Source organism: Periplaneta americana, chromosome 5 (genome assembly GCF_040183065.1).
Source record: "Periplaneta americana isolate PAMFEO1 chromosome 5, P.americana_PAMFEO1_priV1, whole genome shotgun sequence".
Classification (NCBI taxonomy): Eukaryota; Metazoa; Arthropoda; class Insecta; order Blattodea; family Blattidae; genus Periplaneta; species Periplaneta americana.
The window spans coordinates 176,190,898-176,262,986 of NC_091121.1; positions in this window are offsets into that span (position 1 = coordinate 176,190,898).

The window sequence follows — 72,089 nt, forward strand, 5'->3', positions numbered from 1 at the left end:
GTGATTGGTTGCAATTCAAAATTTCATTATACTTCATTGGCCGAAAATGGTATGACGTCATATAAACGAAATAGTCTATAGTAATGTCACAAGAGATCTGAGATTTGCCGATAAATCCACGAGCGAAACGACTAGATTTATTAGGGAAATCACAGACCTCGAGTAACATTTATTAGGACTGTTTCGAGAATAAAATGAAAATGTAAATAATATATCCCTACAATTCGCTCACAAAATGTTTATAATTGTATATTTATGAATACTTAATCTATTAAGATATTGTCAAATCGAAATAGATGAATATCGATTACTGCAATAAAGAAATTGAATGTTATTCAGTAATGCGAATTGAGAAAAGCGAAATACATGTTTTAAAATGTTTATTACATATACTGCGGTTTTGTCTTGTTTTTTATAACAGAAATACGTTTTCATTAACTGCTGAAATCATAATTTAATTTGTTTTTGTTGTTTAGTCAACTGTCCGAATACAGGTCCGAACCTCACAAGTGATATCAACATAGCACCACTTATGATGCAATTAGGCCAGGAGAAATGGGGTAGGATGGCCAGTTTCTTTCTCCCTACATTGAATACATCGCCGATTAGCTGCATATTCCACTAATCAGGCTTCAGATGTATACAAACAATTATTCTTCCTCTCTCTGACACATATCGTCAAGTGAGATGTAGTGCCTGATAATAGATGTACATTATCAGCCAGAACCTCAATCAGTGGTAAATTTAATTTAAACATTTTACAGTATAATTACAAATAACCAGATTAATACATTTATTAAATGAACATTTGTTATGAAGGAGTGTCATTTTCTTTAGATACAATGGACATGGAATTAGAAGATGAAGATGTAGATGCGGAAGTAGGATTTCTCACTTTATTTAGTTAGTACAATGGATTCATGCTCATCGATTTACGTGGAAACAGTTGGCGACACTGACTAAACAAAAGAATGACCATGCGATAAACTGATAGTGATAAATCGAGCTGGAGAAATTATCGCGATGTATGACTGTAATTGGTTGGAATTCAAAATTTTATTACACTTCATTGGTCGAAAATGGAATGACGTCATATAAACAAAATAGTCATAAAAATTATGTATTATCTATTGACAACACTTTTTCGATTATATATGAAGCTTGTGACAAAGTTTCATTTTCGTAACATAGACTTTTACAATGTGTAGGCGTATTAAGAAATACGGGTGTTATTGTGTCTGGAACAGTGCAAGTCGTCAGTAAATGTTAATTCCGGTTTGTCAGTCAAAGTCAATGGAACCTGAAACCTGTTGCCTGTTTTCTTATAAGTTTTCATTTTACTGTCAAAAGTTTGTGGTTTCGCTTTAAGTTTCTTATATTAATTTAAATTAAATTTGAATTTTAATTAAAAGAACTTCTGTAAGAAGGGCAAACATTAGCATTATGCTGGATCCTAGTGACAGTATCTACTCGACGGAGTGGAATGCGGAATCTTAGGAGACAAACAAAGTTAGTGAGGAGGGGAAGGCAGATAGAGAGATATAAGAAATCGAGATATTAGGATCAATGCTACTTTTCAAATCTGCAACTAATATCTCAGTTGGGCACACCACCTAACAATTAGGCATAGGTATTCAATATTTTTGAAGAGTTAGAAACCCAATTACTAGACAGACACTTATTAAGTCAGTATATAACAAGATTTTTATGAAATGAAGTTCCGAAGACTTCTTCTTCCTCTTTATAGAATAGGCTAATACCCTGTTATTACTCCTAATTGGTGTTTCCACATTTTGTGAGGTCGCCGTGTACCTATATCTAAGTCGTTTGTAATTCGTGATTTGTTTCAGCCATCTTTATGGGCACTGAGTGTACGTGATAGTGCTATAATATTTATTTTGTGCGAGATCGTGAGTATTTGCTTGGTTTCCGCACAAAACCAATCCGCGGAAAGTCTAAAATTCCACATTCAGTATCCCCAACCTAACACATATAATAATTTGCCTCTTCTTACCGTTTAAGTGACATATTGATTTTACTGCTTTAGGTTTTTAACATATTATTTTTAGAGACTTTCAATATAGTAATAATTATAAATTGGAAACTTATCACTGCAATTTCACCTAAATTGTACTCTTAATTATTGTATTTAAATATTTGCAAAAATTAAGTAAACTCTACAACTCCACTAAAGTTCGTGATGCAAGTAACAATAAGGAAGTCTTGAAAAAAAACAACAAGATTCCAGATGCCGATGTTATTACTGCAATATGTTATATAAATAATATTTTTACTTACTTACTTACAAATGGCTTTTAAGGAACCCGAAGGTTCATTGTTGCCTTCACATAAGCCCGCCAGCGGTCCCTATCCTGTGCAAGATTAATCCAGTCTCTATCATCATACCCCACCTCCCTCAAATCCATTTTAATATTATTCTCCCATCTACGTCTCGGCCTCCTCAAAGGTCTTTTTCCCTAACACTCTATATGCATTTCTGGATTCGCCCATACGTGCTACATGCCCTGCCCATCTCAAACGTCTGGATTTAATGTTCCTAATTATGACTGGTGAAGAATACAATGCGTGCAGTTCTGTGTTGTGTAGCTTTCTCCATTCTCCTGTAACTTCATCCCGCTTAGCCCCAAATATTTTCCTAAGCACCTTATTCTCAAACACCCTTAACCTATGTTCCTGTCTCAGAGTGAGAGTCCAAGTTTCCCAACCATACAGAAGAACCGGTAATATAACTGTTTTATAATTTCTAACTTTCAGATTTTTTGACAGACTGGATGATAAGAGCTTCTCAGCTGAATAATAACAGGCATTTCCCATATTTATTCTGCGTTTAATTTCCTCCCCAGTGTCATTTATATTTGTTACTGTTGCTCCAAGGTATTTGAATTTTTCCACCTCTTCGAAGGATAAATCTCCAATTTTTATATTTCCATTTCGTACAATATTCTGGTCACGAGACATAATCATATACTTTGTCTTTTCGGGATTTACTTCCAAATCGATCGCTTTACTTGCTTCGAGTAAAATTTCAGTATTTTCCCTAATCGTTTGTGTATTTTCTCCTAACATATTCACGTCATCCACAAGAAGCTGTTGTAACCCTTTCAATTCCAAACCCTCTGTGTTATCCTGAACTTTCCTAATGGCATATTCTAGAGTGAAGTTAAAAAGTAAAGGTGATAGTGCATCTCCCTACTTTAGCCCGCAGTGAATTGGAATAGCATCAGATAGAAAGTGATCTATACGGGCTCTGCTGTATGTTTCACTGAGACACATTTTAATTAATCGAACTAGTTTCTTGGGAATACCAAATTCAATAAGAATATCATATAATACTTCCCTCTTAACCGAGTCATATGCCTTTTTCAAATCTATGAATAACTGATATACTGTACCCTTATGGTCCCATTTGTTCTCCATTATCTGTCGAATACAAAAAATCTGATCAATAGTCGATCTATGACGCTGAAAGCCGCACTGATGATCCCCAATAACTTCATTTACGTACAGAGTTAATCTTCTCAAAAGAATATTGGACAAAATTTTGTACGACGTCAACAAAAGTGATATTCCTCGAAAGTTACCACAGTTGGTTTTGTCCCCCTTCTTAAAAATAGGTACAATTATGGATTCCTTCCATTGTTCTGGTACAATTTCCTTTTCCCAAATGGCAAGTACAAGTTTATAAATTTCGCTATATAATACCCTTCTACCCTCTTGTATTAATTCTGCTGGAATTTGATCGACACCTGGAGACTTGTACTTTTTCAGATTTTCTATCGCAATTTCGACTTCTGAAAGCGTGGGTTCGGGTATAAATGGCTCAGCAGTTTGTATTTAAATTTCGTCCCAATCATTTCTATTTGGCCTATGTACATTTAGTAGTTGCGCAAAATAGTTTTTCCATCAGTTTAGGATTGATGGAGAGCCTGCAAGCAAGTCACCATTCTCATCCTTGATCACGTTTACCCTTGGCTGATATCCGTTCTTAAATTCCTTTATACCCTTATATAAATCTCGAATGTTTTTATTTTTAATATTTGTTTCTACCTCATTCAGTTTTTCCTTCAAGTAACCTCTCTTTTTATTCCTAAGTGTACGACTTGCTTCCCGTCTTTCATTGAAATAATTATCTTTCTTCTCCTCAACTGGATCCTGTAAGAATTTCAATTTTGCCTGTTTCCTTCTTTCTACTACCATGCAACAATCTTCATCAAACGACGGTTTCTTTTTCTTAGTTTCATAATAACCTATGCTCTGCTCAGCTGCAATTTTGATACTATCTCTGATATTTTCCCACACGCTATTAACATCTAATTCTTTCTCAACTTCGTCGGAACTTTCTAAAGTGGCAAACCCATCCGAAATTTCGACCTGATAATTTCGCTTAGTTTCCTCGTCCTTTAATTTCAAAATATTGAATTTAGTAATATTAACTTGTTGCTCTACTCTCTTGGCTACTCATAATCTTTCTCTTAATTCTCCAATCACCTAATAATGGTCTGAATTACAGTCTGCACCCCTGAAAGTTCGAATATCTACTATACTAGTATGTCTCCGTTTATCTATCAAGATGTGATCTATTTGGTTGTGTGTCAATCCATCTGGAGAAGTCCAAGTATATTTATGTATATCCTTATGGGGGAATGTTGTACTTTTGACAATAAATAATATTTTTAAAATATTAAAATGAAAAATAAATCATTACATAACCCTACCGTTTGTTTTAAGTTCGCATTTATAGACTGGGGGGGGGGGAAAGACAGACGTATATCACGGCCTGCTGGAGTATAGTAAACATACAAAACATTTTAAAGCAACAATGTTGAAGATAGATATTTTTGTTTCGCAAATTTGCCGTCATTGAACAGAAACCAAGATGGAGATTTCATTGCAACTAATTAGAAATTCCTCTTTCAGGTATGTAATAAACGATCTTCGCACAAAATAATGTACGATACACGAGCGGTATGTTTTCTTTCAATTCTCGGGAATTAAAAAAGCTCAACTACGTTTCGCTTTTTGAAACTTTTTCTCGAACATGAAAACTTCAACATACCGCTCTTGTAACGCATATTACTATTTTGCTATATATGGCTATATATCTCTAATTCTTGTCTAATTATGCAATATTTAATTAGCCTATATTTAGCTGTGTGATCCCCATTCATCATCTTACAAGTCTCATCTTCGTAACTTGGGACCTGCTATTGTCTCGTTTATTACTCGTTTTCACAGAACGACTCCTCAACTTCAGAAATGAAAGCGGGTGAGATGTGAGACACCACAAAGACTTGAAAAATGTGTAACTTAAATAATAATAATAACAATAATAATAATAATAATAATAGTAATAATAATAATAATATACCTCTCATTGAGGTTCTGACTGATATGTGGGCTGCATCTATTATCAGGCAGTACGTCAACTTCACGATATGTGTCAGAGGAAGAACAATTGCATGTATAAATCTGAAGGTTGATTAGGAGGCAACGCATTTTCGTTCCCGAACAAGTTAGAGACGTTATTGTTTAGTACATCCTGTTGGTTCATATTTTTTTCTTAAAATGTATTTCATATTTCTGAATGTTATCTTATTCTTTTAAAACACAGTATTAAGTTATAGTGAAATTTAAAATTCCGTTTATGAAAAAAAAAAGTTAATTTTTATAACAGTTTAATTGAATTTTTGCAAAATATTGTTTTCTTTCGAAAACTCATTCATTACCCATTCTCACACTTGTATTTCGTTTACTGCATTCACTCACTTATTTTTAGATCAATCATTTACTCCGTTACTTTGGTAGTTAGTCATTCACTCAGTTATTTTTAGAGCAATCATTCACTCCGTTACTTTGGTTGTTAGTCATTCACTGAGTTATTTTTTCGATCAATCATTCATTCTGTTACTTTGGTAGTTAGTCATTCACTCAGTTAGCTTTTAGATCAATCATTAACTCCATTACTTTGATAGTTAGTCATTCACTCAGTTATATTTTCGATCAATCATTCACTCCGTTACTTTGATAGTCACTCACTCAGTTACTTTTTCGATCAATTATTCACTCCGTTACTTTGATAGTTAGGCATTCACGCAGTTATTTTTAGATCAATCATTTACTCCTTTACTTTGGTAGTTAGTCATTCACTCCCTTATTTTTTCGATCAAATATTCTCTCCATTAGTTTGGTAGTTAGTCATTCACTCAGATATTTTTCGATCAATCATTCACTCCGTTACTTTGGTATTTAGTCATTCACTCAGTTATTTTTTGATCAATCATTCACTCCGTTACTTTGATAGTTAGTCATTCACTCAGTTATATTTTCGATCAATCATTCACTCCGTTACTTTGATAGTTAGTCACTCACTCGGTTACTTTTTCGATCAATTATTCACTTCGTTACTTTGATAGTTAGTCATTCAGTCAGTTACTTTTTGATCAATCATTCACTCCGTTACTTTGGTATTTAGTCACTCACTCAGTTATTTTTCGATCAATCATTCACTCCGTTACTTTGGTAGTTAGTCATTCACTCAGTTATTTTTTGATCAATCATTCACTCCGTTACTTTTGTGTTTAGTCACTCACTCAGTTATTTTTTGATCAATCATTCACTCCGTTACTTTGGTAGTTAGTCATTCACTCAGTTACTTTTTGATCAATCATTCACTCCGTTACTTTGGTATTTAGTCACTCACTCAGTTATTTTTCGATCAATCATTCACTCCGTTACTTTGGTAGTTAGTCCTTCACTCAGTTATTTTTTGATCAATCATTCACTCCGTTACTTTTGTATTTAGTCACTCACTCAGTTATTTTTTGATCAATCATTCACTCCGTTACTTTGGTAGTTAGTCATTCACTCAGTTATATTTTCGATCAATCATTCACTCCGTTACTTTGATAGTTAGTCACTCACTTAGTTACTTTTTCTATCAATTATTCACTCTGTTACTTTAGTAGTTAGTCATTCACTCAGTTTTCAGGTCAATCATTAACTCCGTTACTTTGGTAGTTAGTCATTCACTCCCTTATTTTTTCGATCAATTATTCACTCCGTTACTTTGGTAGTTAGTCATTCACTCAGATATTTTTCGATCAATCATTCACTCCGTTACTTTGGTATTTAGTCATTCACTCAGTTATTTTTTGATCAATCATTCACTCTGTTACTTTGGTCGTTAGTCATTCACTCAGTTCTTTTCAGATAAATCATTTACTCCATTACTTTGATAGTTAGTCACTCACTCGGTTACTTTTTCGATCAATCATTCACACTGTTACATCGGTAGTTAGTCATTCACTCAGTTATTTTCTTTATCAATCATTCAATCCGTTACTTTGGTAGTTATAATTCACTGACACTTTCTTCTCACCTTTAAAGCGTGTTCTGCCACCTCTCGATTAATTACGTCACTCAACCTCTCAGGGACGCTCCTGATCAATGTTTCAATATTCTCCTGAGGAATGAGCTCCCACCCAGGCGTCAGCTGCCGTGTTGAACACTATGTGTGTCCGGCCTGCGGATCACTTGCCCATTACGGAGGCCCGTCACGGCGAATTCCGATGGCCATGTCGCTGCCTTCAATCGCCTCCTATTTCTATTTTATGACCTCAGTCGCTCGGCACATGTTCGACGTCATATTTCACCTATGTGACTGCTCCTTCTGAAAACGCTGCCCCTTGGAACGACAGTCTTTCCTTCGAATCTATGTTGACCTGTGGGATAAGGACACAAACCGACTCACTCACTCACTCACTCATTCAATCACTCAGTAATTCATTCAATCACTCATTCACTCCGTTACTTTGACAGTTAGTCATTAACTCAGTTATTTTTCTATCAATCATTCACTCCGTTATTTTGGTAGTTGTAATTCACTTAGTTAATTTTAGATCAATCATTCACTCCGTTACTTTTGTAGTTAGTTATTCACTCAGTTATTTTAGAGCAATCATTCACTCCGTTACTTTCGTAGTTAGTCATTCACTCAGTTATTTTTTCTATCAATCATTCACTCAATTATTTTGGTAGTTGGTAATTCATTCAGTTATTTTTTTATCAATCATTCACTCCGTTACTTTGGTAGTTAGTCATTCACTCAGTTATTTTTAGATCAATCATTCACTCAGTTACTTTGGTAGTTAGTCATTCGCTTAGTAATTTTTTCTATCAATCACTCACTCCGTAACTTTGATAGTTAGTCATTCACTTAGATATTTTTTCCATCAATAATTCACTCAGTTACTTTGGCAGTTTGTTATTCACTCAGTTATTTTTTCAATTAATCATTCACTCCGTTACTTTGCTAGTAATCATTCATTCCATCGCTTTATCCCTATGAATGCTCTAAAACAGGCATCGTCAAAAATATAATCGTTATCACTAGCAAGGGCAGCGGAGTAAACTGTCTTTGCTTCATCCCATCCCTTCCATAAAACTCCCTAAATAATATTTTGACTGATTAAACGTTGCAACTTTCTTTCCATTGCCTTTTGTTCGTCCATAAATGAAATAAATTCAGCAAGTTGCGAGAAAAGTTAATCTTAAATTATTACAATTTATTAATAATATTATAAAATACCTTTTGTCTGGAATACAGAACACGATAGTTGATTTTTTGATTGAGTACTTTGTATTTTATGTGTGTCTTGTGAATAATACTACAGGAAAATAAATTATAAATTCAAATATTATTCGCAATATCATTAAATAGCTCATTTTTCTGACATTTGTAATATATATATATATATATATATATATATATATATATATATATATTGTCATTTTCGTGATACTGATAAACATCTCTGCCCTTAATTTCTTCTCTTTTATATGCTGTCGTGTCTTTTATTTCTTTCTTTAATTTATTTTTACTGTATTCAATTTCTTATCGCCATTAAATTTCATTCTTACTTGTTTTTTTATTTGTTTACAGTACTTATTTATTTACTTATTTATTTATTTATTTATTTATTTATTCACTTATTTGGTTATGTATCTTTTTTATTTATTTGTTTACTTACTTATTATTTAGTTATTTATTTACATGTAGTTTTATTCATTGCTTATCTTAATGCTAAATCGTATATCTGCCCTAGGTTTGGTTTCAATTGCAGTGCACTTTGCCTGTATCTGAGCTGTTGCATCCAACAATTTTCCATCGCAGCTTCACATCACACTGCTCAGCTTGTTCATAACCTCGCTCCGTGTCTCTTTTATCCACGTGCCGTAAAACTCAGGATGTCCTGTGGTTAAATTGGCTCTTGCAAGAACTATAATGCCACGACCTTAGGAACACATGCCGCTTTTTCTATAGCTTAATTTTCCACGATAACGTTACCTGTAAAAAGAGAAGTCTCCAAATTAAATTACAAGTTTTCTTTGACGTCAGAATGCTTGTAGCTGTATTATTTACTACTGAACTACGTTGAAAACAACTATACGGTATTTATAAATATTAATAACTTGTTTAAAGGTAATTTTATGCACGTGATAAAATTCTAAGTTTAGAAAACATTATATCAAATCTATTTTATTCTCACTGTTAGTTTTTTTAGTGGTCAGATTCCATTTATACGCTTTAATGATCCTTTTAGCGTCAATTGAGGCAAAGCATTTGGTTTTTCCTACGAATTTTATGAATGTATTGGTTTGTTTTTGTTTTCTAATGGTTACATTTCATGCGACCAAATGAATTTGAATGTGTTGCTTGCTGTAAATCAATATTGCACATCGTATACAAACATTCAGGATAAGCGATGTTACGAAACAGAGTGCTTTACATTGACAACAGATATCTAAATTCCGTTTGTCTCGCTGCTTCAAGTATTGAATGCTAATTCTAGCAAATCCTCCATTCAATATACTACAAAGAAATCTGCTGCCGTGGTCTGGAATGCATGCTTGCATGTAGTCTCTTGTAATTAATAGTTTTATGAATGGTAACGCATCTTAACTTTCAGATCACAGGAAACAACGGGAAAGTAGAGTTAATAATAATAATAATAATAATAATAATAATAATAATAATAATAATAATAATAATAATAATAATAATCATGATAAATAGAATCCGTCCCAGACAGACATCAGGATCCACTCTCGGACGTGGGTTAGATTGCAGCTTCAGCTGGGTGCCATTATTAGTGCGATAATAGTACATTATGCAACGAGCCTATAATGATAGTAATTAAGAAGCTCATATGAAAATTATGAAACTCGCTTGCGCTCGTTTCATAAACATCCATACTCGCTTCTTAATTACCATTATAGGCGAGTTTCATACGACTTTTTATGCTCGACCATATTTCTGACTTGAAATTACCGGTATTCAGATGTATACATTTTATTTGTATCTGATAAGATCGGAAGTGACCTTGTTCTAGGTCGTGAATTGTGAGATGTGCGCAGATGCGAAAGTATTGATTTTTTCCGAGGAACAATAATGTCATTGACCTTGTGTAATCCCGTTAAACTTAGTATAACCTTGATTATTGAATTCGACATTGAAAAACGAGATCACAAATTGAATTTATTTGAATATTATTTACAATTAACGCTAATTATTATAGTAACAGAACATAACCTTCTGCGACAGTATTGGATTTCCAGCCTCCGTGACTTTTCGCTAATTGTCTTTCGATTGCATATCCGAGAATAATCGATACTTGCGGTTTTATAACGGTACAATGGTGATTTCTCATTGTCTGAACAACTGAATTATAATGAATAGGTGTACTTTAATGAGGTGCATTAAAGGGATACTACCAGGTGTATAATTACTACATTTCGGCATGATCGAGCATAAAAATATTTAAAGAAATCGTTAGTGAAAGAAGCAGATATTCTATCTTCATACTTTTAGTACTGTAGTAGACTATCTGTACCTACAGAGAATCTTCGTTATTCGCCCTAAGCTATTACAATAAAGCCAGAATTGCTGCAGCTTTACAACGTTATGTCCGACCGGCGTTACGTTGTTATTATGGGCTTTAAAACTGAAGTATGACTGCTTTAAACGTTTCAATTGTCGTAAGCTGAAGACATTACTGTATTGTTATGAGAGGAGACATTAGAGACGATGGAAATGCCTTCACGATTAACACACGATAAAGTCGGAAATGCGCATATACTGTATGTTACAGAACATCAAGAATGCAGAGATAAGTCTGTTGTTTATCTAAAGTGTGATAGATTCAAGCAGAATTTGTTGTGAAAAGAGATATTTTTATTTAAACAGAAATATTAATTAAAGTAGATAGCTATACAGTAACTTCAGCGTCAAAAGATATCCTGCCATTTTATGCAGTGTATCCGAGAAATGATGCCAACTTTGTAAGAATGAAATATAGACACTATTCGTTTGCGGAAACACGTTGACTCAGATTTCTTTGCTCATAATCAGAGCCCAGAGTTTAGACATTTATAACAGTTAAAATAGGCAGGCAAAAAAGACAATAAAAACGAAAAAATGATAACAATAAGTTTTTTAAAAAGGCATTATACATTTTTAAAAGGCATAATATATTTTAGCAATAAATTTAAATTATATCAACATAATTCACGTATTTACTTTTTAGGTGACACATGTTGACTTATAAAATACTTTTGTTTTAGTGAATAACTATCTTTCCACAAACCTTACATAACAAAACTGTTCCATCCCTTGAAAACACATGGGCACCGAATTCACAAATGTAAGCATGAAGTTTACTTTTCAATGGTTTACTAATAAAGTCGGTTCTTAACTTGTAGATAAATAATTTATTTAAATTATTTATATGTTCTCTAAATATATAAATATGTTGTACATATGTAAGTAAGGTGTGCACAGATTTTCTGTTATTTCAAGTTACGTATCCTTATAGGGATGTGCAACTTAGCCTTGACTACCCATTTTAGGAACAACTTGTAGTCTGCGTAAGTAGTAGGTGTGGAGTTGTAGCCTGATAGAACTGTTCATGAACACAGCCGATAGTAGTCACCGGTGCATACACACCTTTGTTTACATGACCGTCTGCTCATGTAATGCGACCAGCATCTAGTATAGTCTACTATAGTAAATGAACCATTAACCTTACATCCACGGGACCGAAACCGCCAGGCCTGGTAATAAGTAATTAAATTATGTAGGAATATTTGAGCACAACACATAACAAACATATTATTCCAAAAAACAACTTTCTGTTCCCTACATGTGGCTTCGTTATTCAATAAAGTCACACTTCAAAATTGTTATCAGCTTATTTACATTATGTTTACTCATGATAATATTATACTTTTATATACGATATTAATGGAGCTTGTTTGATCATTTAATATGCTCCAGTTTTTGTTGTCGTGGTAGTATAATGATTGAATTTCACGGCCACACTTCAATATTATGTTACCGTTTAAAATTGATTTTCACTTTACAAATTTATACAGATCTCGTTCCTCATACTAAGCACATCTTCTCACATTTAAACAACTGTAATAATAATATACGTTACAAGAGCGGTATGTTGACGTTTTCGTGGTCGAGGAAAAGATTGAAAAAGCGAAACGTAGTTGAGCTTTTTTAATTTCCGAGAACATGAAAACAAACATATCTCTCGTGTATCGTACATTATTTTGTGCGAAGATCGTTTATTACATACCTGAAAGACGAATTTCTAATTAGTTGCAATGAAATCTCCATCTTGGTTTCTGTTTAATGACGCCAACTTCGGAACACCAAAATATCTTTCTTTAACATTGTTGCTGTAAAATGTTTTCTGTCTTTACTATACTCCAGCAGGCCGTGATTTACGTCTGTCTTTTTTTTCCCCCAGTCTATAAATGCGAACGCAAAACAAACGGTAAGGTTATGTAATGATTTATTTTTCATTTTAATATTTTAACAATATTATTTATATAACATATTGCAGTAATGACATCGGCATCTGGAATCTCGTTGATTTTTTCACGGCTTCCTTAATGTTACTTGTATCAGGAACGCAATACGTTTCGTGGAGTAGTAGACTTCACTTAATTTTTGCAAATATTTAAAAACAATAATTAACATTGCAATTTAGGTGAAATTGCAGTGGTAAGTTTCAAATTTATAATTAGTACTGTGTTAAAGGTCTCTAAAAATAATATGTTAAAAGCTTAAAGCAGTAAAATGAATGTCGCCCTTAAGCGGTAAGAAGAGGGAAATTGTTATGTGTGTTACGTTGGGAATACTGAATGTGGTATTTCGCACTTACTGCGTATTGGTTCTGTGCGGAAAGCAAGCAAATACGCACGATCTCGCACAAAAGAATTATTAATATACATTTGGCAGTTGTATCATTAATAATCCCAATATATGCACATTCATTGTAAAAATTTACCTTTTCCTACGTTTCAGATTTCAATAAAATTTTAATCTCTTATACAATAGAAGGCACTATTGCTAAAACAAATAGGATTTCTATAAATATTATATATTTTGGGGCATACTTCAATTTTTAAATAATTAAAAGAATGATTTTTTCTCTCATACAGTGAAATTCAGAGTAATTTTTGCAAATTTGAATAAACCTGACAGGACAGAATTTTTATACATCTAGTAAGAGAGTCTGTGAATTTTAAAAATCTAAGTCAAGTAATTTGTCTGTAAAGTGTACTATTAACTTCGAAATTATAGGTTTCGCATGTAGTATATTACAATACAAGATTGAGAAATGCTTTTCACAAAATCGAGGAAAGTTTTAAAAACGAGCAGAGCAAATTTTCCAATTTCCGATACTTTGTAATTCACTTCACAAACGTGTATTTTACTAAATTTTTTGCATAATAATATTTTAAAAATTGCAAATACAGTGTATTTTGCATTGAAAATATAGAGCAATATTATTCCAAAGCCTTCCTAAAAGTATACTGTAATGAAAACTAAGTAAGAATAAGTGCACTGTAATGGGTCTATTTCAATATAGTTTTATGTTATAAAGAATGGTGTCTTCTAACGTTCAAGGCCTAACAATAACAACAATAGCTATAAATACAACAAGAAACACTTTCGTGCAAAAACAGCGTTTAGAGAATGTTTACTATTGGTTGCTATGGCGCTACGATTTGAATAAACACATTTATTGAACTCATATATTCTCGGATTATATAAATTACATTAGGTCTATATTATAAAATTGTGCAAAAATGAAAACACTTCAAAATAAGTAAATAACAATTATTAGCAATTCTTGACCCTCTTAAGAACCAACTCCCCGCAAGTAATATAAATAAATAAAGTAGTTTAGGTCACTTATCAATCCAATCATTTGTCTCATATAATTACACTGTATTTCATAAAGCTGACAGTCATATCTTACACTAAGAGAGCTATATTTTAATGACACTACATAAATGAGCCGTTCAGAGCAGAAGTGGTGTAAGTCAGAAATAGGCAATGAGTTGGGAGCGGATTTTTATGTGCTAAAAAATTTTAAATATGTTTATTTTTTTATGTGCTAAGAAGTACGAAAATATTTGCTAAAGTCGACCTGGTTGGCAAGTTGGTATAGCGCTGGCCTTCTATGCCCAAGGTTGCGGGTTCGATCCCGGGCCAGGTCGATGGCATTTAAGTGTGCTTAAATGCGACAGGCTCATGTCAGTAGATTTACTGGCATGTAAAAGAACTCCTGCGGGACAAAATTCCGGCACATCCGGTGACGCTGATATAATCTCTGCAGTTGCGAGCGTCGTTAAATAAAACATAACATTTAACATTTAACATATTTGCTAAAAGTAAAAAAAATAGTTTTTTTTTTTAATATGACAAAAATACCTTAGTTTGCTTGAAAAAATGTTACTAGGTACTCACCAACCACACTTGAGTCCTAGTAGTTGGCCGAGAATTGCAGTGAACAACAAAGGTCATCTCCAAATTCTCCATCACAAATGCATGCCGATTAGTATCTCTGAACGACATAGGTTAATCTTGAATTTGGTATTGCCAGTATAGAGAATTAAAAACAAACACTGAAACTCCAAGATTTATATGTTTATAATAGATTTCCTGAAAATATGTTATGTTATGTTTTATTTAACGACGATCGGAACTGCAGAGAATATATCAGCGTCGCCGGATGTGCCGGAATTTTGTCCAGCTGGAGTTCTTTTACATGCCAGTAAATCTACTGACATGAGCCTGTCGCATTTAAGCACACTTAAATGCCGTCGACCTGGCCCGGGATCGAATCCGCAACCTTGGGCATAGAAGGCCAGTGTTATACCAACTCGCCAACCAGGTCGACCTGAAAATATGTATTTACATAATTTTTTTGTGCAAATATGTGTTTTTATGTGAAATAAAATTCGGTTTTTAAACTTGAAGATTCATATTCGGAATTTTTAACTTTGTTAATTATGCTTTATCACACGCAAAAAGAATACTTAATTACATAGAAATCCGCTCCTAGTAATGAGGGTTAAAGTAAACATTCTGTAAAATACAGCGCAAAGTAGCAATTAATATTCGATTTATTTAAACTATTAGTAGCAGAGGTCTGCATCGGACGTTTTCGCTCGAGCGCCAAGTAGTTCATAGCATAGTCCGATAGGTAGCGCACATGTATGATGGGTAAAATTGTCACGAGCAATAAATCCTCGAACGGTATAAGCCGAGCGTTAGACATTCGTTCTTGTTACAGTGATGAACTGTGTAGTAACATCATAGATGTTTATCATTTCAAAACTTTTTGAAGTGTTTAACTAACCTCTCCATATTAAAATTACGAAACTTGCTTGAAGAGTAATGTTTTTTTTCCTCCCACACAGGAGTAATTTTGTTTTTGCCATATCTGGTAGATGTTATTGGATGTAAATGTAATTATTATAAACGGAGAACACAATCACGATAATGCAAGAAATGTATCAAGTTTTCTAGTAATAATAATAATAATAATAATAATAATAATAATAATAATAATAATAATAATAATTACTTTATCAATCTTTGCGTCTGTAACAGTTGTGCAGCATGATTATTTATTCGTTTTATTATGTTTTCTGTGACGTTATCTCTGTACTAATATCGTTATTAATTTACTGCTATATAATAATATTTTTAAAACGTTTCTACATTGTCGCAGTGTATAGGCGGAAAACTATGTATGGACCTATCATATTATACATGTGGTAAATCAAATATTGAATAATTATTAATTAGGAATAATAACTGTATATCGAAGTTTTTCATACGATTTTATTTACAACTTCATGTTACTGTTTTGATACGTTCCATTAGATGTTTGTCATAAACGAAGAAAATAAAGCCTTATTTTTACCGTGTGAGCAAAACATATGTGCATTTTATCTGTCGCCTTCCGTACAAGATAAAACATGTCGGTGAGATACCTTGTACTGTGCTTTTATTTATTGCGAGCGTATCACGACCAATTTTATCTCAATCGAGCGTGCGACATTCGACCGAGTTCAAGCGAGCGATTTAACTCCAATGCAGCACTCTGATTAGTAGTCAGTGGATAGCACGAAGGACATATTAAATGCTACTTTGCGCTGTATTTTAAACAATTTTTACTTTAAACATCATTACCCAATTTTGACTTACACCACTTCTGCTCTGAACGGCTCAAATAGACGGCTCAATATGTGTAATGAAGACGTAGACTGAAATTAAAACTTATAGTTGAGAAAGTCATGTAACATAATATACATATAGGCTACTGTCTTTTCTGATTACAACTTATAACAGAGTTCTGTGAAAAGAAATCATTTGACGTAGGTTTTAATGAAAAACGACACCACTGCTATACATTGTTCTCTGTAGGAAAGATAATCCAGATCTGCTTAACAACAGCACAGAAGACTTGTAACATTTTTTTGTTACGGTACTGCGTAACTTTTCTAATATAAGAGGGGATTAAAATCATAACACGAATTCGTTAAGCTATGTCGTATATATATATAATGTTCTAAAGAGAAGCGAAATAACAGTAACAAGGGAGTAACGCATATACAAACCCAGTGACATCCATCCGAAATCCCTGATTAAATCATACCCAACAGGGGGGAGATTCGATATGATTCTTGTTCTGTAAAGCTCATAGCCAGTAGCGTTTACATCGTAACATAGTAGGATCGTATTTCTCTAAAATACTTTGCTTTAAATTGAAAACACCAGTAACACACCCTTAAACAAAGTCTAGGGCGTCGGATTTTAAACTGGTGAAGTGTCTATAAATTTCAGGTAATTAGTGTGAAATTTTTAGCAAACAAAGACTGTGTTCGTGCAGGATTATTCACTTGTACAGATGAGAAGGCAAGACTGGCATGTGAGCTATTCGATAGAGGAAAGAATGAGCTAGAAAAATATAGCAATAATAATAACAATAATAATAATATAATATAATAATAATAATAATAAATACATTACATATTAATTTTACATGTTAATTTTACAACAGCATAGTTACAATATTTATTATACTGATGCACACCCGAAAAGGTGTTCAACAAGCAATTCCATGAACTATTTGCAGTTTGTGGATGAACCTCATAAATGCTACACTATTGCACCTTAATTCCATTCTCACTATTTTATTGTTTGTGAATATCCTCTCTACTTTAAAGGGACGTTAATTAATTAAACATACTTCGTGAAATTACACTTATTTGACAACCATGATGAAAGGGACATAACGTGTTTGTAAATTAGTTAGTAGCACACCAGCAACTCACTACAGTCTAATTATTATTATTATCATCATCATTAGGGCTAGGATTTTGATGGCCTATAAATCATGAAAAAATGTCCTAAAATAATGCATCTATGACCTAAAAATCTTTCAGAAATGCCCTTAAATGCCCTAAAAATTGATCATACATAATTGGCTTAGTAGGAAAAGAGGTTTTGTGCTACTTAATATTTAGACTAGTAATTAAATTAAATTCTAGTACCAACATTTAAGTTTATTTAATTTTACATACTTTTATAAGTAGTACACTTTAATTAATTATTTTACCTGATGTAGTTTCCATGTAGCCCACCACAAGGTCACTCTTATCCGGAATTAGCAGGCATAGAGGAATCTATATGGAAGGAGTGGTTGGACTGATCCATTACAGGGGGTGTACTACGTTAAAATGACAATATTTTGTTTACAAAAACGATTAAAATATGATACAAAATAATGGGTACTAATGGACAAAATATGTAGAGAAAATATCAAAGGAAATAAACATTATTGTACGTTACATGGCCAAAATTAAATGAAAATACCTAAAAAATGACCGAATAAAACAAAAAATACTCTTATGAGTTGAAACAGGCAAAAAATTAAAAAAATGTCTTAACAAATATGTCTTAAAACACTTAGTTTATCACATAACATACAAATACTAAAGCAGCTATGTTTCTGGCTTACTAGAAAAAAGATGCAATTTCATCAGAATCCTAGCCCTAATCATCATCATCATCATCATCATCATCATCATCATCATCATCATCTATAATCCATCATCATTGTAATTATTGTCTATCGGCATTTTGGCTATGCTTTCATGGGTAACGTAGAAGTTATGTGAATGCTTTCTGTGTATGAATAAAACATATTGTTGCCAGTTCAGGCGGTGTTTGTCGATGTGATAAACAATAATAACTTGTATGAGATCCTTTTCTTATTATCGTAGAATAACCTTGTGTCTTTAATACCCCGTATCTATATTTTGGAAGAAATACTACACAGTGATCAGATGTTAGCTGAAGTACAACGGCAGAAAATTTTCAGTCAATGTCCGCACGAGCCAAAAAAATCTTTAAAGTACGCCTCCTAAATCTCCAAGCTTCAAAGTAGGCTATATTAATTTTACAGAAAAAAAAAAAACAAAAACAAAAATATTTCGTCGCATTTCCTCCAAAATCCGATAAGCGCATTTAAGCGGATTTTTCAGGAAAAAAAAAAGAAAGCATTATCACTTTCAATTCTCTTGATTTTCAAAACTACTTTCTGTATAATTTCAATTATTACATGAAAAATAATGAAATTATACCGAAAGTAGCTTTGAAATTCAAGGGGATTAATTATGCTTTTTTCTTTCTCTTTGAAAATAACATGTTCAAATGCACATAGCGGATGTATACTGTTTTCGCTGTAAGAAAAATCCTACTGTAAACACAAGCACGTGGCTGTCATACCCGTGATTGGCTGCCAGTCGAAACACTCACACGACGCAGGAAAATATAGTCCGTATTTGGAAACTATCATCTTGTATTATTTGAAAATAAAAAAATTGAATTCTAGTTGTTAATTACAATGAAACTTATAACTTCACTCATATGTGAAACGATATGTAAAAGAAAAGCTACTTTTATATTTTGTTATGTACTATGAACGCGGATGAATACCAACAGTAATACCGAGGTAGTCTGTTCTTGTAACAAACTGGCATCACTTGAGCTCGTAGCTGTTCACTTAAGCACGTGGGCTTCTGCATCCTCGGTGTGTGTGGTTATTAAACATAAGAGTAGAAACCCTCTCAAAAGCGGAGAAAAACAAATAGTCTTAAATATATATAATAAGTTATGTGAGTTGTAATTACAGTAATTAAAAAGTAAATGTACCTCCAACGAGCTTTGTTTAAACTGAACTGCATCGCAAAAGAATATGATCTTCAGGTATCTACTAAAAAGACTAAAGTGATGGGTTTTAAGTGAACAACGCCATTAAGAACAAAAATAATTATTAATAATGAAACATAGAGCAAGCGAACTGTTTTAATTACCTAGGCTGCATGATATCATATGAACAAATTAACGACATAAATAGGAAGCTCTCTAAATTCCAGCAGTTAATTGGCACGATAAAAAGAACACTAAAGAAGAAAGTTAGGACTGACACAATTTTAAAATTTTACAAAACAATGGCGATTCCAACATTAACCTATGGATCCGAAACATGGTGTATGACAACTCAACAAATGAAGAGAATAGAAGCAGCTGAAATGACACTGCTAAGGCCAATAGCAGGATATAGCTTATTGGACCACAAGCGAAATGAAGACATACGACAGGAACTAAATATGCCAAATATTACAGAAACTATCACAGAATATAGGAATAAATGGCATGAACATATATGTAGGATGGAACCAACTCGCATTCCATACCGACTACACCATTATAAACCCCAAGGGAGAAGACGAATCGGACGCCCTAGAAAATGCTGGAAAGACCAATTTTAATATTGCTATGGAGACGAAACGGGCCAATGGGCCCAAATCGTATTGTTGATGATGATAAAGTAAATGTTTCCTAAGCAAACGAATGCATAGTAGTGAGGTTAGACCTACTTGACGAGTAACGGGAAATGTTCAACATGAAACAGGATGTACAACAGTAGGCGGGAACATGTACTGAGATTCTATGGCGCCAAACAGTGGCCAATGAAGCCTCACTTCAGTCACGTGCTATTGTTTACATTAGGATTTTTCTTACAGCGAAAGGATTATAGCAAGCGTAGCGACAGTTTGTCAAAATTATTTAGCACATGTTTAAGATACCAGTACATAATTTTGACGTGAAATAATTACACATATTATTGAATTTTCATGTGGAAGTATTGTGTTCCATATAATGCATAAATTGAAACAAGCAGGTTACGAACATGCTCAGTGCTAAGTAATTACTATGTTTGAAAAATTCTGCTATTGAGAATTACATATACATATGTCAATTTGTGTCCAATCTTAACATTTATGATAAAATGAAAATATTGTTCATGTACACAGCTGAGTCAGTGCACATCTAATTATAATGTATCATTTATCTAGTCAAGTAGTAACCATGTTTGTTTGCCCGAATATTACTCCATTCAACTTATATTTGTAACTAGCCGTACCCGTGCGCTCCGCTGCACCCGTTAGAAATAAATATAAAGTAATTACATAATTAAAATAGGACATTTGATCCAGGGAACATTCGTGTTTGATAGAAGAATAAATCGTTTAATATGTTACGTAATTTAAATTGTATTTAAAATATTAAAATGCGATCATTTTGATCCAGAGGCCACTCATTTGGTGCAATGACAATTCCTTTAACATGTTTCTTAATTGTTATTACCAATTATTTTTTGGAAAAGCGAAAATTAACAAAAAAATTTTGGCTACAGATTTATTATTATGTTTTTATTATATTATATTATATTATATTATATTATGATAAAAGTGTGTTGATAACGGATGTACTCGAATTAGAAAGTTTTTAATTTGTTGTGGGAGCTCTTGAATCTCAGGAGGAACAGCTTTTACAACAGCGCAACATAATTTGCTTGGCTCATTACCCAATTTTTTTGCATTGCATTTATTGCATATATGTTTTATGTATTTTAACACGATTCAATTGAGCATAGTTAAAATTTGAATTATACAATAATGGATTACTAAGCTAACGTACTATTACTGAATACTAAATCAATACACTCTCGTTGTTCGTTAATTCTCTGAGATTAAAATGAATGTATTCATAAACATTATTTTAAGAAATACAGAAAATGAATATACAGAATAACCTATCAAGTTTTCTGTGCATAAGAAGCTATTTTAATCTTACCTGTCCCCAATTCACTCACAAGTTACTGCAATAACATTATAGCATTATATCCATCCAGAGAAACTACACTTTCCAATGATGAATAATAATTAATTATACAAATCGGCTAATTTATCTTCCGATATTACTTCATATAAACACAGAAACATTGTCTGTAGGCTATGTTTCATAGTTTTCGATTGTTGTGTCCAAGGCCCCTTATAGACGAAGTCATTTGTTTTTTAATTCAATACACCGCCATAGATGGCAGTTATTTTAAGTTTAAAACTCATTTATCTCATTAAATATCAGTCCTATCAAAATTTTTCAAAGAATAAAACGTATCAGAAAGAGTTTTCAAAGAAACTGTTGTTATGTAACATTTTTCACAAAAATCAATAATAAGCGAGATATTTCGATTTATTTAATTCAAACCCCCTTATAACCCCCCTTTTAAATAATGTATTTTGAATGCCATATAGCCTAAAATCTAAGTTACAACGAACTTAATTTATATTCCAATTTTCATCGAAATCGGTTCAGCCATTATCGCGTGAAAAGGTAACAAACAGACAGACAGACAGACAAACAAAAATTTCAAAAAAGCGATTTTCGGTTTCAGGGTGGTTAATTATATATGTTAGGACCAATTATTTTTGGAAAATCGAAAATTACCAGAAAAATTTCGGCTACAGATTTATTATTAGTAAAGATTAGTATTCAGTATGTATAACATGACACTTTTGATGATCTGATGATGGCAAATAATTGCCGAAAATGTTAATCCAATTTAATAAATGTGATATAGTTAATAATATAAGACTACACATTACTTGATAAGCAAGAAGACGGATCCATTTATCCTATATTCACTTTATTTAATTTCTTATCGCTCTACACCACCTTTTCAAAATGAAAATATTAAAACAAAACGTTTATCTGAGGATTCGTAACATGAAAACTCCTTTATTAATTTTATTACGTATATCAATAAGGTAAGAAGCAGGTTGCTAATGTGAAACATGTTGTCTAGCCGAAGTATTTTGGTTAGAAGATATAATTTGTTCGATCGGGAAGTTTTCTATCCTAAGCAGTACATATCGGTTTATGAAACTGTGTCCATGCAGTTGATTAAGGATATCACAAGCTACTGAATATGTCCGTTATCGCTCGAAGGTTCTTTTGGTAAGAAATTACAACTGTTCATAATATTTTACCATTAACTGTACACAGCTTCATGGAGATAAACTTTGCAATTTCCATTCATTCGGCAAAGGATAAACAATAAGCTTAGAGAATTAAAAAAAAACTATAAATCTGAATTGACTATATATTAAAATGTATAAATATATATTACCAGTACGATAACACAAAAAATAGTTTCAATATTGAGTGGAATTGGAAGCTCCGACTCCAGCCAACACGGGTTATAAATAATTTGCCCTCCTCGACGCTTAGCCTTTCCATGTGTATAAAAAGTTCTGTTTTTATACGCCGTATATATCTTTATAGGAACGCAGTCGGTTCGACGTATTGATTGGAGGGCTGACGGAGCCTGAAGTGCAGTAAAGTAACTTATCTGAAATCCTCGGTTTAACACCCGACTCTGTCCACGCCGTAAGCTGAACAGACTTTCAGTTACCTAGCAGCATGGTTTACTGAAAGAACAAGGCTAATGCTGAATGTTATGAAGGTATACTAGCTTTTCTAATTTGTCATTTTACTATGTAAAGCTAACGAATGATGACACAAGACTTTAAGACTTCAACTAAAACGTAAGTTTTCAACGTTTCAGATTCAGGAAAAATTAGGATTAACTGGAAGTCTGTTTTCCTGCCTGCTTACCGACTTGTATACCAGGCTCATTTATTTTGTGGTTCAGTGACAACGGCCTTATAAATACTATGTATTTTGTAAGATTTGTCTTATTCATAAATAAAAGATCTCTAGAGAACCGTATTGAGTTTGTTCCGAAAGGAAAATCAATCTGCACAGAAATGAAAAAGTAATAGTAATAATAATAATAATAATAATAATAATAATAATAATAATAATAATAATAATAGCTCGATCGATCGGCTAAGGCTCTTGCCTGCCGATCTGGAGTTGCGCTCGGGCGCGAGTTCGATTCCCGCTTGGGCTGACTACATGATTCGATTTTTTTTTCGAATTTTTCCCCAACCGTAAGGCAAATGTCAATTGATCTTTGGCGAATCCTCTGTCCCATCTCGCCAAATATCGTCTCGCTATCCCCAATTCCATCGACGCTAAATAACCTCGTAGTTGATACAGTGTCGTTAAATAGCAAAGTAATAATAATAATAATAATAATAATAATAATAATAATAATAATAATAATAATAATTAGGCTTCGTAATCCAGCTACCTAAAGACTGAAGTTAAAACACATTGATATATGGTATATACGCCGAACACAGGTAATACAACGGATAAGGATATAAACAAACAGGTCGTCGCTGCGTGTTCGTGGAGTACAGTCAACTCCCGACATTCTGAAGCTATAGTAGTAACGCATGCTTGAGCCGTGATGTTCATTTTCGTCGTGATCTTCGCAGTGAATAATGAATGACGTGCATTCGTAAGTTACGGAACTTGAACATATGCGGATGTCACTTGAAATGATTTTGTACTGCAAGAAATTCTTTAAATAACACGCTACGTTATTGGTGCATGATGTAGTACAAGATATTCCTATTGTCTGACAATTTTTCGTCTGTCATTATAATATTGCAAGTCGCTTATCACTGAAAATCGACTAATTTTCTATGTACTTTTCCAGAAATTCCCTAAAATGTAGATTAATTAATTTATTAATTGGATGTTGGCACTGAACACCATGGTAGGCTACACAAATCCATGCTAAACGTCGAGTTAATATCATCATAATTTTCAGGTTTTGGTGGTGTTGGTTCTTTTGGATCACGTTCAACATACGTTCTGTTCCTTTTGGTATTTCAGTGTCTTTCAGTGCACTACTGGGTGTTCATTTCAAAGTGTGTCATGACGTCACTGTTGTTGGGTCACCGATTTGAAGCGAGTTTCATTTTATATGTTAGAGAAGTTGCCTATTATTTAAGGCGTTCTTCAATCTGAACTTGAGAACGTGTACGGTATAACTTGAACGTCGTAGCGATGGCGGTCTGTACGGTCTGTGTGCTACCATAACCTCTTTCGAACTGTGTTTTGCGCCGGCAAGTCGTACGCAGGGTATTTGTTATCATCGGTTGCTTACGGTAACATTCCACAACACAAATCAAATGCTCCGTGTCCATGTTGACCGTCGAAGTTAATGTCAACAAATACGTAAGTAATCGTCTTAACCCTCTCCCCATATCCCGACAGTGCGTATTTCCAAACAGTTCACATTCCTGCCACTACCGGCGTTACCGTACGTATCGGCACGTACTCTTCAGAATGAACGCCGTACTTGCTAGCCAACTTCTCTGCCTCGTAGATTATACACCTGAGCTGCGGAAGTGTAGGAAGATTGAATTCTCTAGGCTCATCAGCTAGCCACATGACGGCACACAGCGAGCCAAGACACATTTTGAACTGAACACCCAGTATTTACGTTTATTTTACACAATTTACACGAAATGTTTTCTAACTTATATTGACAGTGAAAATATTAGTTCAAATATCCTCAACTATTCCATGCAATATTACACGCTTGAGCCTCTTATCTAAGGCATTTTACCTCTGCAATGAACCTTCAATCAGCCACAAAGATGTAGTTATTTAAATAACACGACTAGTAAGAGCAGTGATCCATAAGACTACTCACTATGACTGCGTCCCGATTTTCGCTTTCTAGAGGAAGAGGGCAGAGGATGCGTAACTATTTTGTATACGAACGTACCTGTACCTGCGCTGTGACGTCACATATACTTTGAATCAGACAACTTCATTCCAGTTTATAGGTAGCTGGAATATGTAGCCTAATAATAATAATAATAATAATAATAATAATAATAATAATAATAATAATAATAATAATAATAATAAGAAAACTAACAAAAATAAGAATTTATCTTCGATTGTCATTGGTTGACATTCAAGTTTTTTTTTCTGTTTTTTTTCTCCAGACTTCTTGTAGGGTAACACCAATCTCTAATTTCAGGTACTTTTTTGTTGGACAGATTAACCCTTAGCAAAGTCGATGAAAAATTTCCAGGTCCATATTCATAGACATTCTTAGTGCGGGCTTCCAGTGGATATCAGCGAACTAACATTTTTCGTATTCATAAACCAGTGTTAGCGATATGATATGATATGAATCCTGTACAAGTAACCAGTCGTTAGCCGGGGCTAGTTTAGCACGCTCGTAGCACGGGCTAGCGAAATGTATATGAATAACACCCCCAGTTTCTATTGCAATGAATACACAATATGTTTTCGTTACTGTGCCGCCATTACGACTTTCTTTATCACTGACAAAGACCCACATGTGGTTAAAATACAATAGAAAATTCGGTCGAAACTGCCAAAGTATGGTTTTGGTTAAATCATCTTGCAATAAATACGAATAAAACTAAAAAAATATAATTATCTCTTTAAATTCTATAAATAGTTTTAACGACGTTGATACATCTGGACAAGTTAAATTACTGGTTATAACGTTAGATAGTAAACTGAAGTGGAAAAAACATATTGATAACATTTTTTTTTAGAAATTATCTTCTATAATACGAGTGCTAATAATTTCTCGATAATTTAATTGAGCTTAGCGAATGCATGTTGTTGTTGTTTTTTTTTTTCGAGACCGAAAACAATGAGATTAGAAGCTCAAATAAATTATTGCATAGAAAATATCAAGCACGAATTGTATTCAGTGAGATAATTCCGATGCAAGAAAGATTCCATTTTGATTGGAATTTTTATAATATAATCATGATGTTCATGTTCATGGCAGTGACTTACCTCTTTTATCTTCGAAAAACACACAAATTTTATTGCTTTTATTGCAAAGAGAACAACTCGGATATCAGAAATTTAATTAATTTAAAAACAACTGAATATTTCAGGTTATAGCAACATAAAGAACCGTCATTAATCAATAGCAGAATATATATATTTTCTCTAACGTAATTGTATGAACTAGATGGTAGGAATAAAACAAATAAATTTTATTATGCAATAGAAGAAAATTAATATTTGAGGTTATACACATATGCATGAGTATAGGTTTTTAACGTTAAACTTAAGGTTAAAGGTCTAATAATTTTATTAACTCTTTTTCCATCAACTCTTATGTGCAATAATTAATGGTATAAAGATATTTTTTGTTAGTACTTTCGTACTAACCTCCAATAATGAACAGGGATATACATGAGTACAGGCTTACCATCGAAGCAGAGATGATGGTGAGTGCTCTATAACAGGTGAGGGAAAGTTTGAAAAAAACGAGGCGCTTGCAACAAGTTTATTTAATTCTCGAGAGACTGTTATGCACTTAATGCTCGTGTATTGCATGTTATATTTTGCACAATCATAATTCATATTTCCATTGATTAAATTTATACCTACATATACTTACTTATTTACTTACTGGCTTTTAAAGAACCCGGAGGTTCATTGCCGCCATTGGTCCCTATCCTGAGCAAAATTAATCCAGTCCCTACCATCATATCCCACCTCCCTCAAATCCATTTTAATATTATCTTCCTACCTACGTCTCGGCCTCCCCAAAGGTCTTTTTCCCTCCGGCCTCCCAACTAATATTCTATATGCATTTTTGGATTCGCCCATACGTGCTACATGCCCTGCCCATCTCAAACGTCTAGATTTAAATTTATACATATTTTTATTGTTATTATTATTATTATTACTATTATTATTATTATTATTATTATATGGAATGAAGATAAATGCCAACAAGACGAAGACCATGGTCATAGGAAGAATAGTAAATAAGATAAACTTGCAAATTCTAAATGAGGCAATAAAGCAAGTGGACAGCTTCAAATACTTGGGGTGTACTATAAGCAGTAACATGGGCTGCAGCCAGCAAGTCAAAAGGAGTATAGCAATGGCAAAGAAAACTTTTAATAGAAAAAGAAGCATCTTCTGCGACCTCTGGAGAAAGAACTGAGGTAGAGACTAGTGAAGTGGTTTGTGTGGAGTGTGGCATTTTATGGGGCAGAAACATGGACATTACGACGAAATGAAGAGAAACGAATTAGAAGCATTTGAAATGTGGATATGGACAAGAATGGAGCGTGTGAAGTGGACAGACAGAATAAAAAAATGAAGCTGTGTTGGAAAGAGTGGGTGAAGAAAGAATGATTCTTAAACTGATCAGAAAGAGAAGAAGGAATTGGTTGGGTCACTGGCTGAGAATAAACTGCCTACTGAAGGATGCACTAGAAGGAATGGTGAACGGAAGAAGAGTTCGGGCAGAAGAAGATATCAGATGATAGACGACATTAAGATATATGGGTCATATGAGGAGACAAAGAGGAAGGCAGAAAGTAGGAAAGGCTGGAGAATGCCGGGTTTGCAGTGAAAGACCTGCCCTTGGGCAGAACACTATGAATGAAGTATTATTATTATTATTATTATTATTATTATTATTATTATTATTATTATTACTATTATTATTATTATTATTGTTATTAATTTTGAACTGATCGTTTGTCATTTTGTTAATGACAATATATAATTTCTAGCTGACCGTGTTTTTATATTCTTTTGTTTTACTTGTTGAATACAACTGTCTTTTATGTGTATGTATTCTTCAAATAAATAAAAAGCTATTGCAATATATGAAACTGAATGGCAGTCTTTATCACATAACATTTAATGATTGTTCAAACTTCACGTTCAATTTTAATGTTAATAAACAACATTACAGCTTGTTCTTTTAGAGTTCTTTTTATTTTTTAATTTACAAGTGACTTTATCTCAAATTTGTACCACACTGTTATTTCCAGCGTTTTCGTATTAACCATTGAACGTGTTGTATCTTCAGTTTATTGAATGCAAAAAGAGCATGATTGTGCAAATAAGTTAGTTTTTTGCCAAGTTTTGCTATTCGTCACTGAAAAGTGATATTTGAAGGTATGATTTCTTTTCCAAAACCTTCAATTTTTTTGCTTTCAGGCCAAAAGTTATCATCTTATTTTAATTCAGAATTTAAAGTATTCTAATACATTTAGTACATAGAATTGTGTAAAATATCTCTAAGATAAGAATAAACACGTAATTTTAAAGTCGGTTCGTATATATAAAAACCAGCAATTTTTCTTCTTCCTAGTCCACATATGTGTGGAGTAACGGTCAGCGAGTCTAGCTGCGAAACCAGGTGGCCCGGGTTCGAATCCCGGTCGGGGCAAGTTACCTGGTTGAGGTTTTTTCCGGGGTTTTCCCTCAACCCAATACGAGCAAATGCTGGGTAACTTTCCGTGCTGGACCCCGGACTCATTTCACCGGCATTATCACCTTCATATCATTCAGACGCTAAATAACCTAGATGTTGATAAAGCGTCGTAAAATAACCCAATAAAATGAAATAAATCCTTTTCCTATAAAATTAACTGAAAATAAAAATGAATTTCAAAATAATGGATTTATACAGGATTTATACATTAATATTGAGACTTGTTTGAGTAGCGAAATTTAGTATCAAAACGTAGCGAGAACAAGTTGGTGAAACTCGTTCCAAAGGGGAGCGTGAGACGTAACCTGTTTTCGTTCTGTTCTCTGATTGGCCAGTGTAGTCTGTCGTCTGTAGACCCCCTACAATCAGTTGTACAATTTAAGCTTCTAACAGTGTATGACTCAGAAATTATGTAGCAATAATTGTTCTTAAATGTTAGCGACCGCTTGTCAAAGCCTTTTATAAATTTTCGTGCCCTTGAGTAGCATAAACGAAGCCATATTCTTAGTATCGCGTTGTCCTTAGTGTTGTGCGTGTGATGATTGATGAATGTTTAATACTTAAGATTTATAATTGCGGTTATTGATGTGCAACAATTTCAGTGCACTTCAATTGAAATGGATTTACAGCGTTACAACATGAACAGCTGGAGTTACAAAGCAGTGAGGTAAGACAATGAAATTGAGTTATTGAAAGTTTGTAGCGGGTTGTTAGGAGTATAACGAGGCACAAAGATGATACAAACGGTGAAGGATCGGGGAACCAGACGAGCTTAGGACCTATCTGAAAATCTGAAATTTGTTTTTTTAAGAGTTAGGGTAATTCAAATTTGATGTTGTAGCAAATACATTTTATTCAGGGGAGACAGACAGAGAGAGAGAGAGAGAGATTTTATTTATTTAGGTAGGTTATTTTACGACGCTTTATCAATAGCTTAGGTTATTTAGCGTCTGAATGATATGAAGGTGATAATGCCGGTGAAATGAGTCCGGGGTCCAACACCGGAAGTTACCCAGTATTTGCTCATATTGGGTTGAGGGAAAACCCCGGAAAAAACCTCAACCAGGTAACTTTTCCCGACAGGGAATCGAACCTGAGCCACCTGGTTTCGTTGCTAGACGCGCTAACCGTTACTCCACAGGTGTGGACGAGAGAAATAAATCGTCCGGCCTTAATTAAGTATGACCACGAGGATCCGGAAATTAATAGCAAATAAAATATTATGAATTAAATATGAATATTGTTATGAAAAGAAAATGTAATAATTAAGAACCGTTGATTAAAATTATAAAATAAAATTTTAGAAGATGACCTTAAAATTACACTTATAAATAAAAGATTTTATTCAAAATCAGCATATCATTAATTAAGACCTTCTGAGTGGTATAAATGAAATTGTACAGGGACATCATTTTATTTTTACTTTAAATTTTATTGTACCCGAGTTTTTTAATGTACTTCACTCCCACCCCTTCTACTAATGAAGTTTCAACTGTCCTCCACACAGAATCAAGGCCGCATATAGTAAACAGCACTGAATTAGTGAGTATAGTACGTTCCAGAAATATGTTCGCGTTTTCCAGTGACGAAAGAGCTTTCAATATTGAATCATATTTTCGCACAAGTACTGTCGTCCGTTTGCCTACGTCGCATCCCGATTTCCCCCACCTGGTTCTGCTTGCCCCTCTGTAAAAGCTGGGCTGTTTTAGTTATTTTCTGAAAACATTAATTTCTGTTAGGAATTGGACGTTTACGTAATATTATACAACTGTTTAAAATAACTTAAATAAAAGGGCCTCGTTAAGTAATTAACTGTAACATGATTTCTCTATATTGTACGCTAATGTGCTGTAGACAGTATAATATACACTGCATAATGAATACGTCCATATGGATAACTCAGTTCGTGAGTAGAAACACTTATTCTTAATACAGTACTGTACTTTGATTAAATAAAAACCTAATGAAAATTATCGAACTCAAAATCGCGATATTTCCTAGTTTACGTAAATGGATGAAGTACTTTTCTTCCCTCCTATACCTAGTAAAGTGATTTGTGTTTTACGCCAGTTTTATCGAACTCCAGTCGTGGAAGAGGGAGCGAAAGGTGTTTCCGGTTCTCTAAAGGTAGCCAGGTTAATAATAAAAATGTTAGTAAAAATAAAATGTTGTCCCTTTATAATCTGCAGGGAATCTTTAAGAATTAGCGAGATGACCTTTTGAATTTCAAAAGATGGTATTGATAGCTAATTGTTTTAAAAATTGATATGTAAATTTTAGTAAACAACTCAGAGCACAAAAAAATAAACTCACTGACCAAATGAAGAGAGGGATGTTATACTTGGCAATAAGGTAGGAATAATGAGCATGTAATGCTTGCGTTGCTTTGTCAACACATCGAACGAATAGAATGTTTTCGACATCAATCAAGACAACGAGATATTGAATTCTAGTGACCTCCAAAGTAATCTGAAAGATGTTGAAACGTCTCTTAACTAGGGAACATGTAGATGTAGAGATGGCATGTCAGAAACCAATATATTTCCATTATCAGGGATACTGAAAACGAATATTTGCGTGAAAATAAATAAATAAATACATTTTTCTGCTTTTTCATCAGTTTTGGTTCTGTGTAATCTAAAAATGCTTCATTTTGTATTATTCTGACTGTATATTGTAAAGGGAATATATAATTTCTATTATGTAAATGGGAACGAAAACTAATGAAAATACGAATAGATTTATTCCACTTAGTAAATGTAAGTGAAATACTATTAAAGAATATACACTGTTTTATTTAGCCGCTCGGTTTTCATTTTCTCGTCACTTTAGAATGACAACATTATATCACAGTCTACTATATACAGTCATGAAGCTCAATACGTAGTAAATATGCATCAATAGATAGTTGCTTACCACTAGGATCACTAATATCGTCTCATTACAGACAATGAGAAATAGTTCTGGCACAGTCTATTGTTCCTAGCACCCTCACAACTCAAGATTCGTGACTATATATTATACTAGACTGTGATTATATTATGCTACATTTAAGAATAACTGACTATATTTGAATGTACATATTAATAAACAGTATTATAATATTTATAACATTTGATTTTCTAATAAATGTTCATACCTCCATTTCAAGGGAATCTACAAGTTGTAAGGGGTATAAGTGCCATTATTTCAACTGATGATTGTTCATGTCATAAGGAAGAAAAAATGTCCTCACAATTTTTTTCTAATTGCAATATTTAACTAATTATTAAAGTTTACAATATTACGCGTTTGGCAACGTTGCTGTATGGGGAGGAGGGAGTTTAGAAGTACACAGTACAGCTCAAGCCGATACAGACTTACCGGTACAAAAAAGATGCTCTGTTCTAATGCAAGGGCGGACCAGGACAACTGTTGTTTAGATAAAACGAGCAGCAAATACAAACTTTCAATCTCATGAATTGAACATTATGGTAAATTTACATTTCCTGTAACAATATTGCTCCAATTTTTATTGTACGTCCAAAAAATAAACAATAATGGTTTTCTGCACAAAATCCGCTGTTCTTCAGTTGGTTCCCAAACAGTATATCAACAACGTGAGTAGGTTCCCCATGTTCAAATATCAACAACGTGAGTAGGTTCCCCATGTTCAAATATCAACAACGTGAGTAGGTTACCCATGTTCAAATGAGTAGGCTACCTCCTTGGAAAAAGATTGAATGTAACATCAAATATCAATAACGCGAGTAGGTCCCAAGACTGTGTGGGACGGGGATGTTAATCGATCATGTAGCACAGTAGTGGCAGTGTTCAAATATCAACAACGGGGATGAGGTAGGCCAGTTATTGCCTATAACGCCACCTATAATAATCGATCATGACCCGTGGCTTCATCTGCATTAAAATATAAATGCCGATCATAAGTTTCAGTGATTAGCAGAGTAGTGACAGTGACAGTACAGGACAGCCGTGGCTTCATATACGTTGAAATAGAAATACCGATCATAAGTTTCAGTGATTAGCAGAGTAGTGACAGTGAAAGTACAGGACACGTTTGTTACAAATTTTTACCAGTAAAGAAATGAAATTTTGAAGTTATTCGACGCAGCGTGTCCGCCAAGCACAAAACATTTTTAACCTACCTACTACCGTAGACAGTAGTTGATGGTCCTAAGTCTGTATAAAATGGGAAGGGAAATGTTTTCCGCCTTAGTCTAACGCGGGAACCAACTGCAGTACACAGGAGAAATCAACCTGGAACCAACTCGGGTGTAGCTCTGGGACGAACTGGGAACCGACTCACAGATTTGGAAACCAATTCCAGTACGCCCACAAAATCACACGAAATATTTTTTCTAACACAACATTTTAATCTCTCCCGCTTCCGTGAAGCAGTAATATTTTAAAAGAAATTTCTGGTTGTGTGATTTTCGAAATGGGGTAAGAGACTCGTAATTTCTAATAATCGTTGAGAAACTGCTACAAAAGTTCGCCGATTAGGTAACCATCTTTGAGGAAAATGTTCACTTTACATCCATCTTGCCTCACTTGAATTACGACGACTTTTTCCATAAATTAATAACATATGATATTCCTAAACTGTGAATGACATTGTAAGTTGTTTATCGAATACCCTGTACTGAACTGTCATCCGCTCGGCAGTAGAGCTATGGACAGGGAGCTCGAACTCAGCTGACTCGTACTTACGTCTGTGCAGAGTACTGCCTGCTGAACACGTTGCCACGTCTCTCACGCCAGAATATTAACACATTTAAGCATGCATTTTTATTTAATTTAACGAAAACGTAATATAACACACAAATATTTATTTAAATTAATATTAACTCTTTGCTAGATGAACCTACTGATGTAATTGTTTTCGTAATTTTACTAACAATATGCGCAGTATAACGCAAATAAAATAAGAAAAGAAATATTTTTTTCTGCGAAAACTTTCAAGTTTTGACCCAATGTTGTATTGACATCTTTGATCCTGTAGACCGTCCCGACCGACTGTGAAAAGGACGGCAGTTATACCGCTTACACCCTATATATTAACTATCGATACTCCCATAATATCGAAATGATAGTATCGATACTTATATTATCGATTGATATCGCTAAATTTCGTTAAAGAACATGTTACTTTTATTAAATAAAATAATATTCAATGATATAATTGGCAAAGAAACCTTTAATATCAAAATAGATTACTTAAATACACATTTTTCAATAGAAGACGAGTTTAAAAAATCGATGAAAACGAATGACATCTCAATGACAGAACTCAGATATCCTGGTATATACTTATTCTCTACTGAACTCATTTTATTTGCATCATTCTTCTTGAGGAATACTTCCTAACAGTGGCGTACGGAGAATTTTGTCAAAAGGAGGGGGGTCATTATTAGAATGGTTTACGTACAATTTACATAAACGGTATTTAAAATTTTGTGTATTATTATTATTAATTATTATTATTATTATTATTATTATTATTATTATTATTATGTTACGGTATATTTGTCAATATTATATTATGTCCTAATAGAAGATGTTCATGGATAGGTCTATCCAATTTTTTTAAATAAGTAGTTAAATTTCATATTATGTCGACTTCATTTTATTACAAGGTCGGTATTAGGCGGTAGATCTCGCTATAATAAAGATATCATTGTTATAATTCGTACGTACCACAGCACCCAGCACAGGATTTATATTATTGAAGGATGGATAGGAGGACTATAGGCCTAACTTATGTCGATGTAGATTTTGTTACTCAGACAGTGAAAAATTAGGGAAGGGAAAACGATTATGGATAAAAAAAATAGTCAAATATAAATACTTCATTTTTTAAAGTACAAGGGGGGGTTCAAACTCGGTAACCCCCTTGCGTACGCCCTTGTTTCCTAATCATTTACTGTGGTTAACTACAAAACCGATTCGTCTTGCCACTTTCAATACTATTGTTTCGATACTGGTATTTCTCTATCGATACTAGTAAAATGCATTTGTAATGTTCGATACTATGATCATATCTCACCTTCTTTCGAGAAGTTATCATGACTTAGGTTACATGACAGGAGAAATCTGCACTCGCTTTTTATTTTTTTTATTGTGTCCTGAATTTCCGTCCTCTATAGTTGGTAACCCTACCTGCTTCTGTTAAAATTTAAAGAGTTTAGATTTGTTTACTTGGAAATAGCCCACTTTTGAATTGTGTTGGCTTAATATAAATGATAACGCCTGGTGTTAATATATTCGGTACTTGTCACGTAACAAAAGAGTGTCTATCCCGCGGATATACGTGTTCGTAGCAGGGTATGTGAACCAAACAGAGACCGCAGTCTTGTTGCAGCAGGAGCCCTTTCATGTTTAAACCATCACGATTTTAAAGTCAAAAACTTTCCCCTTCTGCATATATAGATACACTTTCGATGCAGGATATAGAAGAGCACATGTGACAAACAGAGACCACAGTGAACGTCACTTTCTGGCTGCAATGCACTTAATAAATTATAGATTTGGAAAATTTTCTTACTTTTCTGCGGTAGTGTTTATTGAACGTTGTTTTACCACCATCGGGGAAGCACGACAGATTTAATATGTTCAATTACGGTATGTTTGTGATGAATATAATGTGTGTTATATACTGCATTTCACATATGTAATGTATATTATATAATTATATGGAGTAAGTACAAATTGTCACACGAGCTGTCCATGGCGTGATTTTTTTTTAATTTGAAATTTTCCAAAAAAAGAAATTATTGGCTATTTCACTTCTATACAATGTATATTTTCATACCCCAAATGCATTTAGATCAATTCGGATTAGAAAAATGTTTTTTTATTAAGACTGTAAGGGGACGTGGCATTTAAAGAGTTGTCAAAATTGTTTTTTATCAAAGAATTATTTTTTTACGGATTTTTGACTACAAAAATCTAGTAACTTTTTGTTCTAAAGTAGGCTCCCGAAAGTTACCGTATGATATCAAAAATAATACAGTAGAAGTCTTCGTATCCGACAACTGTGGGACAAAGCCAGTGCCGGATAACTGATTTTGCCGGATAATTGAAAAATACGTTTATAGGTTATGTAAAGAAACACTGTACTGCACAAACATTTTTTTCCATGTTGAAATTTAGTAATTTTTACATAATATGGACATTTAAAAATAATGTTTTGAAATAAGTACAATGTTTATTTTTAATACTTATAAACTTATACTTGCAATTTGGGTAAAGGAAACTGTACCAGAACAATGGAAGGAGTCCATAATCATACCTATTTTTAAGAAGGGGGAGAAGACTAACTGTAGTAACATTCGAGGAATATCACTTTTGTTGACGTCGTACAAAATTTTGTCGAATATCCTTTTGAGAAGATTAACTCCATATGTAGATGAAATTATTGGGGATCATCAGTGTGGTTTTAGGCGTAATAGATCGACTATTGATCAGTTTTTTTGTATCCGACAGATATTGGATAAAAAATGGGAGTATAAGGGTACAGTACATCAGTTATTCATAGATTTCAAAAAGGCGTATGACTCGGTTAAGAGAGAAGTTTCATATAATATTCTTATTGAATTTGGTATTTCCAGGAAACTAGTTCGATTAATTAAAATGTGTCTTAGTGAAACTTACAGCAGAGTCCGTATAGGCCAGTTTCTATCTGATGCTTTTCCAATTCACTGCGGGCTAAAGCAGGGAGATGCACTATCACCTTTACTTTTTAACTTCGCTCTATAATATGCCATTAGAAAAGTTCAGGATAACACAGAGTGTTTGAAATTGAACGGGTTACATCAGCTTCTTGTCTATGCGGATGACGTGAATATGTTAGGAGAAAATCGACAAACAATTAAGGAAAACGCGGAAATTCTAGTTGAAGCAAGTAAAGCAATAAGGTTGGAAGTAAATACCGGAAAGACTAAGTATATGATTATGTCTCGTGACCAGAATATTGTACGAAATGGAAATATAAAAATTGGAAATTTATCCTTCGAAGAGGTGGAAAAATTCAAATATCTTGGAGCAACAGGAACAAATATAAATGACACTCGGGAGGAAATTAAACGCAGAATAAATATGGGAAATGCCTATTATTACTCCGTTGAGAAGCTTTTGTCATCTAGTCTTCTGTCAAAAAGTCTGAAAGTTAGAATTTATAAAATAGTTATATTACCGGTTGTTCTGTATGGCTGTGAAACTTGGACTCTCACTTTGAGAGAGGAACAGAGATTAAGGGTATTTGAGAATAAGGTTCTTAGGAAAATATTTGGGGCTAAGAGGGATGAAGTTACAGGAGAATGGAGAAAGTTACACAACACAGAACTGCACGCATTGTATACTTCACCTGACATAATTAGGAACATAAAATCCAGACGTTTGAGATGGGCAGGGCATGTAGCACGTATGGGCGAATCCAGAAATGCATATAGAGTGTTAGTTGGGAGGCCGGAGGGAAAAAGACCTTTGGGGAGGCCGAGACGTAGGTGGGAAGATAATATTAAAATGGATTTGAGGGAGGTGGGATATGATGGTAGAGACTTGATTAATCTTGCTCAGGATAGGGATCAATGGCGGGCTTATGTGAGGACGGTAATGAACCTTCGGGTTCCTTAAAAGCCAGTAAGTAAGTAATACGGTAATGTACATTAATCAATTCTTAATTATTGTAATACAGAATAGCTTAAAAAGTACTAAACGTTCCCGTAACCTGATGACAATTTTAAATGGCGGCCATGTGAGTTACGTGACGTGAAGAGCAGTGTAGCCAACGTCGCAAATATGAAGACATTGATGTACCGCTCGTTGATTTGAGCGTAAGAATATTTCGCCTGCATATCGCGGAATCCATTGTGCAACAGCAGCGCTTAGCAGTAATAGCTATAATACTATCACTGGAATTAAATTTTCGCGCGCCGTAAGAACAGAAAATTTTACACTTTTCTATTTAGAGTTGTCCAACACCCCTTCGAAACGGGCGAGTTCAAGTGGTAAATTTAAAGATATAATCTCTGCGCATTGTTTGGAAGATCCAAATGACAGCTTACTGATGGTACCAGATATACTCCAAGGACATAAAGGTTTTTTGTCCATGTTTTCACGCGTGAACAATGTAAAGCGTAAACAGGATATGTGGCATGTGCAATCCATGAAAACCACTCACATCTTCGTCCGATCCTTCTCTTTCGTATGAATGAATATTTTTTTGGTCTAGCCAAAAGTGCCGTTGTTTTGGTATTGTCGGTTATTTGGGTGCCGGATAAGAGGGATGTGTTTAGTTGCGTGTAATTCTATACAATTAAATTTGATGTTAAATAAGACAATTCGTATTTACTTACTTACTTACTTACTTTTAAGGAACCCGCAGGTTCATTTCCGCCTCACATAAGCCCGCCATAGGTCCCTATCCTGAGCAAGATCAATACAGTCTCTATCATCATAACCCACCTCCCTCAAATCCATTTTAATATTATCCTCCCATCTACGTCTCGGTCTCCCCAAAGGTCTTTTTCCCTCCGGCCTCCCAACTAACACTCTATATGCATTTCTGGATTCGCCCATACGTGCTACATGCCCTGCCCATCTCAAACGTCTGGATTTAATGCTCCTAAATATGTCAGGTGAAGAATACAATGCGTGCAGTTCTGTGTTATGTAACTTTCTCCATTCTCCTGTAATTTCATCCCGATTAGCCCCAAATATTTTCCTAAGCACCTTATTCTCAAACACCCTTAACCTATGTTCTTCTCTCAAAGTGGGAGTCCAAGTTTCTCAACCATAAACAACAACCGGTAATACAACTGTTTTATAAATTATAACTTTCAGATTTTTTAACAGCAGACTGGATGATAAAAGCTTCTCAACCGAATAATAACACCCATTAACCATATTTATTCTGTGTTTGATTTCCTCCCGAGTATCATTTATATTTGTTACTGTTGCTCCAAAAGATAAATTTCCAATTTTTATATTTCCATTTCGTACAATATTCTCGTCACGAGACATAATCATATATTTTGTCTTTTCGGGATTTACTTCCAAACCTATCTCTTTACTTGCTTCAAGTAAAATTCCCGTGTTTTCCCTAATTGTTTGTGGATTTTCTCTTAACATATTCACGTCATCCGCATAGATAAGCAGCTGATGTAACCCGTTCAATTCCAAACCCTCTCTATTATCCCGGACTTTCCTAATGGCATATTCTAGAGCAAAGTTAAAAAGTAAAGGTGATTGTACATCTCCTTGCTTTAGCCCACAGTGAATTGGAAATGCATCTGACAGAAACTGACCTATACGGACTCTGCTGTACGTTTCACTGAGAAACATTTTATGAAGGGCAATAGCTACATTAAAAACATACTTTAAAGAAATTCTGTATACCGTACAGTATATCCAGTATATTTTCTTTTGTATCTATCGCAGTGACTGAAATTCAGAAAATATTTTATTCTCAGCGCATTTAAAGTTCTAAATTGAGTTCCAGTCACGTGCTGCTTTAATAAGTCTAATAGAATTCGTGCCTTCTCGTTCGAAGTACACTTGATTGATGCCGAACTAGATCCAATTTAAGGTTCGTAGGCAGTTATGATAGATTGTCCTTCAGCTGAGGAATGGTGCTGTTATGGAGGTTGAAATGACACGGAACTCTTACCGAACACATTCATCACACTAACTATTTGTGCATGTCATGTAATCAGACAGTCATCCTTCTTGTGTCATGATATTGACCAGTCCTCACGTCTACTGCCGCTGAAGTGACAGAAAACGTATTACTATTTTATGAAATCTGCTTCGAGTTCTAAATTGGGGAAGCATGTCGCTTGTTTATTGACGAGTTACGCCATTAAGTTATTTCCATTTATTTTAGCTGAGAAAGACTGTTTGTTTGAGGAGCTTTCCTATCTTTATATTAGGAGTAATCCCTTAACTTGAATATGTAAAGATGATTACCAAAGCTCGGAACTTGGGAACTTATGTCATGTGCATAAGTAAGGTTACAGGTACAACGTACACAAAGCTCACGCTGCAAGTGCTCAGGGACAGTCGTGTGTACTAAGAAAGTGGTCACAACTAATGACAGGAAGACGGACGAAGAAACAGTTATGTCGAACCCAATGACATTCAGAGAATTAGAGGTAAACGGTCTGTTTGAGGAAATAGAAAATACGTGTTGTTTCGAATGGGTATTATAGAAGTTTGAAAATACATTTTGTTTTAAATTTAAGATACAGAATTTCGTGGAGAATTCGGAGGAGATACATTATTTTTTTCGAATGGAGAGTTTATATTTTGTAAGTTGTGCCACACACAAACTAGAGGCTGGAAACGAAATTCATTGAAAGGCATTGTAGTCCCTCAAATTGGAGAAAAATCTGTCCATAGCCATGGATCGAAACGTAGAGGGGCTTGCCCTAGTAGTGACACACTAATTGAAAACTATTTTCGAGAAAAATTTAGTATATACTTATCTTTCTCAGATACGAAATCAGCTAGCAACTGCTGAAAATCAAACAGAAAACAGTAACAGTGAAAACATTCAGTATTTTAAGTCTGCTACCAAAAAATCTTCGAATGTAGATAGTCATACACTGTAATAAAATGTACACAGCAGAACAGTAAATTTGATATATTTCTCATGTTTATTTTTATTATATATATGCTATGAAATTACGTGTTTCAACCTACCATAATATTATCAATATGTTGTTGCAGCCAGAAACCACTTTTGTAGCAGACCTGACAGTACCTCCGTGCTGGAAGCGGGAGTTTGTTGACATTGAATTCCGGTCGCTTAGTCACGTGCAAAGACACAAGTCCCCAAGTTCCGAGCTTTGATGATTACTGTTACAATATTAATTTTGATACATCTGGAAACCGAGACAAGACAATTCCATTTCTTTGTTTATTGTTAACTAGCCATACACGTGCGCTTCGCTGCACTTGTTAGAATTAATAATATTACTAACTTAAATCTAAATACAGTTTTGTAGTTACTTACAGTCTTACTAATAAACCGTGTATAGTTTCTATACGAGACTTATGCAGAGTTGAAACAGAAAACGTTACTAATAAACATGGATGAATAAGCTATGGACGTATAAACAGGCTGTAACTATACAATGGGAATTGCTTTGTAGTAGTTATATACACGAAACCCCTTGTTTAAGCGTTGTATATAGCCGCCCCTCTAACAGCTGTTCGTATCGACTGTCATTTTATGATGATGGTTACCTTGTAACCACAGAAGAACAAACCAAAGATCGTAGAATTATTAGCATTATATTGCTGTAGCTTATACTCTTTGACCAAAATGTAGTGTGGTAATCGATTAGAGCCAGTTGTACTATCGATATTTAAAACGCCACACTAGAGCGCTCTACCGGATGCAATAGAGAACCTCAGATATTCTATTACCTTTCTTAACGAAGTAATGACGAAACTAAGACGTAGCTGTGTAACAGTTATACTGTTATACACGACGTACGTAGTGATTATTAGTAAGGAATTTACACACGACTTATAAACGAGCTACTCATTGTATAAGACAGTTAAACGTATGTATATAGAGTTTTTATTAGTAAGACCGTCAGTGAATAATAGCTTTTTGTATATTATAAGTCCTTTGCTTCTGAATCATTTTGAAAGTTGTATTTAAAACTATGAATATAACTGTTATCATGCAATACTTTCTGGATTTGTTCAGTCAATTCTACCTATAAGATTGATAGGCCTACTATATTATTAGACCTAATAGACAATTGATCAGCGTCTGAAATGAAATATACAGGGACATCATTTTATTTTTACTTCAATTTTTATTGTACCTGAGTTTTTGAATGTACTTCACTCCCACCCCTTCAACTAACGAAATTCAAACAGTAGCCTTACGGTGATAGTAAACTGTTAGTTCCAAAAAAATGTTCGCGTTTTCCAGTGACGAAAGAGCTTTCAATATTGAATCATTTTCGCACAGGTACTGTCGTCCATTTGCCTACGTCGTATCCCGGTTTCCCCCACCAGCTTTTATTCGCCAGCTAGTGGCTGGGCTGTCTTAGCTCTTTTCTGAGAACATTAATTTCTGTTAGGAATTGGACATCTAAATAATATTATACAACTGTTTAAAATAACTTAAATAAAAGGGTTTCGTTAAGTAATTAACTGTCACGTGATTTCGTCCCTTTCTGCGATCCTGCGGCATAACCACTTGGACGAACAGTAGATAGCATGTCCGAGTAATTTTATCTGTGCGGGTCGGGCAGAAGTGAAGATTGAATTTATAGTACGTAAGGAACTCTTTTATAGAGTCGGTACAGAATTATTTCAACATGAGTTACTAGTATGAAGGACGAAACTGGTAATTGGAATTAGATGCAATAGTCTATAGTGCGATAATATGCACAAAAGAACTGAAGCCTGTATCGAAATGAACGGCCACCATTTTCAAAAATGTGTTTAAATATCCATATTATGATTATTTTTTAATTTAACTTCTTTCTCTATATTGTACGCTAATGTGCTGTAGACAGTATACACTGCAAAATGAATACGTTCGCATGGACAACTCAGTTCGTGAGTAAAAACACTTATTCTTAATACAGTATAGTACTGTATTTTGATTAAACAAGAACCTAATGAAAATTATCGAACTCAAAATCGCGGTATTTCCTAGTTTACGTAAATGGATTAACTACTTTTCCTTCCTCCTATACCTAGTAGAGTGATTTGTTTGTGTTTTACGCCAGTATCATCGAAATACAGTCGTGGAAGGGGATACCAATCTGTGTTTCCGGTTCTCTAAAGGTATAACCAGGTTAATATTAAAAATGTTAGTAAAAATAAAATGATGTCCCTGTACTTATAAGAACTGAAGGCTCTTTTCTCAGCTGGAAGAAGATTTCCAATTAAATCATAAGCCTATGCTTCAACTTTAAATGATAGCGTAGAATTGACTTTATGCATTTCTTTTGCACCAAACGATGCCACTTACAATAAGGTGTTGTACTGTCTTATATTATTTAAAAAGTGTGTTGATAACGGATGTACTCCGATAAGTAAAGTTTTAATTGGTTCTGGGAGGGGGGCTCTTGAATCTCAGGAGAAACAACTTTTACAACATCGCAACATAATCCGTTTGTCTTATTACCCCATTTTCTGCATTACATTTATTGCATAGTTTATTCATTTTATCTATTTTAACACAATTCAAATGAGCACTGTTAAGTGTTAAATGTTATGTTTTATTTAACGACATTGGCAACTGCAACTCGCAACTGCAGAGGTTGTATCAACGTCGCCGGATGTGCTGGAATTTTGTCCCGCAGTAGTTCTTTTACATGCCAGTAAACTACTGACATGAGCCTGTCGCATTTAAGCACAATTAAATGCCATCGACCTGGCGCGGAATCGAACCCACAACCTTGGGCATAGATGGCCAGCGCTATACCAACTTGCCAACCAGGTCGACAGCATTGTTAATTTTTGGATTATAAAATAATGGAATACTAAGCTAACGTACTACAGGCACATCATTTTATTTTTACTAACATTTTTAATTTTAACCTGTCTATATCTTTAGAGAACCGGAAACACCGCTTGCTCCCCCTTCCATGACTGGAGTTCGATGATACTGGCGTAAACACAAAGAAATCACTTTACTAGGTATAGGAGGGAAGAAAAGTAGTTCATCCATTTACGTAAACTAGGAAATATCGCGATTTTGAGTTCGATAATTTTCATTAGGTTTTTGTTTAATCAAAATGCAGTAGCTACTGTATTAAGAATAAGTGTTTTTACTCACGAACTGAGTTATCCATGCGAACGTATTCATTATGCAGTGTATATTATACTATCTACAGCAAATTAGCGTACAATATAGAGAATGAAGTTGAATTGAAAAATAATCATAATATGGATATTTAAACATATTTTTGAAAATGGTGGCCGTTCATTTCGATACAGGCCTCAGTTCTTTTGTGCATATTATTGCACTATAGACTATTGCATCTAATTCCAATTGCCAGTTTCGTCCTTCGTACTAGTAACTCATGTTGAAATAATTCTGTACCTACTCTGTAAAAGAGTACCTTACGTACTGTAATTCCATCTTCACTTCTGCCCGACCCGCACAGATAAAATTACTTAGACATGCTATCTACTGTCCGTCCAAGTGGTTATGCCGCAGGATCGTAGAAAGGGACGAAATCACGTGACAGTTAATTACTTAACGAGGCCCTTTTATTTAAGTTATTTTAAACAGTTGTAGAATATTATGTAAACGTCCAATTCATAACAGAAATTAATGTTTTCGGAAAAGAGCTAAGACAGCCCAGCTCTTACAGGGGGCTAGCAGAAGCACGTGGGGGAAATAGGGATGCGACATAGGCAAACGGACAGTACCTGTGGGAAAATATGATTCAATATTGATAGCTCTTTCGTCACTGGAAACCGCGAACATATTTGTGGAACGTACTATACTCACTAACTCTTACTATATGCGGTCTTGGATCTGTGTGGAGGACAGTTTGAACTTCATTAGTAGAAGGGGTGGGAGTGAAGTACATTAAAAAAACTCAGGTACAATAAAAATTGAAGTAAAAATAAAATGATGTCCCTGTATTACTGCATACTAAATCAATACACTCTCATTGTTCGTTAATTCTCTGAGGTGAAAGTGATTGTGGTACATAAATATTATTTTAAGAAACACAGGAAACGAATATGGGTAAATTATGAGCTCAGGTACACTATTTCGTGACATTTCGTTAAATAACTCAGCTCCAATGAGCTCAACGGTAAAATACTAATTTTGTTTCTACGCAAGTGACCTGTGATTCGATTTCCGGCTTTTATAATGAAGAGGTACGTCTTCCATCCACGGGACTCGGTGAATGTTATCATGTACTGCCCTATTTTGTCTCAGCAGTGGTCCTGTGCCATGCTGACCACACAACTAAGGAGACTCACATTGTGTGTCTGTCAAGCTTTAGTCCACAAGTAATTATATACCCTCACCAAAACAGCATTGGGTTGTAAGTCGATGTTAAAGAAGGAAATGAAGTACGACAAAGAAAAAAAAATGAATGGAGATATTGTGACGTAGTTCAATTTACTTCGCTGTATTGGAGCTCGTTCATAAATTTGTGCTTGGGGTGTATGGAAACAATATGTGAGAGAGTAACTGAAAGAAAAAAAGAAAAAGAAATGGAAAGGCGCAAATGAAATTGTCGCGCGATCGACGTAACAAACAAAATAAAACGTCAACATTGAAGCACCATAGAATAATTTATCTGCACACATTTCTGTGAGTGTGTCGAGAAATGGGATCAAGAATTGCATACATACTCAGCGGAAGTAATATTTGCTTTGTAGTATGTGAAAGCTATGAAAAAGTTACGAGCTTCGGAAATCGAAGTAAACAAATACGATAATGTCAGATGTGAAAGGGATGTGAATAATAATTTGCAGGTACAAAGCTAAGTGATTGATTATATTGGAGTATGTGTGCTTTTTTCTGTAAGATGGACTGATAAGCCAAAGTTTGACTATTTTTACTATGATTCATTGCTTAGTGTGTCTGTTAGTAAAATTTGTTTAATCTAGGATCCTTTGCTTTATTTAGGTTAGGTTAGTGTCATGTTAAGGAAGTTATATTAAGTTTCTTTATACATGGTTTTAACATCAGTGGTTATATCGCGTTTGTAGGATGTTCGGATACCGATAGTCTGTGAGTTTGGTTTTAAAAGTTCATTGATGTACAGTCTTAGAAAAAAGTTTGTCGCACTGTCCCGAAAAGGAGGCAGTACGCATTGTCAGAGGATGAGCGACCTAGTTCATAAGAGAACTAGTTGAGATATTAAAATTAGTTTTGTTTCGTTGTATGTCTGATCATGCGCACTGTCTCCTTTCTGGGATTTATAAAGCATCTATGCAACGAAATTTCTTCTAAGACTGTGTAATATAATTACAAGTATGTTTATTCGATTTGTCTTGTTGGATCGATGACAATATGAAGTTAGTTTTTTAGAATACCGGACATTCTGTGTAAATTAACAGATATATAAGACGAAATAGGTAAATAAATAAATAATTAAAGAAATAATAAATGAATAAATTAATAAATAGATAAATACATACATAAATAAATAAATAAATAAATATTTTTCCTTTGTATCCACACGACTCAATGAGCTGACAAGACGCCAGAACTCAACTACGAGTGCACACAAATAGCCTACTGTGTCAGCTCATTTGAGTCTTGTGGATACAAAGGAAAAATTGTGTCGGTGTCGTGTATAGTTCCTGGGGTAGCTCAGTCGGAAGAGCGTTCTATATCCGGCCCCGGAACAATTTTTCCTTGAAATTATTCAAACCTGCTCTACAGGGAGCTACTACCTGAAAGCCAGATTTGTATAATACATTCGTTACTGGAGGTACGTTAACAGAAAGCCACAATTTAAGTCACACAAGTATTTGTGTGTACTCATAGTTGAGTTCTGGCGTCTTGTCAGTTCATTTGAGTCGTGTGGACACAAAGGAAAAATTGTGACGGTGTCGTGTATAGTTCCTGGGGTAGCTCAGTCGGAAGAGCGTTCGCGCGCTAAGCGAAAGGTCCCGGGATCGATACCCGGCCCTGGAACAATTTTTCCTTGAAATTATTCAAACTTGCTTTACAGGGAGCTACTACCTGAAAGCCAGATATGTATACAATAAATAAATAAATAAATAAATAAATAAATAAATAAATAAATAAATAAATAAATAAATAAATAAGTAAATAAGTAAATAAGCAAATAAGCAAATAAGCAAATAAGCAAATAAAAAATAAAAATAAGTAACTACATGAAAATGTAAGTTGGGAGGCAGAGGGAAAAAAGAGCTTTACGGAAACCGAGACGTATATGGGAGGATAATATTAAAATGGATTTGAGGGAGGTGAGATATGAGGTGGGGACTGGATTAATCTTATTCAGCATTGGGGACCGATGGCGGGCTTATGTAAGGCAGTCAATGAACCTTCGGGTGCCTTAAAAGCCATAAGTGAAGTAAAAAATAAAGTAGCCTACTTGAAAATAAATAATAAGTAAATTAATAATAAATTAATATAAAGCAGGGTATCAGTGGCAAAGGGAGCTTTTAATAGAAAAAAAGTGCATCTTCTGAGGATCTCTAGTAAAAGAACTGAGGAAGGGATTAGTGAAATGTTTTGTGTGGAGTGTGGCATTGTATGGAGCAGAAACATAGACATTATGAACTCTGTGAAGTGAAGAGAAGCGACTAGAAGCATTTGAAGTGTGAATTTATTTTATTGGGTTATTTTACGACGCTGTATCAACATCTAGGTTATTTAGCGTCTGAATGATATGAAGGTGATAATGTCGGTGAAATGAGTCCGGGGTCCAGCACCGAAAGTTACCCAGCATTTGCTCGTATTGGGTTGAGGGAAAACCCCGGAAAAAACCTCAACCAGGTAACTTGCCCCGACCGGGATTCGAACCCGGGCCACCTGGTTTCGCGGCCAGACGCGCTGATCGTTACTCCACCGGTGTGGACTTGAAGTGTGGATATGGAGAAGAATCAAGCTTGTGGAATGGACAGACAGAATAAGAAGTTCAACTGTGTTGAAAAGAGTGGGTGAAGAAATACTATTACAAATCTGGACGAAAGTTATCTGAAAATTATGCAAATTGACTGTTTTTGTTAATTATACTGAAAGAATATTGATTTAAAATCGGACTTTGATGCATATTGCAAGTCTGTTTCGTAAAGTAGCAGTGGAATGTAATGCACAAACATGTATCAGTAATTATATTAATCTAACTAGCCGTACCCGTGCGCTCCGCTGCACCCGTTAGAAATAAATATAAAGTAATTACATAATTAAAATAGGACATTTGATCCAGGGAACATTCTTGTTTGATATAAGGATAAATCGTTTATTATGTTACTTAATTTAAATTGTATTTGCGTAATTAAAATGCGATCATTTTGATCCAGAGACCACTCATTTGGTCATAAAAATTATTTTAGGAAATACGGGAAACGAATGTACAGAATAGCCTATCAAGTTATCTGTGCATAAGAAGCTATTTTAATCTTACCTGTCCTCGATTCACTCAGAAGTTACTGTAATAACATTATAGCATTATGTCCATCTAGAGAAACTACACTTTTCAATGGTGAAATAATAATTAATTATACAAATCGGTTAATTTAGCTTCTGATATTACTTCATACAAACACAGAAACATTATCTGTAGGCTATCTTTCATAGCTTTCGATTGTTGCTGTCCAAGGATCCTTATAGACGAAGTCATTTGTTTTTTAATTCATTACACGGCATTAGATGGCAGTTATTTTAATTTTGAAACTCATTTATCTCATTAAATATTAGTCCTATCAAACTTTTTCAAGGAATAAAACTTATCGGAAATTATTTTTAAAGAATCTTTTGTTACGTAACATTTTTCATAAAAATCTATACTAATAATAAATCTGTAGCCGAAATTGTTCTGGTAATTTTCGATTTTCCAAAAATAATTGGTCCTAACATATATAATTAACTACCCTGAAACCGAAAATCGCATTTTTGAAATTTTTGTCTGTCTGTCTGTCTGTCTGTCTGTATGTTTGTTACCTTTTCACGCGATAATGGATGAACGGATTTCGATGAAAATTGGAATATAAATTATGTTCGTTGTAACTTAGATTTTAGGCTATATGGCATTCAAAAAACATTATTTAAAAGGGGGGGTTATAAGGGGGCTGAATTAAATAAATCGAAATATCTCGCTTATTATTGATGTTTGTGAAAAATGTTTCATAACAAAAGTTTCTTTAAAAATAATTTTCGATACGTTTTATTCCTTGAAAAAGTTTGATAGGACTGATATTTAATGAGATAAATGAGTTTTAAAATTAAAATAACTGCCATCTAAGGCCGTATAATGAAATAAAAAACAAATGACTTAGTCTATAAGGGGCCTTGGACAGCAACAATCGAAATCTGTGAAAGATAGCCTACAGACAATGTTTCTGTGTTTTTATGAAGTTATATCGGAAGCTAAATTAACCGATTTGTATAATTAATTATTATTTCACCATTGGAAAGTGTAGTTTCTCTAGATGGACATAATGCTATAATGTTATTACAGTAACTTCTGATATAATATAATATAATATAATGTAATATAATATAATATAATATAATATAATATAATATAATATACTATAATATAATATAATATAATATAATATAATATAATATAATATAATATAATATAATATAATATAATATAATATAATATAATATAATATAATATATGTAATGTAATATTATATAATATAATTTAAGTTATTTGATGGGTTCAGAACCATAGTGCGCCAAACGCAATTTACTGAATACGTAGAAATCAAGGGTTAAAATTAAGTTATTACCATAATTCAATGGAAACATATAACAAGTAAAATAAAGTATACACATTAAATCTAAATGATGTCAATGTTCATTAAACTATGGTTGCATGTAATAAAAATTAGAAACATGTTTAAGGAATTGTCATTGCACCAATGAGTGCTCCCTGGACCAAAATGATCGCATTTTAATTATTTGGACGCAATTTAAATTAAGTAACATATTAAACGATTTATCCTTGTATCAAACACGAATGTTCCCTGGATCAAATGTCCTATTTTAATTATGTAATTACTTTATATTTATTTCTAACGGGTGCAGCGGAGCGCACGGGTACGGCTAGTCAATAATAAGGGAGATATTTCGATTTATTTAATTCAGGCCCCCTTATAACCCCCCTTTTAAATAATGTATTTTGAATGCCATATAGCCTAAAATCTAAGTTACAACGAACTTAATTTATATTCCAATTTTCATCGAAATCCGTTTAGCCATTGTCGCGTGAAAAGGTAACAAACATACATACAGACAGACAGACATACAAACAAAAATTAAAAAAAAAAAAAAGCGATTTTCGGTTTCAGAGTGGTTAATTGTATATGTTAGGACCAATTATTTTATGAAAATCGAAAAATACCAGAAAAATTTCGGCTACAGATTTATTAATAGTATAGATTAGTTATGTTTTATCGTCTATCATCTTTTTCCTTACAGTGTCTGTTTCACATTGTACAGTACATTCGATCTACACATAAGACAGACACATGAAGAGGCTGCAAGTTAGCAGGACGCCACAGGACATTTAGGTAAAGGACCTTCATTAATGAGTAATATGTGTCAAAATTAACATTTTTTTATTGTCACCCTAAAATACTTCATACGACTTGTTTGAGCGAAATTTCATGGTAGTCGGAAAGAAAATAACTGATTTTACGCCATTCTTAAATATGTGTGCTCAAAGTTCTCCGTTGAATATCCGAAGTTTATTTTACATTTTTCAACATTTACTATGTAATATCTCAGACAATAATAGAGATAATTGAATACAATTTTCAGGGCATATTCTCACATTATACACGAATAATTCTGTAAGAGGAAATTGTAAAACTACAAATTAAAGAATAAGTTTAAATTAGTCGTGCTATTGTTCTGCATGTTCATAAAATGCAAAAAAAAAAAAGTATAAATTAATATTCCTAAAAATCATCAAAATTGATTAGCAGTATTTTAGCTTTATTTAAGACAAGTTTTGTGATTCTGTGATACAATTGAGAGTAGATATGTTCTTTATAATAATGCATTTTTTGCATTTTTGTCTATGACTGACCCATAAAGGGCAAAAGTGAAAATTAATGTTGTATTTAACCCTTAAATTCACAAAGTATCCTATAGGATACAAGAAGTTAATAGGCTATTTGCTATAATTTTAATAGAACAACAGAAAAAAAATTTAACCACAATTTCACAATACTATAATATTGTACAACATATAAAATATGGACATTGCGATTGTTGTTTTCTTTACAGTCCGACACAGTTTAATAAACTAGTATGAGAAATGAAGTTTTGCCAATTTAAGGGTTAAGTTTCATTAATGTTAGATCTAGGGTCAGAGGGATGAAGTTACAGGAGTATGGAGAAAGTTACACAACACAGAACTGCACGCATTGTATTCTTCACCTGACATAATTATGAACATTAAATCCAGACGTTTGAGATGGGCAGGGCAGCGAATAGGGATTATAAAGAATGGACACAGCGAATTTGCCTGTGTTTTGTTTCTCTGTGCGCCAGCGGTTAGTTCCACTTTCAAGCGCTAGAGGTTAATGTAATCGAGCATACGCTAAGATAATAATTATTGAGAATAGATTTGAGACACAGGATCCAAACATCGCCTATCTTATTACATAATCCAGTAACGTTTTGTTTCAAATAAATTCAAGTTAACAGCTTTTCCTTATTTCTCAATGACAAACTAGTTGTAATAATAATATTTTATATTTCAGATATAATAAATTATATTATAAAATAATATAATACATTATAAAATTAAGTATCGAATTCGTTTAATATTTGTATATAATATAATATAAGTATATGGTTTTACTTCTCGTAAGAGTTTTCTTTTTTCATTACATATTTTAATTGTTGTTGGGGTCAACGTCTCAACTGTCATTGTAAAGGAACTCTAGAGTCTACTAGACATTACAGTTAATGACGGATTTATTATTTTATGGATCCAATTTATTTTGAGTACATAATGTACCTAGATGTATTAATTATATGTGTTATATTTCCGCTGTGTCGACTGCTAGCTGGAGTGATGTCAGCGCCAACTCTAGGGAGAAAGCAGAATCTCACGCTTTAGCTAGCTTGAAGGTCATTGAAATCAGTCCGGCTACATCAAAGGTGCCGACGCGAAGTGTCCATTCTTTATAATCCCTATTCGCTGGGCAGGACACGTAGCACGTATGGGCGAATCCAGAAATGCATATAGAGTGTTAGTTGGGAGGCCGGAGGGAAAAATACCTTTAGGGAGGCCGAGACGTAGATGGGAAGATAATATTAAAATGGATTTGAGGGAGGTGGGATGTGATAGGGAATGGATTAATCTTGCTCAGGATAGGGACCAATGGCGGGCTTATGTGAGGGCGGCAATGAACCTCCGGGTTCCTTAAAAGCAAGCAAGCAAGTAAGTAAGTATATTGATGTTAGACTATGTTAGGGGGATAGAGGCTCTGAAGTCATAAGATATCTTGGAATTACTTGTATTGATGAAATAAAATTTAATGCGGCAGAACTAATTGAAAAACTGACAAAAAATCTGGTCACTTCACCCTTACTAATGCCGGACTAAAAGATAAATACTGTATATTGAATCAATACAGGGTGATTCAGACCACCTGTAACAGTAATTTATTTCGGAAACTAATGCATTAAAATTTTCGAGAAAAAAATATTTATCACTAAACCACATGTGAACTTTCACTTGAGCTTAATTTCAACAATCAGCTCTAACAGGAAGTAGGGTCAGTGGCGTATCACTTTAAAATTTCAAATGGGAGTGTGGGTCAAATAGGGTACCGTTGGCTAGAGCTCTTCAAAACAAACAACTTTCATAGGAGAAGTTTTTATTAATTCCTATTCTTTCAATGAGAAAACGCACGAAAAGGCAATGGGTGATTCGGACCACACGTAAGTCATTTATTTCGGAATCTAGCGCATTAAAATTTTCGAGACAATAGTAATATACAGTAGGTTACAAGAGCGGTATGTTGACGTTTTCGGTCGAGGAAAAGATTGAAAAAGCGAAACGTAGTTGAGCTTTTTTTATTTCCGAGAACATGAAAACAAACATACCGCTCGTGTATCGTACATTATTTTATGCGAAGATCGTTTATTAAATACCTGAAATACGAATTTCTAATTAGTTGCAATGAAATCTCCATGTTGCTTTCTGTTTAATGACGGCAACTTCGGAAAACCAAAATACCTTTCTTCAACATTGTTGCTATAAAATACTTTCTGTGTTTACTATACTCCAGCAGGCCGTGATATACGTCTGTCTTTTTTTTCCCCCACTCTATAAATGCGAACTTAAAACAAACGGTAAGGTTATGTAATGATTTATTTTTCATTTTAATATTTTAACAATATTATTTATATAACATATTGCAGTAATAACATCCGCATCTGGAATCTTGTTGACTTTTTCACGGCTTCCTCAATGTTACTTGTATCAGGAATGCAATAAGTTTCGTGGAGTAGCAGACTTTAGTTATTTTTTGCAAATATTTAAAAACAATAATTAACATTGCAATTTAGGTGAAATTGCAGTGGTAAGTTTCCAATTTATAATTATTACTATGTTAAACGTCTCTAAAAATAATATGTTAAAAGCCTAAAGCAGTAAAATGAATGTCGCGCTTAAGCGGTAAGAAGAGGGAAATTGTTATGTGTGTTAGGTTGGGAATACTGAATGTGGTATTTCACACTTACCGCGTGTTGGTTCTGTGCGGAAAACAAGCAAATACGCACGATCTCGCACAAAATTATTTATCACTAAACCACATGTGAGCTTCCACTTGAGCTTGATTTCATTAATCAGCTCTAACAGGAAGTAGGGTCTTATCACTTTAAAATTTCTAATGACAGTCCGGGTCAAATAAGGTGCCATTTGATAGAGCTCTTTAAAACAAACAACTTTCATAGGTAAAGTTTTTACCAATTCCTACTCTTTCAATGAAAAAACGTACAAAAAACTAATGCCATCAATATTGAGAAATGTTAAAAGACGAAAATGTAAACAAGACAATTAATGTTGACTTTTACTGAAAGACTGGACAATTCCATTAATTTTTACGAATGTTCAAACTGTCTGCCGTTCTGAGCAGACACACCCGTACTCTTCTTCTAAAACTGTCAGTGACTCGTAACACTTCGGCGTGGTCAGGTGACTGGCAGGTCTCCCGGATTCGCTGTTTTATGTCATCTCTTATTGTGGGGCAGTCTTGATAAACGATGGTTTTTAACCGTTCCACAGTGGTCTAGAATGCAAATTTAGCGGGGCATATTAATAACTTTTCAGCTACCTAACAAATTTTTATGAAATTTTACACAGTAGTTACAGGTAGCATATATGTTTTGTATGCAAGCTCTCGTTACGTTGGTATAAGGGGAACTACCCCTTATTACCCCTTATAGGGGGGGGCGCATTTAGACAAAATTAGAAACTTTTCTCCTATCTGACAGATTTTTATGAAATTTTACAAAACAGTTACAAGTAGCATATATGTTTTGTATATAAGCTCTCATTACGTTCGTATAAGGGGAACTACCCCTTATAGGAGGCGCAATTGGACAAAATTAGTAACTTTTCTCCTATTTAACGGATTTTATGAAATTTTACAAAGTAGTTACAGGTAGCATGTATGTTTTGTATACAAGCTCTCATTACGTTCGTATAAGGGGAACTACCCCTTATAGGGGGCGCAATTAGACAAAATTAGTAACTTTTCTCCTATTTAACAGATTTTTATGAAATTTTACACAGTAGTTACAGGTAGCATATATGTTTTGTATGCAAGCTCTCATTACGTTGGTATAAGGGGAACTACCCCTTATAGGGGGCGCATTTAGACAAAATTAGAAACTTTTCTCCTATCTGACAGATTTTTTATGAAATTTTACAAAACAGTTACAAGTAGCATATATGTTTTGTATATAAGCTCTCATTACGTTCGTATAAGGGGAACTACCCCTTATAGGAGGCGCAATTAGACAAAATTAGTAACTTTTCTCCTATTTAACGGATTTTATGAAATTTTACAAAGTAGTTACAGGTAGCATGTATGTTTTGTATACAAGCTCTCGTTACGTTGGTCTAAGTGTAACTACCCCTTAAAGGACGGCGCAATTAGACAAAATTAGTAACTTTTGTCCTATCTAACAGGTTTTTATGAAATTTTACACAGTAGTTACACTTAGTACATTTGTTTTGTGTACAAACTCTGTTTACGTTGGTATAAGCAGAAGTGCCCCTTACAGGGGGATGTATTTAGACAAAATCTTATAAGGGGGAAAGTGTAACATTTTAGGTACTATTGCACCTTTGGACACTCGGGAAGCTTATTTTGTACATAATTAACAAGCTGTCATCTTGAATTCCCTGAATTATACTGCGGAAGTAGATTCGGCTCACAGATATTGAAATAACTGCAACCGAGAAAAATTGCACTACTGGACCTCATTTATGTGGCTCATAAATTATCACTTCCGCAAATCTGCGCACCTTAAGACTAGATTTAAAATAGAGGTAAATAGTAGAGGAAGTGAAAAAAAATCATTTTTGGATGAACCAAAGGGGGTTTTTTTTCTCTGCCTTAGCAAAGTCTGCACTCAATGGTTATATTTATATTTTGTCCCGTGTCCATTCATGCTAATTTTACACACTATAATAACATTAAATGTAACAAAAACAAACAGTGTTACATACCTAAAGAACTACTTGACATGTTGGTACCAAATATGCATGGAATCGACCGCTTACAACAGAGTTACAGCACAAGGAAAACGGCAGACTCGCGGCGCTTGCTGAGTAAGAATGCTGGGTGGCGAAATGTGGCATGTTATCGGCTTCTTATCTCGCTATGCAGCCACCTCCGCTGATTAAGATTATCAATTCAGTGTTACTCAGTTATATAGGAAAAATAATTTAAGCGTTTAATTTCATTTTTTTACATGTCATTTTTCTGCATTTGTCCTCCTAAATATGGATTTTAGACCACTGTGCGTTCCCAAAAATAGAGTTGTCAGGTAAAATCTGTCGGTTTCATATCTGTATTCTTTGCACAGATGAAGCGACATTCAAGAGAAATGGCGATGTCAATATCCATAATGGTCACTACTGGTCTCAAGTCAGTCGTCTCTGGTTGAGAGAAGTGGACAACCAGCATAGGTGGAGTATCAATGTCTAGTGTGGCATCTTCGGACACCGAATGATTGGACCTTATTTCTTTGAAGATACTCTGAATAGTGTCATGTATGCTGACTTCCTGAAGAACATTCTCAACCAACTTTTGGAGGACGTACCACTGGCAACGCGAGTAGTAATGTGGCTTCAGAAGAATGGTTGCCAGCTCATTTCTCTTTGGTGGCAAGTGATACAATCAATCAGCTCTTCGCTGGGCGATGGATTGAGAGATAAGTTTCTGTGTTATGGCCAGCACTATCTCTTGACTTGAATACATTGGATTTCTTTTCTTGGGAACGGTTAAAAACATCGTTTATCAAAATTGTCCCACAATAAGAGATGACATAAAACAGCTAATCCGGGAGACCTGCCAGTCACTTGACCACGCCGAAGTGTTACGAGTCACTGACAGTGTTAGAGGAAGAGTACGGGTATGTGCTGCTCAGAACGGCAGACAGTTGAACATTTATAAAAATTAATGGCATTGTCCAGTTTTCCAGTAAAAGTCAACATTAATTGTCTTGTTTACATTTTCGTCTTTTAACATTTCTCAATATTGATGGCATTATCTTTTTGTACGTTTCTCATTGAAAGAGTAGGAATTGGTAAAAACGTTTCCTATCAAAGTTGTTTGTTTTGAAGAGCTCTATCTAATGGTACCTTAAATGACCCGGACTGCCATTTGAAATGTTAAAGTGATACGCCACTGACCATACTTCCTGTTAGAGCTGATTAATGCAATTGAGCTCAAGTGAAAGTTCACATGTGGTTTAGTATAAATATTTTTGTCTCGAAAATTTTAATGCATTATATTCCGAAATAAATGACTTACGTGTGGTCCGAATCACCCATTGCCTTTTCGTGCGTTTTCTCATTGAAAGAATAGGAATTAATAAAAACGTTTCCTATGAAAGTTATTTGTTTTGAAGAGCTCTATCAAATGGTACCCTATAGTGACCCATACTCCCATTTGAAATTTTAAAGTGATACGCCACTGATCCTACTTCCTGTTACAGCTGATTGATGAAATTAAGCTCAAGTGAAAGTTCACATGTGGTTTAGTGATAAATATTGTTTTCTCGAAAATTTCAATGCATTACTTTCCAAAATAAATTACTGTCACGGGTGGTCTGTATCACCCTGTATATCTGTCCTCAGTTGGTATACCCCTTCCAATGTGCTCCTTTAAAAGATCTTAAAGTGAAATTCCTAACTGATATTCACAAATTGATTCCCAGTGCTGTTAAGGAAATAATTAACATTCCTACTAACACCCCGAATGATATGTTGTATGCACCAAGAAGATTGCGAGGTTTAGGAGTCTTTAAAGCCCAGTGGGAAGCTTACCTTCAGCATTTAAATATTTGTCAAGGACTTTTACAGGTTGGCAACCCTCATGTACCAGCCGCTCGGAATCTTCCAAATGAAATTGAACATTGCATCAAACATTTGCCAATTACCTTTGATTGCTCTGAACTTATTTCTTCTCAAAAACTAAGAAAGGTTTTACGTGAAGATTCTTTTCATCAATGGAGCAAATTGAAAAGTAAAGGTTTGGGAGTTGTTTTCTATTCTCAATGGAAGAAAGGTAATTCATGGATCTCAACCAAAAAGAGACTTTCGAGCAGTCAGTGGACGCAAGCTATTAAGATGAACTGTAATACAATACCTGTACGTACTCTCCCTGGTAGAACTCTTGACTCAACCCGTTGCAGAAGATGCGACGAGCAAGAAACGCTTCCTCACGTCTTGGGTTTCTGCCATCACGGAGAATTGCCCCGAATCAACAGACATAACCTGCAGAAAAGTATATTCTATTATCCATGTGCTAAAAAGGATAGGCCTAAATGTTCATCTTCCCTCTTGCTTAAAAAAGTCCCTTGTGCAGACCCTTGTATTTCCCTATTTTGACTATGCTGACATTTTACTGACTGACCTTTCCAGCGACAACAAAACGAAACTTCAACGTGCTCATAATTTGTGTGTACGTTTTGTAAGCAATGTTCGTAAATATGATCACATTACCCCATCCCTGGAAGCAATAGGTTGGCTTAAACTAGTTAAGAAAAGAAATTTACATTCACTCTCCTTCTCTTCGAAATCTTGAACTCTTCTATTCCTTCGTACCTGTCGTCTCGCTTCACTTACCTTTCTTCCCACCACAATCTGAACACACGCTCTTGCCATGAAACAATACCATCCCATCGCACCTTCTCATACTCATCCTCTTTCACAATAGCCCTGCCAGGACTCTGGAATTCGTTACCTGCTAGCATCAGGGACTGTCGAAATAAAATTCAATTCAAACGCAAACTTACTAGGCAATTGGTCAGAAATTGAGACTCGTTCAGACATGATTTCTTGTAAATAGTTCTCTTAATCTATCACAAAATATTTCAATATCCGGTAATTTCATCACTATAGAATTTTGTTATTGAAGGTTTAATTTGTAATTCAGTAAATACAAAAATATTCTTTTTTCTTAACTTCTATGATAAAATGTCTAGCTTTCATTAATCAGGTATTCTTGTCGTACTTAATTTTTTATTGTAATTGTAATTGTAAATTTAATATTAATTCTAATTTTATTGTTCATGTTATAGTTGTAATCCCCTGGTAGAGGGGCAGAGAAGGCCTGACGGCCTTATCTCTACCAGGTTAAATAAATAAATACTACTACTAAATAAATATTACTAATAATACGGTTCGTTCTCTTATCGCGTCTTCCATCCGTCAGAATGCTTCCTATGAGGTTTATGAGGAGGTTGGTTGCGTCTCTTCTGATGGCTCTACTAGACGGGCTGATATCGTAATTGATAGGCAGAAGGATAAGGGTGTCATTCTTGATCCCACAATCCGTTTCGAGACGCATGAGCAACAGCCACAAGAGGTGTGTCGTGAAAAACAAGTCATATATGAGCCTTGTTGTCAGCATCTCTGAGCACAATACCACGTCACACATTGGACAGTTTTTGGACTCATGTTCGGTGCCCGTGGCACGATCCCACGAGAAACTCTAAATCAACTTAAACAACTTAAAATTTCTGATGCAACGATTGATGCCATAGGATCTCATGTGTTAAAATCATCCTTAGCTATAATTAGTAATCATTTGTACCCAAGAAAATTTTTATTGTAAATGATTTCCTACGTTTTCTTATCTTAATGTTTTTTTTATTTTTCTTTCCAAATGTCACAAAATTGTTTTGTTTACTTATTATTCTTTATGAATTGATTAGTAGGCCGATCTATCGAACCCTTATTTAGGGCGGCTTTTGTTTCTACAAATTATCTATCTATGGACATTGCGATAGTTGTTTTCGTTACAGTCCGACACAGTTTAATAAACTAGTGTGAGAAATGAAGTTTTGCCAATTTAAGGGTTATATATTGATGTTAAACTATGTTAGGGAAATAGAGGTTCTACTTAAAATAATATGGGAAAAGAGATTTCCTGTAGATCCTTTGCCTTGACAACTCACAAACATCCATGTCAGCCTGACCACGAGCTACAACCACAGCTTTCACGTAGTTTTAAAGCCTTTGCGAATTCCGCGGCCAATGATTCTGTTAAATTCCGACAAGAAAAGTCGTTTGCACGTTGAAATTCAATGTGCAGGCATTCATAGCTTGCATGTTTTGAAAGTTGGGTGGAAATATTGAAAAAGTGTTGATTGTATACAGAGCACGTGATATTGATCCCAGTTCTGCGACTAAATTATTCATGAAGAGTAAATTGAGACCGACCAGAGGCTTAACATTCAGCGTGCATAAATATCGTTCATGTTGTACTAATACATCATCACAAATGCTCCCTCGCGTTCGACCCAAATTCAGAGCCGCGTATGTAGCATGTATCGAATAAGAATTAACTGTTGTCTGCGGGATTTAGGGCCTGTGTACTTAGCTAGCAGGAGGAGAGGCAGAATATTGAAGCTATACTTAGAGTGGATCGGGGGAAGATGCCTTACTTTTTCTTTGATTGAAAATTTAAGATACTGTTCATTTAGTTTTGAATTTCATATTGAAATATCAAAGTCTGGAAGGTATTTTGAAACTTTAATTTTAGTACAAAACAGAAAACATTAATTACCTTGTTTATAGATACAGGTTTTCTTCTTACTTGCACTGTAGGCATCTTTCTCCGATAGTCAGGTAAGATGGCAAATGCAATTAAGGGGAGGCAGAGGTGAAATTTTCGAACAAAACTGAATAAAAAATGAAAATTTGGTTTTTTCCATTTTTATTATCTTTATTTTCATATTCTGATGTTAGTTTTTGATTTTGTGCCCTTTAAAAGTATGAAATTAAAACCAAGATAACTGTATTACTATATTATTCCCATAATAAACTAATACTTATCATTATTTATATACCTTCTCTGAACATATAAATATAAAGAAATATTGCAAATTTCTTACAATATGGTGCATGGAGCATTTTATAACAAACGATATAAAGTTTTATAAAATTATTAATATTTACAGAACTATTGTACTTAGAAAGTTGAAACTTGGTATGTCCATTACTAATGACATACATAGTATCCGTGATCAATTTCAAACAAATCGGATAAATTTTGTGGATTTTGAAATATTCACATCTGCCTCCCCTTAACTCATTTACTGTTATACTGTATGTAGATTACCTGAACTTGGTTTGAAACATGTATATAACAAAATTGATTTAAACTAAAGCTCATGGACACTTTCTCACTCATTTATCACTACTTAGCAACACAGTCATTGCACATATTATATTGCCGTGTGCAAGACTAGTGAAATCACTTCTTGCACACAATGAATTCAGTCCAGTACATTTGTTTGTCATCATTCTTTTTTAGGAGGCGTTTAAGGGTACGGTAATAGATCCCGTATGCTTGCGATGCTCTAACAGTTCATACCCTCTGTTATAACATGTTCCATCGCAAGTTGAAGATTGTGCTCAATCCACTGACTTCTACTGTATCAGAGGATGTTACGTAATGTTTACACATTGCCTGTAATAAAACAAAAAATAAAACTCAAGCAACAAGTTGTCATTTTACACCGAAAAAAAAGTGATCATCTTCCCCTAGTATCGGGGTAAGATGCCTAGTGCTGTGACGCAACCTGAGATGGCGGAACAAGATCGGAACAAACTTTAGAACCTTTACTACAATATCCATTACAAAGGTTTGACAGTTATTACCAGGGAACGGATTTATATGGACTAAAAATATATGAAATATGTAAATATATATGTAGTTATTTTTACCAAAATATGGAATTAAATATGGATTTTTACCAAAATATGGAATTAAATATGGACTTAAAATTATAAAAAAATGACTATGTACGTTAAATATTGGTACATTTTAATCAAACTAAACAAAAAATATAATGGACGTACCTTATCTTCCAATGTAGTTTCAACAAAACACAATTTTTATTATCTGTTACCATAACAATAGGTTACAAACATTTCTTTCAAGTGCTGAAAAGTGAATCTTCTTCTATTGTCCCTGAGGATAGATTTATACTGACTAAAAGAGCGTTCGACGTCACAAGAAGTAACTGGTACATAATTCAATTTCACAATGTCTGCTGGGGATAAGTCCAAGTTAATCTTCACTGTTGATTCACCACTCATCACAGCAACAACCTTTTGTAGTTCTTCATATCCAGGGTTTTTTGAAAGTACAGTGTCCACCTTAGCTCTTACTGCATCTGCAACTTTACCTCTACCACGATTCAGTTGTTCCACAGTACTATTTATAATTTCAAAACTTTCAGATAGTGAAAGGTGCCTATTTTGGAGACTTTTGAGCGTTTTTATGATGCATGAAAATGTATGCTGAATGTGAGCTAAGTCATTCTTCACACTTATGTCACAGGTAACTGTTTTCGCAGTATCAATTGAGACTGCATCTTCAGAGTCCAATGCAAGGAGAACATTGTTAATAGAGTCTATATGTTCGGCATAATATTCAACTGCTTCTAGCCATGTACCCCATCTAGTTAAAATTGGCTTTGGTGGCAATGGAATTTCAGGGTACATTTCTTTCAACACGTTAACTCTACTGGGAGCTTTGAGAAATACTTTTTTCACTGATGAAATCAACAAATCTACTTTAGGGAAATTGTCTCTGACCACTTCTGCCACACGATGAAATGCATGCGCCACACAAGTAAAATGAGTCAATTTAGGATATACAACAGATAATGCTTGTCCAGCTTTGACCATATAAGGGGCAGCATCGCTAATAAAGAATAACACATTATCGTACATAATACCCTTTGGCCACAGGATACCCATAGCTTCGTTGAACAGTTTAACTATAGTTTTGTTATTGCACTTTTCTAGAACATCACAATGTAAAAGAATTCGTTCAGAATATTGTTCACTTAACAAACCGATAACTACATTACCAACAAGTCTACCTTCTTTGTCGGGAGTCTCATCAATGGAAACCCAAATTGAACTATCTTTAATTTCATCTCTTATCTTCTGTATTGTCTCATCGTAGATGGATGGAGCATACGTCTTCCTAAGTGTTGACTCATCCGGGATTGTATGTTGAGTATATTTTTCAAGGAATTCCCTGAAGACCTTATTCTTTAGTTTGTAGAGAGGAATATCAGCAGAGATGAGAGAACGGCACAGGTCGATGTTAAACTCAGATCTTACATTCGATGTTGTTGGTTGTGTTAAAAACAATTGTCTCTGCTTGGAATTTAGTTGTTTCTTGGCCTGATGTTTACTAGTTGTAATGTGTTGTTGCACCAGGAACTTTTGTGTAGATGATACTGCACACTGACACAAATTACAAAATAATATTTTATTGTCAGTTGATAAACCATCTTCTTTAAATTCTGAAATGTAACTTGTTAGTTTTGATTTTAAATTGACTGAATGACGTACTTTTGGCATATTTACCGTCTTTATAGTATGATTTACAAAACTGAACCTATGTGTACTCTGACTGGCATTTAACTGTTGAGCTGCACAACTGAAGTCTGTTAAAAATTTTAAATTAAATTAATACAGTTTTGTAACTTACTTTCCCATTGTTGATAGGACTGCTAATTTTCAAATAACTCTGATGTTAAAGGGATTACTGAACATGTGTTTAAATCTCTATTGTTGAAATGTATTTTTAAAAGTTAATGGAATTTTGTTTTGTTTTATTGTTAAACCTAATATAATATGGACTGTTTTATATGAAATATGGAAAATATATGGAAATTAACGAAAATATGTACTAAACTCTAAAATATGGAAAAATATGGAAAATAAAAGTAGGATTTTTCAACCCTACACATTGTGAAACATAAAGATAATGCAAAATATAAATTATATTAGCTTTATAAGTAAATATGTATTTACATATAAATCCTTTCCCTGGTTATTACGAATTCAAGGATATAGGCCTATTAAAATTTTAACACACCTTTTCAATTATTTTATAGCAGAAAAATGAGCAGTTTCTTGCTTTTCTTCTTCTCACAACAAGAACACGTAGGAAAATGAGTTAGCTTCCACTCTACAGATATTCAACTGTCTCAGTGATCATGAAGACATGCGCGTGGCGTTCTCTGTTGGAAGAATGTGAAACTACAAGGAAATAGGCATCTTCCCCCGATAGTCATCTCCCCCCGATTCACTGAACACGTCAACATTGTTTAAAGAAGGCTTTATCCTTCTGAATCCTGAGATAATTTTTGTTTTATTTTTAAAATTCAGTATAATTCTACACTTCAAAAAAGTCACTGAAATGAGGAAAAATGTTGAAAAAATTTACAGTTAAGGCACAAATACAGGTATATTATACTATACTTCTCATCTCTGCACATATATCTTATATCATATTTTTTTACCCTTAAAATATAACATTTACAGTGTACTTACTTCGAAAGCATGTCCTACGGTGCCTTAGCGTTGAGGTTTTTTTTTATTTTAGTAGGTTATTTTACGACGCTTTATCAACATCTTAGGTTATTTAGCGTCTGAATGAGATGAAGGTGATAATGCCGGTGAAATGAGTCCGGGGTCCAGCACCGAAAGTTACCCAGCATTTGCTCATATTGGGTTGAGGGAAAACCCCGGAAAAAACCTCAACCAGGTAATCTGCCCCGACCGGGAATCGAACCCGGGCCACCTGGTTTCGCAGCCAGACGCGCTAATCGTTACTCCACAAGTGTGGACAGCGTTGAGGTTAATAGCATACATAATAATATATAATATTTAATTTTTAAACTTTCTGAATTGCATATTGTACTATAATTGCTACCTACTGTATTGATTTTTCCCTCTATTCCATATGTACATTTTTTTATTGTTTTCCAAACCTATATGGTTATCTGTTATGACAGGCGGATGTATAAATAAAATATAGCTACTTTGGGAGCTAATTTTGAATATGATTTAAAAAGAGATTATTGCTTTATCTACTTTAAGGCAATTGGGTTTAATAATGAGTATTTATCTATAGCTTCTTTATTTTGGCTCTTTTAACACTTTTGTACAGGGTGTAAATGAGTTACTTTTTCAAAATTTGAGGTTAAGTAGAGGGTGATATGGTCAAAAAGTGAACATTTTAAACCAAGGAACCCATGACAGGAAATGAGAATTTGAGAATTTACAGCACTGTGAGATGTTGTTTTTCCTGTTCTTGTAATGACGAACTTTCTACATATTAAATAGGCTAGTATGTAGTACCAGCAGGATGGTTTTCCATCGTAATTCGATCGCCTGGACCATTTATCTCACGGTATCTTCAGGTAGCGGGTAATAAGTGGATGCCAAGTCCCTTGGCCTGCGCTATTCCATGACCTCAACCCTTCTGTCTTTTTCCTATGAGGTTATGTGAAGGCTATTGTGTACACCGGTAAAAACAGTAAATGAGCTTACTGAGCGCATCTTCACGGCATTGCTATTATAAGAGGGGAGTGTGATATCTTACAGAGAGTAAGACAAAACCATGGTTCTTCGTTGCACGCTATGTAACGAAGTTGGCGGTCGTCACTTTGAACTTTATTGTAAATGTGAAAGTCAGTAAAGTTCTACAAACAATTCTGATGTTTTATTTAGCCTACTGAATGCGTAGAAGTTCGTCATTATAAGAACAAGCGAAGCAACATCTTACACTGCTTAGATACTTAATTAATTCTTATTTCTTCCTATAAATTCCTCGGTGAAAAATCTTCACCATATCACTTCCTACATCCGCCCAAATTTTGAAAAACTTATTCACTTACACCCTGTATACATATTGTATTTTGCAATTATAATATATTTTCTGAAAGTCCAGAATAACAGAGAGGGTTTGGAATTGAACGGGTTACATCAGCTGCTTGTCTATGCGGATGACGTGAATATGTTAGGAGAAAATCCACAAACGACTAGGGAAAACACGGGAATGTTACTTGAAGCAAGTAAAGAAATAGGTTTGAAAGTAAATCCCGAAAAGACAAAGTATATGATTATGTCTCGTGACGAGAATATTGTACGAAATGGAAATATAAAAATTGGAAATTTATCCTTTGAAGAGATGGCAAAATTCAAATATCTTGGAGCAACAGTAACAAATATAAATGATACTCGGGAGGAAATTAAACACAGAATAAATATGGGAAATGCCTGTTATTATTCGTTTGAGAAGCTTTTACCATCCTGTCTGCTGTCAAAAAAATCTGAAAGTTAGAATTTATAAAACAGTTATATTACCGGTTGTTCTTTATGGTTGTCAAACTTGGACTCTCACTTTGAGAGAGGAACATAGGTTAGGGTTGTTTCAGAATAAGGTGCTTCGGAAAGTATTTGGGGCTGAGAGGGATTAAGTTACAGGAGAATGAAGTTACACAACACAGAACTGCACGCATTGTTTTCTTCACCTGACATAATTAGGAACATTATATCGAGACTTTTGAGATGAAGAGGGCATGTAGCACGTATGGGCGAATCCAGAAATGCAGTTGGGAGGCCGGAGGGAAAAAGACCTTTGGGGAGGCCGAGACGTAGATGATAATATTAAAATGGATTTGAAGGAGGTGGGGTATGATGATAGAGACTGGATTGATCTTGCTCAGGATAGGGACCAATGGCGGGCTTATGTGAAGGCGGCAATGAACCTCCGGGTTCCTTAAATGCCAGTAAGTAAGTAAGTAAGTAAGTAAGTAAGTAAGTAAGTAAGTAAGTAAGTAAGTAAGTAAGTAAGTAAGTAATATATTTTCTAATTTTAAAATTTCAGCAAATTTTAAAAATGCTTCCCTTGTAAAAAGTTATTTTATAGGCTGTGACTATCTCTGATGGAACCCTTCAATTATCGATAATTTGAACCTAATGCATCCTAAAATGTCTAATATGTAGAATATTTAATTAAAAGCTGTGGAAAAATAAGAGAATACGTAGTAAAAAGGAAAATAATTCGTTAACTTTAGAGTCGACTGTTTTCAATACCTATTGTTTCGTTGTACAAACACAGAATAGGGTTAATTGATACAGAACATTACATTTGTAATTCTAGACTTAATTAGTCTGTATAATTAACGCTTTCATAAAACTTTGTTTCGAAAGTTGTTTCAATCAGGTTTTCGTAGTAATTGGGGTAACATTCAATTCACCATGTGAAACAATGCGACCTCTTTGCTTTCATTTATATGAAACCTTATCTGATGAAAACGTGAAATAATTAAATTTCTCACTTTTACTCTTTATTTGATAAATTCCTTGATTTTCTTACTCCCTCTTCCAGACTATAGTCCTGTTTAGAAATATTGTACTTACGGAATACATTATTGAAATTGAATTATCATTTTTTATAAAAAATATACAAAATAATTATACACTCTATAAATACAGTTACCTCTTCCGATCTCATGACTAATATATAAACTAGTGGCTTGTGCAGCAAATGCTGCAAACCAAGTTCAAATAAACATTTTTCAGATTTATTTTCAATTTTCAGACATTCTGAAAGTTATTTTCTTCCATAATAATGAAACATACTTCATCTGAATGGTTTTTTATGCCAAATACTTTTTCTTGAACCTATACACCTTCAGTTTTTAGTTTGAGCGCGAAAACGCAAGTAACAATGTCAGGACGATCAATCGCTATTTCATGTGGGAGTAAAGCAATAGCTATTTCAGATCGTTGCGGATTATAGGAGAATTTCAAAAAAAAAAGTCAGGTTTGCTATGCTTTCGAACAATAGACATAGCATCTTGGTATAGCTGGTGCATGTTTCGTAAACTACCTTGAAATGTAGAGGGTAAAATCATTTTATCCTGCTAAGAGATCTTGCTGAAATGATCGAGAGACTACAAAATATTGTAGGCCTCATTTTTTATCAGTAAGTAATACCTTTTGGTCTTTCCTCAGGAACTCTAATTTTTGCGCTCTCTCGAGCCAATACTGAAGATAATCACGCATATAAATCGACAGCCACACCGCCATTAAATATATTAAAAAGATCCAACCCCACTTGATTAATAACTAAAAAAATATTTTATTTTTAATAACAATATTATTATCTTCCGTAAGTTTTATAGTTTTCAATAACGTAAACCATATAGCCGCCATTCAGTAAATTATGCAAATCAAAATCTAATTTAGATATTCTGTACGTCTACTTATATAACCCCAAAACGTTTCACTTCATATTACCAATATAGCATTAATAGTATAATTAATGAAAAATAGTCACGGCACGGCATTAACTATAATAATATTTAACCTCTAATGGTAATAATGTCATCTCCAGTTTTGTAGTTTTTAATATCCAATAGACAGCTGTACTCAGAAAATTACACAGTACAGAATCAGACCTGTAAATTAATTGTAGTAAGTCTTGAAATTTTTAATAACCAATTTAATTTGAGCTCTAAATATGTCGGCATTCTTGCAGATCATGGCCTTCGTGTAATATTGTTTACTGTACTGTGTGCTTTGTTTTATTCTGAAATACAATTAGTAACGACAGATGGATTTTAGAAAATAGGAAAATTATGTTGAAAAATTAACATTTCACTCAAAACTACTATTTTTCTGAAAAACTTTGGGTTCCAAGCTTCAGAATGAGGAATCATTTATTAAAATCCGTTCAGCCGTTTTCCCGTAATTTCCATTACCTCTTCAAATTATATATATATATATATATATATATATATATATATATATATATTTCGTTTATTTAAATGTCACATGTATGGGCTATGAAGAGACCAAACAGAAGAAGGTGGAAACAACAGAAATGAAGTTTCTACCATTAGTTACTGGATATACTCGCAAATGTCATATCATAAATGGAGCAATTATGCAGCTCTTACAAATTCTTAACTTAAATGAAGAAATAAATTCTATATAAGGTAAAATTGTATGAACATACCCTTCGGATCGATACAATTGACAGTAATAGTAATATGCGTTACAAGAGCGGTATGTTGACGTTTTCATGGTCGAGGAAAAGATTGAAAAAGCGAAACGTAGTTGAGCTTTTTTAATTTCCGAGAACATGAAAACAAACATACCGCTCGTGTATCGTACATTATTTTGTGCGAAGATCGTTTATTACATACCTGAAAGACGAATTTCTAATTAGTTGCAATGAAATCTCCATCTTGGTTTCTGTTTAATGACGGCAACTTCGAAAAACTTAATATCTTTCTTCAACATTGTTGCTATAAAATGTTTTCTGTGTTTACTATACTCCAGCAGGCCGTGATATACGTCTGTCTTTTTTTTCCCCCAGTCTATAAATGCGAACTTAAAACAAACGGTAAGGTTATGTAATGATTTATTTTTCATTTTAATATTTCAACAATATTATTTATATAACATAATGCAGTAATAACATCAGCATCTGGAATCTTGTTGATTTTTTCACGGCTTCTTTAATGTTACTTGTATCAGGAATGAAATAAGTTTCGTGGAGTAGTAGACTTTACTTAATTTTTGCAAATATTTAAAAACAATAATTAACATTGTAATTTCGGTGAAATTGCAGTGGTAAGTTTCCAATTTTTAATTATTACTATGTTAAACGTCTCTAAAAATAATATGATAAAAGCCTAAAGCAGTAAAATGAATGTCCCGCTTAAGCGGTAAGAAGAGGGAAATTGTTAAGTGTGTTACGTTGGGAATACTGAATGTGGTATTTCACACTTACCGCGTATTGGTTCTGTGCGGAAAACAAGCAAACACGCACGATCACGCACAAAATAAATTTGTCATTCTATTTGATAAGATTAAATTTATCAAAGGAATAGTGAAAGAAATTGCGGAGAAATACCTGTCTTTGTTAAAATAAGCTAATTTTAATTTTGAACATTTTGTTTTACTAATAGCAAGCACTTAACCTCAGTCTTTCACCCAAGTGTTTCCATCTCCAGGGTGACGCGTTGAAGCTTTTAGATTTTTCAGCCGCCAAACAGTAGTCAAAAACGTAAATCTAAACCTCAATCTTTCTATAAAGAAAAGTTACATTTGTTAGGATCAAATTTCTGGACATTTTATAGGACAAAACTAAAATTCTTTCAATAAGTTACTATCACAATACACTGATCTTTAAATGGGATGAGCATATTGGAAATTCAATCTTTGGCTTTCCTAAAACACGCTACGAAATGTTTCATATAAAAAAATTTCTATCTCGAAAAGGAAGGAAAAACGAGAAAAATTGTATTAAACAACTTTGTTTCAAATATCTCAAAGAATAACCCCGTGAAATTAATGTTATTACTTACAGTTCACACTGAATAATCAAATGAAGAAGTGGCTGCTTGCTTAAGGAGGAATTCACAATTTTCTATGACTATTACACTCTTACTACGTCGTACTACTTTTGACCAATAAAACGGTACGAAAGGACGTATTTCGACCAATCATGGCTGCTTATCGCACAATTTTATCGCGTCCCTAGCATTTGTTTCTCTGTTTGCCAACATTTGAAACTGCGCTGGTCTGGACGCCAAAAAAAAAAAAAAAATATATATATATATATATATATATATATATATATATATATATATATATATATATACCACTCCAGTCGATGCACAGCAGTTTCAAATATGACTCGCATTGGCATTCAAGAACAAGAATTAATAAAAATCACTGATCATACCTATGCATCTTCTGAAATCCAATTTACAAATAAATGAAGAGCACCATTCGGATATCCTGAATAGGTTGAATACACCATGTAGGCCTAAATCAATGAGTTCCACTTCTATTACGCACACGTCCAATATAACATCAATTGAACCACCAACCACATTAAAATTTGAAAAGTGTACATTTAATAATTATTCCTTTTAAAATTATTCATTCTGAAATCCTGAATAAGTTGAATACACCATGTAAGCCTAAATCAACGAGTTCCACTACTATTACGCACACGTCCAATATAATATCAATTGAACCACCAACCACATTCAAATTTGAATATTGTACATTCAATAATTATTCCTTTTAAAATTATTCATGTTTATTTTTTATGTCGTCGTCGTTAATTAAAACTTTTCTAACACTTGTGTATATTAGTTAGGTTATGTTATAGCTTCTAATATATGATATTATGGATAGTCACGTATCAGAGATTGTTTAATATTAAGATTTATTGAAAATCATCTGTCAAGTGACGTTGATTACTGGGATTCGGATAATTGAAGTGGAATGCAACTGTCTTAATAAAAATGAAATTGAATCAACAAAGCTTTCTTGACTAGTAACCGTCTACAGAGTTCAATGAAGATTCTATACTTGGCACAACTGCCATCTAGCGTAATGGTGCAATAATACATTTGAAGACTGGTTTATTTTCGTAAGTCAATTAATATTTTATTGTATTGGAGTACTTTGTTACTTATAATCTTTATATACTTTCTTCTAATCGTGTAATAGTCAATTAAATCCCACTCGAGTTTTGATTTTCTCTAGATAAATCATAACCTCTCGTGAGATTACTGTTGACTATTACACTTTTACTACGTCACACTACTTTCGACCAATAAAACGGCACGAAAGGACGTCTTTCAACCAATCATGGCTGCTTATCGCACAATTTTATCGCGTCCCTAGCATTTGTTTAATTTTATCGCGTCCCTAGCATTTGTTTATTTTTATCACTACCCTAGCATTTGTTTCTTTGTTTGCCAACATTTCAAACTGCACTGGTCTGGCCGTCAAAAAACAGAAAATTACAAACCACTCCAGTCGATGAACAGCACTTTCAAATATGACTCGCATTGTGGCATTCAAGAACAAGAATTAATAAAGATCACTGGTCATATATGAAGAGCACCATTCGGAAATCCTGAATTAGTTGAGGGATACACCATGTACACCAACGAGTTCACGTTTCTTACGCACACGTCCAATATAACATCAACTGAACCACCAACCACTAAAACATTCAAATTTGAAAATTGTACCTACTTTCAATAATTGTTTCTTTTAAAATTATTCATGTTTATTTTTTATTTCATCATCGTTAATTAAAATGTTTCTTGTTTATTTCACCATCCCTAATTAAAACTTTCCTAACACGTGTTTATATTATTTAGGTTATGTTTGTTATAGCTTCTACTATATGATATTATGGATAGTCACGTATCAGAGATGGTTTATTGAAAATCATCTGTCAAATGACGTTGATTACTGGGATCCGGATGATTGAAATGGTATACAAATGTTTTAATAAAAATGAAAGTGAATCAACAAAGTCTTCTTGACTAGTAACAGTCCACAGAGTTCAATGATGATTCCATAGTTCGCACACCTGATACCGGCAACAAGAAAACATCATCATAAAACACTACTGCCATCTAGCGTAATGTTGAGATGGTACAATAATACATTTGAAGACAGTTGTATTTTCGTAAGCCAATTAATATTTATTGTACACTTTGTTACTTCTAATCTTGATATAGCCTACTTTCTTCTAATCGTGTAATAGTCAATTAAATCCCACTCGAGTTTTGATTTTCTCTAGATAAAACAAAACCTCTAGTGAGATTACTGTTGATAATATCACAGTCTAGTATATAAAGTCACGAAGCTCAATACGAAGTAAATGTATGCATCCGTTGATAGTTGCTAACATCAGTTGCTTGTCTATGTGGATGATCTGAATATATTACGAGAAAATCCATAAACGATTAGGGAAAACACGGGAATTTTACTTGAAGCAAGTAAAGAGACAGGTTTGGAAGTAAATCCCGAAAAG